A 71,728-nucleotide genomic window follows, 5' to 3' on the forward strand; every position below is an offset into this window, starting at 1 on the left:
AACTCACTGGTACAATTAATGCTCCAGAGCTCCCCACAGATCAGGCCGCAGCTGGGCTCCACCTGGTACCACAGCCTTATCAAATAGCTCCTTCATCCGCCGTATCTCGCTTACTCCTTTTATCCAAAGATGCTGTCTCAATAAATCATGAACCACAGTCTCAGCAAGTCCTGTACTTTTTGGGAACTCAGCCTTAGATAGTGTTTATAACAGAACGATGTAGGTTAAAACTGGGAAATGGCTCATGATGCGGGGGGATAAGATGCAGGGGTCCTCCCCTAGGGATTCTTTCACGGTCATGGTTTTATCTCTCACTGGGCACCACAGGGCCAGCACACACAAAGTGAGCAGTACATTTAATTTTGTCAAATGAATTGGATCTGGAGCCTGTTGAGTGGGAGGAGACCGCAGGACGTCCAGGGTAAGATATGGAACCTGGCACTGCAAAGTCGTTGTGGCTGCATATTTAGGTCTTTCACAGGGACGGGAACAATTCAAGAAAGAGGCGGTAATCAGTGTCAAGCGTGAATCAAGTCTTCATTCTTTTCAACGTAAAGGAGCGGGCATTTGTCTTTACCTCAGTTAGGTACATAACTCCGATTAGTCCAGATCAGCGATTTTACAATCCCTTAGTAATGTTTAGGCAAAGTTCCAGTTAGTGAGTTTTGTTCATTGCTAGTAAGTAGGTCTAGTGGAAAGGATTAACATTTGATTGGGGAAGAAGTTAGTGGAGTCTGTGTATGTCTTCCGTATTCTATTGCCAAACAGTTGAGTGAGCCACCTGATCTTCTTTTAGAACAAGGGAGTGTGCAAAATAAAATAATAAAATACACTTACGGAGAGATTTATGCCTCTCTCTTCATGACATTGATTATATATATATATATATATATATATATATATATATATATATATATATATATTTTTTTTTTTTTTTGCGGTACGCAGGCCTCTCACTGCTGTGGCCTCTCCGGTTGCGGAGCACAGGCTCCGGACGCGCAGGCTCAGCGGCCATGGCTCACGGGCCCAGCCGCTCCGCGGCATGTGGGATCTTCCTGGACCGGGGCACGAACCCGTGTCCCCTGCATCGGCAGGCGGACTCTCAACCACTGCGCCACCAGGGAAGCCCCAATTATATTTTTTTAAAAATAGAAACAACCAAAGCAGACAAAAGCATTCACATGTCCCAAAAGGCCACACTGTTTACCTTTTCAAATACACCTCTCCAGTATCCCAAGGAAGCTGGCTTCAAATGCTTTAAATCTTGGTTGTCTAATTTCATTCCATAAACCGTAATTATAGCTCTTTATAACATGCTAAATAATTCCTCCCCTACTGGATGTTTATACTTTTCAAATATTTATAGACTGTCGTAATTCCTTAGTCATCTTTTTGCAAAGTTGCACATATTTTGTTCCTATAATATTTTTCATAAATCAATTTCCTCAGTACTAAGCTGCTTTTCTTAGTTCCCCATTCAGCTTGTCTCCATCTTCTTGATAAAGTGCTAATCAAAGGTAAATGAGATATTTTGGGCGCAGTTTATCCTAAGGTTGTTTGAGAGGGTTTAGAATTTCCTCACCTAGATTAGAGTTCCTCATTTACATCCTCATTTATATATAGCTCAGAAGAGTGCTGACTTTATCAGTGTTTCTACCATTTCCCTTTGAAAGCTCATAACTAATTTCCCACGTAATGGCATTCTAAGTCTCTGTGCCATTACCGTTTCTTACCTGGTCATGGAACATGCAGGAATTCAATCAGTTCAGAATATATTTCTGTAATTTGCTTCTTATTATGCAATACTGAATCACATTTCCAGCTTCTTTACATCCATAAACTATTATCATTTCTCAGTGTCCTTCGAAATCAGTAACATCTGGAAGATTAAAAAATATTGTTTTCACTCCAGATTGTTCAAAGAGACATTAAATTCTTGCAACTGCATTTTTAGTCTTTCAGCATAATGATTTCTTTCCAACAACATGTCAGTTGACCTGGTTGTGTCATTGCTATGGGACAGTCCTTTTGCTGATTATGTCTCGGGCATCCTACTGGTGGGATACCATACATATACTCTTCAGTGTAGCAGATGCTTAAGAATAGCATTAAATGCTCAGTATTTTCTTCTTCAAGTAACATTATTCCTATATTTATATATTTCAAGTTTTAAAACTCTTTCACATCCCTTTTTAGTGTCTTTTTTTTTCTTTTCCTTTTCAGTTTAAAAACCTCACGTAGCTTCCTAGTGCCATAAAGGATGGTACTGTGGGTCTGGCCTCTGATGGTCCCACTCAGTCGGACTCCCCCTCCCCCTTTCTGGCCCGTGACCCCTGTGCTCCACTGCATGCAATGAATTGTCTGTGAAGCCTTTGGAAGGATCCCTACAGAATTCATTGCTCCCTCTTGCCAGTCCTTGTTGCCTTTATTCTTCCCTCTACGATAGTGATAGGTCTTGTTTCACTCAGAGCTTTCCTGTTGTTTGTACACATCGTTGTCTCCCACATATCATTATGTGAGTTGTATCCCTGCCCAGTGCTTCACAAAAGAAGGACTTAATAGATGTTGAATAGAGGCAACTCCAGCTTTTCTACTTGCGCTTTGGGGCGATAGTCCAGTTGGAGAGAGAGTTGGGAGCTGTCCTGCAGCTGCATTGGCAGGGTGAACACGTGGCCTTTACTTAGATCGCTTATCTGGCATGGCTCTGGGGGGGGCTTGATAGAGATGGTGGGCGCGTGGCTATGGGCCTCTGTACACCCCTTGGTGTTGGAACAAGCTGGGAGAACGGAGAAGTGACTGCAAAAGTCACGCCGTGATTGATGGGGATAGAATCCTGGGCTTCTGTCTCCACTCATGGTTTTGTTCCCATGATTCATTGTTCAATTTTGCTCTGGAAGTTTCTCATAATGTTTACTTCCTGACTCATACTGACGTCAGGCAGAACAGGTGACACTTCTCTACCCTCATGCCATCTGTTTGTGTGGGGCTGAGCCACACTGACTGCATTCTGTCAGCTCCATCTTAGCCCCCAGTCACACCCGCACCCCCTCTGCATGACTGAGCTTTAGCCTAACTCACGAGGGATCGAGCAAAGCCAGATAAGTTCCCCATCAACCTTTACCTCTGCCCTCATCTGATATGAAAACTGAAGAGTGCCTTTTGCTGACCCAGGTGGTTAATAATCATGAGAACCCCCAGGAAGAGGAAAAGCCCCTCTTCCTGTTGGTGCAGACACGGGAACTTCTCCCAAGTAGACAGATTCTGATTTTAGCTTTGGTCCCTTTAAGTCCCCCTGTACCCCTTTTTGGAGGTGCAGGGACTGCAGCTGCAAATGCCTCTGGGTCATCGTCCGCCCAATCCTGCCCCTATGTAGTTCTCCATGATAAACTTCATAATTGCACTTCATGGGGTTGCCTGCTTCATTTTCAGACTTAAAGTTCTTTCTCAGTTTGGGGGATATTATTCAAGATATTTGCTTCCCAACAGTTTGGAAGATAGAATCACCTTTTCCCATTCTGACCCCGTATCAGTCAGTGTTAGAACTCACTCTAGGTGTTTCAAATGGAGGGGATTTCACACAGGGTATCGGTGTCAACAGTGGTGGAAGGTCTGATGGAGCAGAGGCCGAAGGCAGAGGCTAATGAAGAGTCAGTGATGACAGAAGTCACTCCCGGCCCTGGCTGGGGGGACACAAGGGAGGGGGCAGTGCTGCCAGACCCGGCAGGATGCTCGCAGCAGACACTGCTGAAGCCCAGAAGCCACGCCACTGCAAAACCCGTTGCCGCTGCTGCGCAGCTGCAGAAGGCTGAGGAGGGCACAGCTGGCTGGCTGATTTGTGCTGCTGGACCTGTGGACCGTGCCCGAGCTGCAGCCACCAGCCATCATTCACAGGGCAAGGGAAGCCTGAGGCCACTCACTGCTGTCAGCAACAGAATTGAAAGAAGTTTCCTTTTCCTTCAGCTTTCCCAGTCTCCTTCTAGCTCCTGTTTTTGGAAGAGCCCATCCAGAGAAGTCATCTAGCTGAGAAGTCTGGGAAATTTAATTATAAGTGTTTTAGCCCCAGAATACGAAAAGGTAGAAGGGAAGCTGAGAGCAAAATGGGCCAATGAGGGTCACACACCTCTATCCCCCCAAGTCTGTGGTATGATTGCAATTCTCTACTTTCTCCACCCACGAAATAATGATGGCAGATTAAGTTTAAATATCAATGCAACTTAAACTTTATAACCTGGTGAAAGCAGCGTCAGCGTATACAACGTTTCTGGGTGTTTCTTTAGGTCATTGTTTTCTACAATGTACTCTACAGAATACATCTTAAGAAAGGGTCTATTGGTCAGATGAGTTTGGGAAACTGTACTTTATAACCCTTTCTTGGAATTGCACAGTTCATATTAGCACAGTAAAGTCTCCGAGAAATTCATTAGTCTCCAATAGAATTCGACATTTTTGACTTTGCGGTTGGTATGCATTAGTGAAAAAAGAATGTCACAGTCCCTGCCATATGGAGTTTACGAGGAAGAGGCAGGGGGAAAAGTAAGCAGAGAAACGTGTGTGTGTGTGTGTGTGTGTGTGTGTGTGTAATTTAGATAAGTGTTATGAATGAAACAAATAGGATGCAGTCATAGAAAATGTTATAGAGGGAGGTGGGCCTAGTTAGACAGCATGGTCAGGGCAGATTCTTGGAGGAAGTGACATTTAAGCCATGACCTTAAAGAGAAGATGGGACCAGTCATACACAGAGTGACTCAGTAGCCCACGTCAGCAAACTGTTCTTGAACCCTAATGAGATCTGTACAGAAATTGAGAATAACCATTTGAAAACATTTATAGTAATTTGATAGACTACCCTGACGTCTGTTCAACCTAAAAATAAAACGTCTTTAAATTTTTGTTCTGGTATTTGATTTTTACCATATTTTACAAAGTATAGTTCCGTGATAGACTGAGGGCGGGGGAGAGATCTGATCTTTTACTGCAGACCATTTAAGAAGCTGTGCTCTAGCAGAAGTACAGAGGATGCAGAAGCCCTAAGGAAGGGAAGAGGCAGCTGAGTTTGAGAACTGACAGGAGGCTCTGGACTGGGCATGTAGTTGTGTGCAGAAACTTGAGGACAAAAAATAAATAAACAAACAAACAAATAAAGTGACTGGATTTTACTCTAAGCATGATGGGAAGCTACTGAAGAATTGTCAACCGATGCGTGATATGATTTAGATTTTAAATAATCCTTGTAACTGCTTCATACAGAATGAGTTGAAATGAAATAAAGAGTGTATGACAGTATGATCAGCCCCAAAGCCTTCAGAAGTTTCAGAGAAAGACTCCGGCAGTGGTGAGCAAGAGGGTGTCCCTGGGGAGAACTGGAAGAGAGCTGGCAAGGCCCTCCTGGTGGAGTGGAGGTGGGTGAGGACCAAGGGATGGGGAGGGAGCACAGGAGGAGGGGGAAAAGTTAAGGCTGGCTGTGTACATTCAGGGTCACCAGGATTGCCTTTTCATTCCCATGGCCATCGGCACCAGATGGTACTGAAGAGAATGGGAAGAGTTGAGGGCCCAGGACTGAAGCCTAGAGAGTATCTTTGGACTTTCTAAGGCCCTGGGCAGTCTAGCTTAAAGAGAACTGTTACCCCAAGGGCACGTTGATTCCTAGACATTCAGATTGGCGTATAGACATCTGTGTTGAATTCCGTTCAGGAAATTTTCTGAGGACCTGTATCATTTAAGAGATCATGGGTGTCATAAAAGACAAAAGTCCAGCAAGACCTTTCAGAGTTTGCTCTCTGGAAGGACATGTAAGATATGAACAAAAGTACAAGACATATCTGATCAGTGCTGTAAGAGCTATAAAGTGCATGGGATCTACAAAGTTATAACTGGGAAGCTTCATGGAGAAGGTGGCACTGAGCTGGCGTTAAAGAGACACATGAATTTGAATCAACAAAAAATAGATAATATGTAGGTACATATATACGTGTGTATATACATAATATGTATAATATTAACCCCACATGCACACTTATAATGAAGATACACATTCATGCATGTGTAAATAAACACATTTATGTTTATATCTTTATTGGCCTGTATATATCAGTCTATCTATCATCTATCTATCTAGCGATTGATCTATCTATCGATCTTTCTACATTTCCAATCCAATTTCAATCCAATACCAATACGACGGGGTTTATTCTTTCCCTGACATTTGGAAACCTCGCTCTCAGGGTTTACAGGATATTTACTTTTTTGTTCAGTCTAGCTCACACAAGGATGTGCAGAATTGCTAACTCATACTTCTGTGAGGAGCACATTTACTAACTAGAGGATGGCAAATCTGTACAACCGTTTTTGTCTTAGCCTTAATAGCATCAATCAAAATACTGCTTTCCAAAGCTATTGGGTTGGGTCTTTCCTCCCCCCCCCCCATGTTAGGAGGTGATGTGACATATTCATAGGTTAGGAGAGCAGCATTTGTTAGAGTTTGTATTCCCTTTGAGGGTACCCTCCCACATCCTGGTCTCTTTTGGTTTAGAGTAAAATTCACTCGTCGTGGTATAGAATTCTCTGGGTTTTGACAAATGCTTCGATCCATGTACCCACCACCGCAGCCGTGAGGCAGCGTAATTCTCTTCCGCAAAGTCCCCTCGGGCTACCTATTTGCAGACAACCACTCCAGTCCCTGGCAGCCATGCTTCTATTTTCTGTCTCTATTTGGGCTATTTCCAGTTACTTAATTAGAGTCATATACTGTATGGCCTTTGGGGTCTGGTTCCTTTCACTTGGCACATATATGTGAGAGTCATCGGTGTTGTTGCCAATGTGAATAGTTCAGTCCTTTTAATTGCTGAGCAGGTTTCCAGAACGTGGGTGTACCACGCCTTGTTCTTCTGTTCACGGACTGGAAATTATTTGGGGTGATTATGAATACGGATAGGATAGGTGTTGGTGTGGACACAGTTTCCAACTCTCCCGGGTAAATACCTAGGAGATTCAACATGTATTTCACTCTTTGTGTTTCAGTTTAGGTAATTTCTACTAACCACTCATCAGGTTCACTGGTTTTCTGTTAAGTTTGCTGAGAGCCCATTGAAGGCATTCTTTTCCTCTGTTACTGTGGTTTTGTTGTGCATTTCAGTTGGATTGATTCTTTCTTTTTTTTTTTTTTTTTTTTTTGCGGTACGCGGGCCTCTCACCGCCACGGCCTCTCCCGTTGCGGAGCACAGGCTCCGGACGCGCAGGCTCAGCGGCCGTGGCTCACGGGCCCAGACGCTCCGCGGCATGTGGGATCTTCCCGGACCGGGGCGCGAACCCATGTCCCCTGCATCGGCAGGCAGACCCCCAACCACTGTGCCACCAGGGAAGCCCTGATTCTTTCTTATAATTCTCATCTCTCTGCTGAAATTACCCCTCTGGTCTTGCATACTGTCCTCTTCCACTAGAGCTTGATCACGTTACTCAGTTATTTTCAATCCCCTGTCAGGTAGTTCTCACCTTTCTGCATATCTGAATCTGCTTCTGTTGATTGCTTTATGTTTTGACAGTGTGTCGTGTTTTCTCACCTTTTTCCATGCCTCATAATTTTTTGTTGAAAGCCAGACACCGTGTTGAGGACGCTAGAGGTGAGAAGCATCGTTTTTATGCCTTGGAATGCACACACCCGTCCTTCAACTAGAATTTCAGTGCGTGAATTCGAGCTGGGATTGGAGGAGTCTGAGCTTTCCTCTTTGGTGTGCTGCACGCATCAGATCCCTTCAGCGACTCCTTGTGTTTCAGCTGGGGGCGAGTTTGCTGGTACTTTTTCTCGATGTCTGCTCCACCCTCTGCTGTAGTTTCCCCCTTTGCACTGCACCTCTGGGAGGGTCTGTCTGCAGCTGCAGACCCTCTTCCAGCAGCATCCCCGCCACCTGTCACTCGGGTTGTGAGCCTGGGGGTGGGAGAGGGTGGGAAGGGTGCTGTGAAGCCTCCGTGTCAGGCAGGCACCGTGTCTGGGGCTGTGGTCTTTGCTGTGCTCCTGTCCTGCCCTCAGTCACACTGTGGTCCTTCACCCAAGACGGATTCTAGAGCCTTGCCGGGCTTAGCGTAACTGCCTCCTCCCAGTTTGCAGGGACTTCCCCAGTTTCAATGCTGAAAGTCCCCAGTCTGTCCAATGCGAACTGAAACTAGGGGTGCAAGGATTATTTTCTGTTCCCTTTCTCAGCTGCAACAGGTTTCCACCCATGTCCTAAGGGTGACAGCCTTTGTTCCCTGCCTCTCTTAGACCTTAAGGCTTTTGCTGCACAGGTGAGTTGAGGAAGAAGCGCCCGGGTGGGGCGGTCTGACCCCTCCAGGAGAGACTGCTCTTCTGGCAGCCAGGGGCACGTTCTCAGTCCCCTCTGGGAGGGGTTCATGGAGAAAAGCACACGTGGAGAGCAAAGGCACACGCCGTCCACCTCCAGTTTTCAGGGGCTCCACGTCTCTCACCACCCCATGTTCAGCCTCTGCCTGTTTGTTAACTAGTCTGGCTGAGGGTCTGTTGTGTCTGACCTGGGGAAGCAGGCGGCCATGGCTCGTCCCTCCCTGCAGAAACCTGTCTCTCCCTAGATCAGGGGCTGTTTGGTTGTCCTGCAACCTCAGCTCTCTGATGAGTTCAAGAAAAATGATGGACTTGCGGCCATTTTGACAGTTTTTTGTCATGAGCGATGAAGAAGTGACATTCTTTTAAGTCCTCTACATCCCTGAGCCAAATCTTTGATTTGTAACAGTTGTACTAACAAAAGAACTTCAGCTGCATACACACACACTGCATGCACACGCAGACTCCACAAACCCAGCTCATCGCTGCTGTTAGCGAGCAGACTCGTAATTGGCTTCCGTCAGTCACATGTCCAGTTCAGAGCAGGCAGGTTTGGTTGTAGTTTCCCTGGACTGTCCTGAAGAAGAGTCATATCCATGTCTCTTTTACATGCAGACCAGGAAGACTGTGGAAGGTTCTTGGCATCTAGAATGCAGTCACCATGGTGATGTCCTATCTCCCTACACATCAGGGCTTCTTTTTTTTTTTCTCACAAATTCAATTTGCATTGTTTAGTTTTATATTTGCTGCAGTAGATTAATTCAAATGTATTCAATAAATACATATTGAATGTCTTACAGAGAGTAAGGCATATTAGAGATATAAAGTGTATATTGAGTTTTTATGAAAAACTTGATATCCTCTTTTTGGGGATCAAGGTTGATCTTCTGTGATTTTCAACTCTGTGCAAGCCTCTGTGTTGGGAAGACCTGTATAAGCAAATTCACAGAGGTTTTTCTGCTATCTGTGTCACCTGGCATTTCTCCACAGTGGTACATCCTCAAACATGTACAGGCTTTCTTTACAGACTGTATCCTCACTGAACATTTAACATAACATTTTAAATTAACTAATATGGTGGTCTTTATACCTACAATTGATCTGTTAATTCATAGCTATTATAACCACTATCATAATTATTTTTATTACCTAGTACTATGCACGTTGTTTCTGTCTCATAATTATCATTTTAAACTCATAAATATCAAAAAAACCTCATAAGTATTTGCATTTTGCAAATAAATATTACAGATATCATTTGCTGTATTTTTGTAGTTACTCAGAAAGTGTTTATTGAACATTTGCATTCCTTATCTCAATATAAAAGGCACTAAATATATTTACAAAGAAACTATCCTTTAAGAGAGGACTATAAGATTTTTAACTGCTATAAGAATAGTTTTTACTAAACACATTCATTAGGATTAATTTCATGGTTTTTTTGGGCTGCGTTGGGTCTTTGCTGCTGCACGCGGGCTTTTGCGGCGAGCAGGGGCTACTCTCCGTTGCGGTGCACAGGCTTCTCATTGCAGTGGCTTCTCTTGTTGTGGAGCACGGGCTCTAGGCACGTGGGGTTCAGTAGTTGTTGCCCATGGGCTTAGTTGCCCCGTGGCATGTGGAATCTTCCCGGACCAGGGATCGAACCTGTGTCCCCTGCATTGGCAGGCGGACTCTCAACCACTGCGCCACCAGGGAAGCCCTAAATGGACTCTTATGGATGATAATCCTGGCAATGATATACTCCATGGGTTAGAAGAAGGGGAGAGGGTAGAACCACAAAGAGCAATTGGGGGCTTCCCTGGTGGCGTAGTGGTTGAGAGTCCGCCTGCCGATTCAGGGGACGCGGGTTCGTGCCCCGGTCCGGGAAGATCCCACATGCCGCAGAGCGGCTGGGCCCGTGAGCCATGGCTGCTGAGCCTGCGCGTCCGGAGCCTGTGCTCCGCAACGGGAGAGGCCACAACAGTGAAAGGCCCGCGTTAAAAAAAAAAAAAAAAGAGCAATTGGGACACTATCAAAGTAATTCAGGTTTGCAGGGTCAGGAGCTTAAACTAGCATTGTGACAATGGGCCATGGAAACATAAAGGAACAGTTAGGACAACCACTATAAAGAAAAAAAAGAAATGAACCCAGTATTGAAGATTTACCAATATGAGAAATAAACAGGAAGAACTAATCAAGGATAATGCCAAGATTTTTAACTTGGGTGATTTTTTAAAAAAATATTTATTTATTTACTTATTTGGCTGTGTCAGGTCTTAGTTGCCGTGCACGGGCTCGTCATTGTAGTGCGCGGGCTTCTCTCTAGTTGTGATGTGTGGGTTTTTCTCTCTCTAGTTGTGGTGTGTGGGCTCCAGGGCGCGTGGGCTCTGTAGTTTGCCGCATGTGATCTCTCTCACTGAGGCACTCTAGCTCAGTAGTTGTGGCACGTGGGCTTTGTTGCCCCGTGGCATGTGGGATCTTACTTCCCTGACCAGGGATTGAACCCTCATCCCTTGAATTGGAAGGCGGATTCTGTACCACGGGACCATCAGGGAAGTCTCCAACTTGGGTGATTAAGAGAATGGCAGAGAAGTTAGGAAAGCCTCTGGTTTCAGAAGAGAAAGGTCATGAGTTTGGATTATGGTATCAAACTCATTCATGGGTTTGGGTCATTCATCTTTGTGTCCCAGCCCTTGGCCCAGCACCTGCTACCCAATGCTTGTTCTTCAAATAAATGTCATTGAGACTTTGAGATGGTGAGAAGTAACCCATAGGAATTATATCGTAATCGTTCAAAGGTACAGTATAGGATGGCCATAAGGTCTGTAAACATAAGCAAATATGCATAATAAATCATTTAGGGTATTGTAATACATACAGTAGCATTTAATGATATATTCATTATATTGCTCCTTCTGAGCAGTGCATGTTGCATGCAAAACGGCAGTGAATGTTGCACAAAATGCAGCATTTCCATCAATGCACGTATGCATGTCATACATTTCCCTGGAAGATTTGTGTCCCTGGTTTTCAAACAAAACTTTAACTTACTCAAGAAGTGATCAAGAGAGTTCAACCTGTGAAAACATTAAGTAACAAGATTTATTTCCAGACTTTTGGGCCAACAATAGAACCCCCAAGAGAGGATGAGACTGAAGGTATAGAATGGTGCCCATCAGCAGAGAGGTTAGATTTTGAGAGTTGATATTGTCACAACGGATGACTTTTTCAAAGGAGTCAGTACAGAGAGAAATAAGTGGGTATCCAAGGAAATGAGAACTAAGGCAAGACTGGGAGGTGGTATAAGGAGAGCCAGAATGGGGTAGGATCCTGAACAGGGTTAAAGATGGAGCAGGTCACCCAAGAGGTAAATACAGCGAGCAGAGTGACACGTCACAGAAATTATGAAGCTTATGCAGTAACTTCTTCCAGTTTCCATGGAGTGGTGGGGAATGGAATGCAGTTTTGGAGGGAGTGAATCATGAAGATGTGGAAGCACGTAGATCATTTGTCATTTGTGGAGAGGTTTGGTAATGAGTGGAAGGTAAAAACTAGGATAGTAGCTGTAGCAGTATCTGGTCAAGGTTACTGTTTTTTAAGCTGGGGAAGATCTGTGTGTGTGCGTGTGCATGTGTGTGTGCGTGTGTGCATGTGTGCGTGTGCATGTGCGTGTGTGTGTGCGTGAGTGTGCGTGTGTGCATGTGTGTGTGTGCATGTGCGTGTGCTTGTGTGTGGGGGCTTGTGTGTGTGTGTGTGGGCATGTATGTAAGCCAGTAAAGAGGGAGAGGTTGACAGTGTTGGAAGAAGAGCAGGAGAAATTATAGCAAGGTCCCTTAGGTCTTAGCTGGAGGGAGGTTGCAAAATTCTATTTTCCCCCTCAGTCTTCACCTCTGGATTTGTAACCAAACTGTACAACTGTTAGAGTATTTATATTCTTCTGAAGTGGAATTAATGCTTCTCGATCAATTTCCTCTATTGAATTTACCCAGGTTTGCTTCTCCTCACCTCAAAACATTTCATGTAATATTCTCAGTCACCATCAATTAATATTCCTTGAGAAACTCCCTTCGTATCAGGGATTAAAGACAGTGCAGCTGATTGGTTTCTACTATAAATTCCTAGGAATGGCATTTTACTTATTAAGGTAGAACCTTGAAAATGCCCTCTTGGGAATTATTCCATATAGATTCCCACGACTCCCAAGTGCAAGCCCAGAAATCTATTAGACTCTGAGTTTTTTGTTCCTTCTATTTGACAAAATATAAAAGAAGAAATTAGAGGGGAAAGTTTCCACTTAACTGGATTGCTAGATACAGCATCACATGAATAGAAGAACTGGTCGCAACCAGGGAGTCATGCCATTACTTTGGGAGGAAAAATGACAAGATGACTTAATAATTATTTTGAAGTTAAAAAATGCATCTATTTTTTTATATTTGGCAGCTGTGGTTCCTGTACTTGGGATCAGACTGGGCTGTGTCTGTGATCCCCCCAAGGATTTCTGAATGATTGAACCTATAGCACAGACACAATGAAATGTTTGTCTCATTTATTTTTTGTTCCACTTTTGAAACTCAAAACAAAAATCACCCCTTTCTGTGTTTTCGTAATGGCAAAGACAGCTAGAGATATCATGTTTACAATCAGTGAGTGAATGTGTTGTAGTTGAAATCCGTGCACTGCTAAGAGCTCCCAACGACAAGGAGCTCGGTGAGTTAACTTTGTGTTAATACTCTGTTCGTTAACAGATTTTGATGAAAGTCATAGATATCAGCTTAAAGGAACACACTGCTACTGGGTTAGGCTTGTTTGTTCATTAATCTAATAATTTGTTAGAGAGCATTTAAAAATACCTGTAATGTATCACCTGCTATAGAGAGCTCTGAGGAAGAAAACTATCAACCCCATTGCAATTTGCTGCCTTTTTTTAGAAATAATACCTGCGGCAACAATGGAGTGTCTTCAAGAACTTAGAAATAGAGTTTTCCTCTGAGAACAAAATTCTGACTCAGCATTAAATGGACTTGGGTTGAAATGAGCGATTACCGTAAAGAGAAGGACTTCCAAGGGAGCCTGTCCCCCACCAAGGTGTTCACATAATCGAGGGAGATTGACAGTCAGCCTGACCGTAGCTGGAAATTGAAACCGTCCCGCAGCTGTCATGTTGTCACGATCCACCCCTGGCCCTACCCAGGGCCCTCTCCCAGCTGCCCTGGAGCTCCCACAAGCCAGCAGCTGGCGGACCCTCCAGCCCTCCTGCGGGCGTTCAGCCTGGCTACAGCCCATGTTGGATGGGTTCTCAGAGACTTGGAATATCCTCCCTGAATAATCCACCTGGATCGTTTGATCCCTGATGGACCTTCAGATAGAACCAGTGTCTAAGAGGCACAAGGGGGCTAAAAGAACGGTGCCTGGATTAGAGGGTGCCCGGCTCTGTCCCCATCACATATGAGAGGAAGCAGTGGGCTTTGACCCCAGTACCTAGTGTCCCCTGCCCTGATGTCATGCTGTCTCAGTCCTTAGGTCAACTGGGTGATGCTGACAAGTTAGAGATCCTGGGCCTGTGTGGCTGGGATGGCCTCTCAGCCCTGCAGACATTGCCTGTGCCACCCAGGAAGTTCTCAGAGTAAAAGCTAGCCAGCGTTTCCAATGAGCTCAGTCTGCTGACCATGAAGAAGAGGCAGTGACCAGCATGGGGTGAAACCAGTAGGGCTGGCGGAACCCAGGGTACCGGAGGGAAGGAGAACCAAGCTTCTGACCTTACTGTCCTCCTCAGCCACTAACATTTTTGAAGAAAAAATTCTACCCCAAGCAGGCTCAGCTTCCTCTTTCTATTCTAATTTATTATCTATTTTCAGCATTCTGCAGAAACTGCTCTCACTAAGGTCACAGTGTGCCAAACTCAGCTACCCCGTCTTCACTTTCCTTCCCTATGTTATCTCCTCAGCCTGTGGTGCTGGCCTTGAGAGTAGGATAGACACACCAGTGTCTATCACAGATCACAGTGACTGGTTCCCAGAATGCATGCAATACATTTTATTGAAAGAAAGAATAGTTCTTATTGACGAACGAAAGAAAATCATCACCCCCTTTTTTGGACTCTCTTGGGATTTTGTTGTAAGATCTTCTGTGGTCATTTGTATTTACTCATCTGTGCTCCCAAGGGATTGAGAGCATCCAGTGTATCCTAGCCTAGCCCAGGGCCTGGCATATAGTAGATGCTCAGTAAAAGTTTGCGGCATAAATGAAGCTGGGGACCGGTGTTGACTCGGTGATGGTGCTCCAGTTACCCCAGGGATTTGTAATAAATCACCCCAAGATGTAGTGACTTAAAACAATAATCACTCACGGTTTTTCTCACGGTTTCTGTTTTGCCAAGAATTTGGGAAGAGCTAGGCTGGATCATTCTCATTGTTGGAGGGAAGCCTCAGCTGGCATCTGGCCGCAGCTTTCAAGTGGTCATTGTCAGCGCCCAGCTGGAGCTGCAGGAATCTGAAGGCATGGCTGGGCTGGACGACCCATGTCCAAGTGGCTCACTCACATGGTGACACGTCTGTGCTGCCTGTTGGCTGGGCCTCTGTTCCTCTCCTTGTGGGTCTCTCCACAGGGCTGCTTGAGCATCCTTAGGACATGGCGGCTGGCTTCCCCCAGAGCAAGCGATCCGGCTCAAGGTGGAAGCCCCAGTGCCTCTTGTGACCTAGCCTCAGGAGTCACGTGCTATCCTGTCCGCCATATTTTATTGCCCACCCAGGGTCAGTCCTCATCCAGTGTGGGAAGGGACTTTGCAAGGGCACGAATATCAAGCAATGGGGATGATTAGAGCTATCTCGGAAACGGGGTAGAATAGATGATTAGCCATCAGAAAACAAAGTTTCAAACTGAGACAAAGCTATCCCTTGGCATTCATCTAAAGGTGGTTGTGAGCTCTGAAGCCTGGAAGAAACGGTTGTTGCCAAACAGGACGGTGCCTCTCTGTGAAGAGATGGTCATCTGGATGGAGTGTGCCTTGTCACCAACACCCAGGCCCAAGTTATCTCCCAATGGAGTTGCTGACAGTCTATGAGAAATGACGCTTTAACCTCCCAAACGGCACAGCCATCTCATGGAAGGCCAGACCAGAGTCCGGGGTTGATTGAGGCTTAGCCAGCCTATACCTGTCTTTGGGCAGAAGCAAGACTCGTTTCCTCTGCTATATTGAGGCGCCATTAAGTCCTGGGCTAGAGCTCCGAATGCTTGCCTTTGGTCTCTCTGCATCCTCTCTGGCATGTCCCTGGGCTCAGTGACGGCATGTCTGCTGGTTCTGATGTGTCCTCATAGGGGCGCCTGTGCTCTGAGAAGCCTGGAAGAGATCCATTCCTACAACATGCCTCGGGGAGTCTTTTCACAAGGTTAAGAGTAACTGTAAATGAGAAGGGCAGAAACTCCGAGGAAGACTGGAGGAATGCACAAGAATCACATATTCCTTGGCTGTAAATTTAATAACAAGCACTCTTCTGAGCTGGGGAAAAGTCCAGAATGTGTTTACATATCCACTTCTTATTCAGTTACTGAAATGCTTTTAAGTGATCAGATAAATTTAAAGGGCCACACAAGTTAAAGAATTGTATAAAATAATAACAAATACTTAATGGTAATAATTGGAAAAAGGGAATGTGGGGATACATATCTATTTTATTCATGGAAAATAAGTAATAATTTTGGAGGTGATAGGCAACATTTCTTTTCCTTTTTTGATTGACGTCAAAATTCCTGTATTTAATAGCTTTTATACTAATTTTCTTTAAAAATTTTGAATGTTTTGCTTAAAGTATGGCTAGAAAAGATCTTTTCAGTTTCTATTTTCAGCACAGCATCTTAAATCAAAATCCAAAATATGGGTCTAAATGCTGCTGAATTGTTCAACTAAGGACTCCAAACATTGTTATTGAACAAATGTTATTACTTTTTAAACATGGCTCTAATTTTAGTCTACAGGCTGAATTTATTTGTTTCGTTATGCAAATGATGATTTATTACCAAATTCTTATCACATTAATTTCAGCTTACCTCCACTGATATCTTATTATCCACTAATTCAACACTCATAAATTCTACGAGCATTTTACCTTTGCTTTGTCAATAATTTTCGTGCAATTGGGAAAAAAGGGCTTTAAGTGGTGAAAATACTCAGTATTGGATATGAATCTAGAGTTGGCCTCCGAATTGTAAACTATTTCTTAGAAATAGATGAGTCCTTTAAAAATGTTAAACCTCTCTTGTAGCAAACCGCCATATTGCATGAATTGTAGAACGTACAGTTTTCCACATTTAAATATCTCTGGAATAAGATGCATCTTAGAATCATTTGCTTCTTAGGTTCCTTGAATATGGTACGTTCATACTTGGGGTTTTAGCCAAATACTCCAGTGACCTGGAAAGGGCTGCAGAGGACACGTGATGTCCACCGCCAGGGCAGCTCCGACTCCCTACTTCTGTTGAGGATGTCATTTATCTACTCCCTGCACTTTTCCTCTTAATACAAAATGATAAAACAAAAAGTGTCCCCTCGGAAGTAATGGAAATAGAGCTGCTTTTGATAAAAGAGGGTGATTTTTTTTTTATAACGTTTTTTTTTTTTTTCCTTTCTCCATGGGTCTAAAATTCCCCGGAGCTACTGAGAAGTTAACTCCTGAGGTTGGATGAAATGGCCTTTGATCTACCTTTTCCTTTTATATGAAAGGCTCTCAAAGGAAATTCTATAACAATAAACCTTCTTTCTTAAAGTCCCTAAAACACAATTCACTATAAAAAAATTTATGTCACATGTATCTTGGATTCTAGCCAAAAAAGTTTAGTTCCTGAAGTACCATGTCCTCCTGACCATGGCCTTACCCTTCAAGGACATGGTTGAAACCATGACAAGGTTGAAACAGTTACACTGGAGCATGGCTATAGTATCTGGAGAGCTTAGGGTAGATTCTGGGTACAGGGAGTCAGAAGTTATACTTTGCAATAGGACATTATGATAGTAGTTTCTCCTCGTTCCATATATATCTATTTAATTGCTGAGTTTAATATTCTTTGAAGATATACTGGTGAATAATGATTAGAGTTAATATGTATTGATAAATTAATATGTGCATGGCCCTAAGTGTTGGATTTTTTTATTTGAAGCAAAGACATACTTCTTTAGTGTCAATGAGGGAATGTTAAATGCTCTCAAATGTAGGGATAATGAAGAAATTTAGGTTTTCCGGTAGGGTAACTCCTATACAGAACCTGGAGATGAGAGACCTCCAGGATTAACTTTCTTAACATAGATTGGACACAGTGTGATCAATTATTGCTCCAAACTTACTTTTAAAAATCACTACTTAAGGTTTTTGGTAATACTTCATGTAAAATTATATTCTTTAGAAAATATATTGCACAACTTGGCACAAAATCCTATTGCCCTATAAAAACATTTGCCAAAAGGTGGTGGAAAAGGTAAAGATTCAATTGCAGCAGTTATACATACAAATACATATAGGCTTTCACAGACATTTTTCATCGTGCCATCGCTTGTGTAACTACTGCACAATTTAGTGACTTAAAACAGTAGCCATTTTATTGTTTTCACTATTTGAGGGTCAGGAAATTGAGCAGGGCTCTGCTGGGTGGCTCTTTTGTTCCGTATGGCAACAGTGGAGGTCACTGAGAGGTATTCAGCGGGCAGATGGGCTGGTCTGGAGTATCCAGTAAAACCCAGCAGGATGCAGCAGGGGTTGCTGGAAGGCAGGACCTTGCTGGGACTGGCGACCAAAAGACAGACACAGCGGCCTTTCCCGCAGTCTCCGGGGAGTGGAACTTCTTATATGGCAGCTCAGGGCTACACAATAGTACGTTCCTGAGACCTCAGGAGAAGAGGCAAGATTCCTTATAGGCTTTACCTTGCAAGTTCCAGATATTCTGGAAAATCCTCCGCACCGCAGTCTGTTTTCCAAAGCAAGCCCCTGTGGTCAGCCTTGATTCAAAGCATAGGGAGTTAGACTGTACCTCTCAAGGGGAGGTGAGCAAAGAACATGAGGCCAATTGTAATCTACACACAGCCAGACCAGGAGCAAAAGGGCACAGCAACTATCACTAGACTTTCTTTTCTGGGATGCTTACGGCTAGACGGACAGCATTTACTTCTGCAACGTGTTCTGGTCCACTGCCATGGGATGATGACTCCAAACTCCCAGATCGGACCAGCTAGATTCGTGTGGCCTACTCCTGCCCCATGTTTTCTTCACTAAGCCGTTATGACCAACAAGTCTTTTTTGTGTGTCAGGTCTATTTGTGTGTCTGTTACTTATTAGTTTTAGATCATTCGTGGATCATAGTAAGTCAGGGCTGCAAGGGACGTGGAAGAGAAAATCGGGTCCTATTTGATAGGAAATTTAGGTTTAAAGTAGCTGTGCGACCTGTCCAAGGCCAGAAACTGATTAGGGGCAGAGCCACAGCCATAGTGCTTAAAGACGGGCAGTCCTGATTTACCTGTGGAATGGGCATCCTGTTCACCTATCCTCGCCCTAGAAACAGCCCATCGTCCCTGTTGTGGTCTCCTATTTCACCACGAAACATTTAGAAAGAAGCTTTAGACGTGTACGTCGAACCTGTCTACTCAGCCCCCAGTCTGTAGATGTGAGCTGAGCACCCGCCGGGCTGCGCACGTGCAGGCGTGGCCTCCTGTAGCCGGAGGCCACAATGCAAAGTTTACAGGAGTCACTTGTTCCATCGTGCTGTTTCACCTTTAGGTACTTCTAAAACACGTTTTCCCCGGCTGTCCTTCCATTTACAGAACAGACCAAGGGGCCGAGGATTCTGAGTTTTTCCTCCGAGCACAGATGCGGAGTGGGTGTTAGTGAAACCATCCACGGATGCAGGTGAAAGTCTGATGGTTATTGCTGCTTTTGCTCTTTGGATGAGGTAGCAGACAGCTTTGACTCTCTGGTCCGCGGGGACTCTGGGTGGCTGGCCAGATGCAGTCTCGGTAGCTCGGGGTTTCTATTGATGTGCTGCCCGGTCACCACCAGCTTTGTCTTCTGCCGCGGCCAATCCGTCTTCCTCCCGGACCAGCCGGGAGAGAGGGGGAGGATGTGGACGGGACTCGCCCGCAGACGGCGACGCCTCCTCGGACCCCGATCCGCCCCCCGGGCACGTCCGAGGCCGAGGGAGGCGGGCCTTCCGGGGGGCAGAGCGGCGGGCGCGGCGCGCGGGGCCGGGGAGGCGGGAGCGATGGGCGGGCTCGGGCGCGGGCGGCGGTCCCGGGGCCGCGGGCTCCTCCCCGCCCTGCGCCCGCCGCTCGCCGCGCGCAGGCAGAGCGGGCTGGGCGCCGAGGTGCCGCCCAGCGCCCTGGCCGCGGCCCTGCCCGGGCCCTAGCGCCGCCGCAGCCGGAGTCCGGAGCCCCGCGCCCGCCCGCGCCCGTCTCTCCGATGGGCAACCTGCTCGGCGGGGTCGGCGTGCGCGAGCCCACCACCGTGGAGGACTGCGACTCCACCTGGCAGACGGACTCGGAGCCCGAGCCCGAGGAACCGGGGCCGGGCGGCGGCGAGGGCCCGGGGCGGGAGCCCGCGCAGCCCCCGGAGTCCCCGGAGCCCCCGGAGCGAGCCGGCGGCCGGCCCCGCGCCAGCCCCGCGCCCGACCGGGACGCCGAGGCGGCGGGCGCCGAGCAGGTACGCGGCCGGGGGGCCCTCGGGCCGGGATGGGGGGGACGTTGCCGGGAAGGGGGCAGCCCCGGGCGACTCCCCGCGCGCGGGGCCTGGGCGGGGGCTGAGCAGGGCGCCTCGTCCTCCCCCCGCCGTCCCGCTGCCCCGGGACCCAGGCCTGCGCGCGGCGGTCGCCCGGAGCCGTCCGCTGCCGGCCTGGGGCCTGAGCGCGGGCGCGACGAGGCGGTCCCTCCGGGCAGAACCCAACTTGGAGGGGTGTCTTCTCTGCCTCCGCAGACGGGTGATGGAAGGCGGGGTGGGAGGAACCTGCCTCAGAACAGAGGATTGTGAAAACCCATCTAGTGCGTGTTATTGGTTAAAACAACAACAACAACAACAACAACAACCCGGAATGAGGTGGGACTACGATGGAGCAGCGAGCCGTCTCCCTACGGCGGGAGTCCCCATCCAACGTTAAAACACCAGGGTTCCTATTCCAAGTCAGGCCTTCCAACCCAGGAGTTCAGGGCACGCTTCAAAATTCCTGTTTCACCCAGAAGACTTGTTGATCCAGCTGTGCTGAAGTCATTTGCCCACTACAATTCGGAGGAGGGGTTAGTAACGAGATAAATATCCCTTTTAACCTCTGATGGACTGAAAATAATCCAGAACACTTCAGAAGGAGGAGCTGCGTGGCCGAGCCTCTGAAGAAGTGTGCCTGGCGGAGCTCTGACAGGCTGGTGGTCCCGGGTCAGGCCCTCCTTCCCATCAGCCATGGGGGGATGAGGGTGGGAAGTGGAGCCCCAAATCTGATGTAACCATGGGCTCTTGGGTTGAGGAGAGGAATCAGCGGTATATTTTATAGGAAGGCTGCCTTCTACATCTTGACGTTCATTTCTTTTTGGGTCAGGAGGAAACAGTCTTAGTGCAAGCTCTGTGCTATCCAGGTCATTTCCATCAACTGCAGTTTTAGGGGTGGGGTGCGGTGGGAGTTCCTGTTTTGAGTCCCCACTTTAGAGAAAACTGAGGCTTAGTAGAAGCTTGCCCAAGATCATCCAGGGAGAGAGAGGTGCAAACCCAAGTACGCCTGTCACCAGCATCAGAACTTCGGACGTGCTGGAGTCGTGAATGTAACTCTGCCCCTTGCTGCTGGGTCATCTTGCCTTGGGAGCTCAACCTCAGGGAAGTATGAGACACTGTATTCCAGTGTTTTTCTCTCCCACTTGTCTCCAAATGAAGAAACCTTCTGAAGAAGTTTGGGATGTCAAAAAACACCCGCTCAGATTCAGTCCAACTCACCTGGTCCATCTATATAAAACAGTTTTATAATTAATGTTTCTATCAGTTAATTGCAACCCCAGTAAATGGTAAATGGCGCCAACCCTTCCTTTTCCCCTTGAATGATTAATTTTTCTTCTCTGTATCACCATGTAACTTCTACTTTTTATTTGTTTGTTTTTTGATGTAACTTCTACTTTTTAATGCTGCTTTTGACTGTCCACGTCTTCTGTTCCCTACACCCCACAGTCATTTGCAAGAACTACTGGAGCTACCTTTAAAGTCTATCCCAGACCGACTACTTCTTACCAGCTCCATTGCTGTATTCCTAGTCCAACTGAATAGCTGACAAACGACAGTGCCATTCACTGAGATAGGGAAGTCTAGGGGGAAAGCGGCATCTGAGGTTAGGTCAAGAATGCTCTTGGGTTTAATATCTTATGAGACAGCCAAGTGGAGTTGGTGAGTAGTTAATTACGAGTGGAGCCCCAGTCCAGGACTGGAGTCATCAGCATGTACGAGTGGAGGTATTGAAAGTCCTGGGAAGATACGGGGTCGTCAAGGAGCGTGAGAAATGTGGTCAAGCCTTGGGCACTCCTCCACTGAGAGCACGTGAGGAGGGGGAACCAGAGATGAGGCTGACCAGGGGCGACCGATGAGATGGGACGGAAACCAGGGCAGCTGTGGCAGGTGACAGTGTTTCAGGAAGGACAGGGCTTAGCTGGCCCCATGCTGCTGGGAGGTTGCCTGAGTTGAGCACCAAGAAGGATGCTCAGTGAGATGGAAATTTGTTAAGTGGCATTCACAAGAGTCGTTTGGTTGTGGATGGAAGCCTGGTTGGGTGGTAAATGGGAGAAGAGGAGATGGACGGGGACTCTGGGCAACTCTCCGGTGAGGCTTTACTGTGAAAGGGAGCAGATCTATGGATCTGTCATTCAGATGGGGTTTGGGTCAGTTCCAATTTGTGTAGGTTTTTTGTTTGTTTGTTTGTTTGTTTTGCGGTACGCGGGCCCCTCACCGCTGCGGCCCCTCCCGCCGCGGAGCACAGGCCCCGGACGCACAGCCCCAGCGGCCACGGCCCACGGACCCAGCCACTCCGTGGCATGCGGGATCCTCCCGGACCAGGGCACGAACCCACGCCCCCTGCATCGGCAGGCGGACCCCCAACCACTGCGCCACCAGGGAAGCCCTGTATGTTTGTTTTAAGATGAGAGATACTACAGCATGTTTGCTGAAGGAAATGACCCAGAAGACAGGGACAGGGCTTCCCTGGTGGCGCAGTTGTTGAGGGTCCGCCTGCCGTTGCAGGGGACACGGGTTCGTGCCCCGGTCCGGGAAGATCCCACGTGCCGCGGAGCGGCTGGGCGCGTGAGCCATGGCCGCTGAGCCTGCGCGTCCGGAGCCTGTGCTCCACAATGGGAGAGGCCACAGCAGTGAGGGGCCTGCGTACTGCAAAAAAACCCCCCAAAAAAGACAGGGACATTTTGGTGACACAGGAACTAGGAATAATATGTTAAGGAACAAAATCGGTGGCTGAGCAGGTGAAAGGGGGTGGAATAGAGAGACCAAAGGAGAGGGAAGTGGGGGGGGGGAGCAGGGACACTGCCTGCAGGTTGGCACATTTAGAGGATGGAGGAGGTGGGCGTTCCCGTGATAATCCTGGGAAATAGGCAGGGTGTGAGTCATTCTCCTCATTTCAAAGATGATCAAACTAGGATTCAGTTAAAAGCTTCACAAAGCAGCAGCAGAGTGAAGACTCAGCCCAAGTATCCTGACTCCCAGTTTGGGGCTGTTGAAATGACACCACGGTTTCTATAATGATCCTTCACATTTGGTGGAGCTGAAACTGATTCAGACCTAATTAGTTAGACTTGGAGCCCAGAGCCTGGGGTTCTCATTCTTCCGCTGTCGCTGGCCTCTGGGTGTTGGTGAAATTCTCCGAGCCTGCGTTACCTTGTTTCTAAGATGGAAGCACTCCTAACTGCCTGCCAGGTGTGTTATAAGAATCAAAGGAAATAATATATGTGCTTCGTACATGGAAAAGTGCTTTCTGTACACATGTCGGATGATGAGTCATGGGGTTGTAGCTCAGGCTAAATAGATTCAGAAACCTGCTAGGCAGAGCTATTTTGAAACGTGTGGCAAGGACCAGAACGTAAGCTTTGCCTCGCTTATGTAACGTGACAGAGTAGCCAGTGTTAAACACCAGCGAGTTTGGTAAGTACCTGTGTACTTGTAGTAATAGTGAGAATCACGCCACTTCAGAAACGTGTGAAAACTGCCTAGAGGATGCCAGTCTGTCAGCACATATGGGGGTGGGGGCTGAGGAGAAAAGGGGAGGGGCAAAGCTCTTAATGAATATTCAGACCTAAACTTTGTCATCTGTTTCATCATTGTCACCAGTCTTGTTGCCCTTCTGCGTGACACTGGACCCAAAGCACGTTCCTGCACGTTATAATAGTATTGATACATGGAGTTAGAGAATGCGAACTGATTATATTGACCTGTATCTTATATTTTCAAAATTATGTCATGGGACTGGGAGTTTGGTTTAGAATTTAAATAGTGTGAGTAAACTACCACATATAAGTTACTACAATGTAATGTGAAGTTCATTCCAATTGAGAGCTTTTATTGCTTTGTGTGTATATATTTGAAATTTTCTAGCTTTAATCACATTGTATTATCACTGAATTAATGGAAGGTTATTCATACCTTTGTGTACTTGTTATGGTGCTGTAAAGGGTGGAATTTAGAAAGCTATTTAGTTTGTGTTAAAAGCCCCCTTTCCTTGCATTAATATTACTTGACTTCCAAGTACAGCTAAACATTGCAAAATTAATGATAGTTTTCTTTGAGGAATTGATTTATTATCTTAACACTTTTTTTTTTAGTGTTATGTAAAGTATTCTAAAATAAGTCTGGTCAAAGAATCACTTGTGTAACCTCTGGTAAAATATAGGTCTCGAATTCATTTTAAGAATTCTAAGGTTTTCAGGTTTCTACTGGATACCGATCCATAACATTTGGCCTCTATAGGCTTTTGGCGAATAATAAAGTTTTTTATTTAGTGAAACACCTTAGGACAAATGTTATTGGCTTCCACTCAGGAAACGAGAATGCCAACAAATGTTGCTTGTAAGCATTATTAAGAGGACGTTTATAATATCCTTCATTTATCTGGACATCTTGACACTTTTCAGGCTTTCTTTATGGATGTTCATTATTTTAAGTTTGTTCTGGAAACTTCTTGGTGAAATTATCTTGCTTCAACACGTAAATGGAATTTCACTTTTTATTTTAGGAGGCTGATTCCACTGAAGTATCTGCCAAACCAAAGAGAAGTTTTTATGCTGCGAGGGATTTGTACAAATACCGACACCAGTACCCAGTAAGACTATAGAATTTTTTTTTCTAAAATGTAAAATATTTCCCTTCTGTTTTTGTTACTTTGTGGTGCCAGTGAGCAAATGTGCAAGGAAGGTCCTTGTGCCTTTTTTTTTTTTTTTTTTGCTATACGCGGGCCTCTCACTGTTTGTTGTGGCCTCTCCCGTTGCGGAGCACAGGCTCCAGATGCGCGGGCCCAGCGGCCATGGCTCACGGACCCAGCCGCTCTGCGGCATGTGGGATCCTCCCGGACCGGGGCACGAACCCGCGTCCCCTGCATCGGCAGGCGGACTCTCAACCACTGCGCCACCAGGGAAGCCCCTGTGCCTTTTTTTGTATGTCCATATGCTGGAGATTGACTTATTTTTTCCTTTAGCAGAACTTCAAAGATATCCGATATCAAAATGACTTGAGCAACCTTCGTTTTTATAAGAATAAAATTCCATTTAAGCCTGATGGTGAGTAATCCGCTCCCTTGGTAAAAAGCAAACTTTAAATAGTAGTACCGCTAGTCATTCTTTGTTCATTCCATGGTCAGTGCATTCATTGTTCATTGACTGGCTTTGCTCTGCCCTGCGGTCCACTGTGTCCCCAGAGTCCTAGACCCTTGACCTGTGAGCATCTGCTCAGCAGGTTCTGGGGGAGTAACTTGAGGATTAGCCATCCTTCCCACCACCTGTTTACAGTGGCGACTACTATCTGAAAGGTAGTGGGGGCCATTTTTGTGAGAGGAAAAGAGATTTTGAGAACCATAGAATATTAGATTATTAAGGACCCATAAGGGAGATCAAATTCAGTTTCCTCACTTTAAAGATGAAGTTGCTGGGTCTTGATGACCGACTTGATCATAGACTTGATCATAGACTTGGATCTGGGCTCCAGAGTTCGGTGTTCTTTTCACTGTGCCAAACCCGGAAAATCTTTGGAACATAATTGAAAGGTGGTTGTTTTTCTATTAGAATAATCTTTCCTGTCGATTTTCAGATTCAAGGTCAGGGAGCTAGAGCAGCCCCAGTTCAGCGTTCCAGCATCCCAGGGAGGGAACTGCACACACTGTAGATCTCCACGCAGCTCTGTCAGACATACTGGCCCTCCTCCACACTCTACAGTTGCCCTCCCAGGATCTTTCCTAGACCTTTAGTGAGAGGGTGCAGTCTCCGTGGTGATACGCATGACTCACCCAGGCACCAGGCCGTGGTTCGCGGTGGGCGTCCTCATTTTATCCAGGTCAAACCAGAAAGCTGGCTGCTCCCCGTCCGTAGAGCCCTTATCTCTGTGAGATGACCAGATGGCCCTGGCCGCTGCTCTTCACTCTCAGTGGAAACCCAGCCAAATCTCCAGCAGCGTGAGTCAGGGGACGAGGGTCATGGATTGCAAAGCTCTCCGAGTGGCAGGACCTTGCAGTCTTTGATGAGCTAACTGGCTGAAGAATATCTAAGGAATTCCCTATATTTGTGCACTGGCAGACGCACCAGTTGGAAATTAGGATGTAAGAACATTGCTGCAATGGCCAGATCCCCTTATCTTTAGTTGATTTCTGGTGTCCCAGAAGTCTGCCCTGTTTTGGAAGGAGCCCTCTGGATAAAAATGCCCTGTTGTATTGACTAATGGTAGAAAGGTACTGCTTTATTTACTAGTTGAAATAGTATTAATTAAATTAGTTAGTTTTTTAGGATGTGGAGTAAGAAAACCTTTTGAAGAAATGCAATGATAGATAGGTAATTTGACTCTGATGTGAATTTAAACAATTTTTCCCAAAGGAATGCCTTCAAAATATTAAAAACATTGAACATAGAGATAATGACAGTATTTAACTCAATTATTTTTATGTTTCTAACAGTGAATTTATTTTTGAGGTGGTAATTTAGAGCGATAACTTAAAGCAATGCATTAATTTTTTGTAATCTTTATCACAAAAGTTATTTGGAAACCTTGTAAGACTGGTGGAGGTCAGAAGTTTTAGCTAAGGTCACATAAAATGTTATTCTAGTTTATTATATAAATTACATCAACTCTCACTTTCCTTCCCAGTATGTGTGAACGCGCACACACGCACACACACACACACACACACCACGCTTGTCAGTAAGCATAAGGCTGCAATGATGTATGTTACTTATTAAGTAGGAGGAGGGATAGATGGAAGGGGAAACAAATGGGAAATTATGGAGGTAAATGGCTTCAACATGCTGATGATTAAAAAACAGCCTTTTACCAAAAACCCTGAGTGTGGACCTCTAGTACAAACTGGTGATCTCTGGAGGAAACGAGAAGGAGATGAGTTACGTCTAGAAAGATATTAGGTTGTTGTGTCTTTTCCTATAAAATTGACTAAGTGGCCGCACAGTCAGTTGTGACTAGACAGATTTGGGAAGCAGAGGATTTTGCCGTGATAAGTTCCTATAGGAGAAGAACTGGATGTGGTGAAGAAGAGGGCTTACGTTTCAGAACCAGAAAGACCTGTGTTCTACTCCTGGTTTTGTTAATGTGTGACTGAGCAAATCACACCATGTCCTCAGTGGTAAAGCGGGGCTGGTGACGCTGGTTTGAGACAGTGCTGGGTGGATTCAGCGGGCTGGCTACACCCTATGTAATCCCGGCCCCCGCCGCTAGGAGTCGCTTACCACCATTTCCTTTCCCTTTTCTCTCCTCCCTTTCCTCCTTTTCCCTGCTTCTCTCCTTTCTCTTCTTCCCATCTTTGTCTCCTTCCCATCTTTTTGCCTGGCATACATTTCATTTTTATTTGATCTAGTATTTCAAGAACTCTATGGCCCTCCAGGGCAGGGGTTGGCCAACTTTCTCTGTACAGAGCCAGAGAGTAAATATCCTCAGCTTTGTGGGCCACGCAATCTCTGTTGCAACTACTCAACTACCCTGTTATGATAGAAAATACGTGAATGGATGTGCCTGGCTGTGTTCCAATAAAGCTTTATTTATAAAACAGATGGCAGGCCATAGGTTGCCAGCCTCTGCTTTAGAGTAACTGTCCAGTAGCGCTTTCTCCGATCTGAGGTGCCATAAATTTGTTTTTAGAATTAGACTTATTACATAGCAGAGTATATGGCATAGGGTATTCATCTTACACAAGCATTGTTGTTGTGTGCTGTCGTTAAGTTTTAACATAAGGCTTAAGCGATTCAGTCTTAAAATGCCTCCAACAATGTTTTACACGTCTGGTTCGTGTTCTAAATCTTTACTCTTTAGGTGTTTACATTGAAGAAGTTCTCAGTAAGTGGAAAGGAGATTACGAGAAGCTGGAATACAGCCATACCTACATCCAATGGTCAGTCGTGTGCTCTGTCTCGCACCTGTTTCATCATGTGTGTCTCCCAGGCAACATTAATGTAAAAATATTATTTTTCTAAAACGTAGGCTTTTCCCCCTGAGAGAACAAGGCTTGAACTTTTACGCTAAAGAACTAACTACGTATGAAATTGAGGTAAGGCCAGCTCATTTCATTTGGTGTGAATTAGCCAAATTATATTGCCGTTCGATGGCCCTGATAAGTCCGAGTCACCCAGCTGACTTTTCTTTTTTCATTAGGAATTCAAGAAAACAAAAGAGGCCATTAGAAGATTCCTCTTGGCTTATAAAATGATGCTGGAATTTTTTGGAATAAAACTGATAGATAAAACTGGAAATGTTGCTCGGGCTGTTAACTGGCAGGAAAGGTTTCAGCACCTGAACGAGTAAGTAAAGCCCCGCAGTGCAACCCCGGGCGGGCGTGGTGTTTTCCCCGGGTCGGAATTCTCTATGGCTCGTAGAACAAGCAACAGATGGGCTCGGGAATTTGCATTCAAAAGCTCGTCTGAGATGCACTTCATTCCTGTTCTGTATTCTAAAGCAAAACAAAGTAGCAGCCAAACAAGAATGACATTCCAGGTAGAAAGGCGGCTGCTCGGTTTCAGAGCTGTTTCTTCCTGAAGCATCTCCGCTGCCCCCAGCCAAGTGTGGCCTCGCCCCCTCTTTACCCCACGTTGCTTGACCTTTGCGGTTGTTGTTTGTGGACACTTTTCCAGACCCATCCCCTAGGTTGTGAGATTCTGCTAGCTCAGCACGCTTCCCAGGCACAGTGCTTTCTTAGATTAAATCCATGAATTAAGCCTATGACATATACAAATCATTTCATAAGACTGACAGGTACTCATACATTTTACTAAGAAAGAGGGAAAATTAGAATCTTCGCCATTTAGGTCAAAACCAGAAGCCCATTTTTGGTTAATAAAGCCAAACACCTGGAAGAAAATTTTACCAGTTTATTTGGAATTGATTTGCTATATTCTTTTTTCTTTTTCTTTTTTTTTGCGGTACGCGGGCCTCTCACTGTTGTGGCCTCTCCCGTTGCGGAGCACAGGCTCCGGACGCACAGGCTCAGCGGCCATGGCTCACCGGCCCAGCCATTCCACGGCATGTGGGATCCCCCCGGACCGGGACACGAACCCGTGTCCCCTGCATCGGCAGGCGGACTCCCAACCACTGCGCCACCAGGGAAGCCCTGCTATATTCTTTTGCTTGGATATTTATAACTTTCATTAACACATATGCCCAAAGTTGTTTTTTTTTTATTATTATTTTCTTTGCATGCAAACTGGCTTTTTTTTCTTTTTAATTATAGGGTGGCTTATGAGCACTGGACTATAAAACCAACTTTAAACATTTTTAGCACATTGTAATTAGCTGAACTGGGCAGGTACTAAGAGAAAAACAAAATTAAAACTAACCTAAGAAATTTTTCTTTGCCCCAAACAGAATTTTTTGCATTGCTTAACTAAATTTTTTGTGCTTTCCTAGAACTTTTATCTTGCTTGTGTAAAATGAGTATGAGTACAATATTAATGTTTAAGCCTTCCGTTTACTTTATTAGTCATAATCAACGCTGTTAAAATGGTAGCTTGCACTAAAACACGCAGGATATGGGCATAAAGCATTATGATCTTGACGAGAAGACCCATTAACTCATAACTCAAGTTCACTTTGATTTCTGTAGAGCACTTATAGCAGAAGTATATATGCCTCTGCCTAGGCGATGCAGGTAGCTATCTCTGGACAGAGTCTCTAAGCACTTATGTCAGACTGTCACAGAAGGCTGTGTGCAAGCAGCCTGTTGACATGAAGGCTGGCAGAAGGCAGCCTTTGAAGAGGATCTGGTAGCATCTCATCTTCCATGTACCCACGACTATCGTTTTAGAGAATTTCCACCTGGTTTTGGTCAGAATAGCAATCATACTTAGTAAATGTTTGTTGAATGAATAATGAGGAACAAAACAGGTTTGTCTGCCTAAATCCTCCTTGGGGTTTTATTGTCAGGTCCTCAGATTAGTAGCTGGAAGCCGCCCTTCCGAAGGCTGTCGTTGAGTGATGTCCTAGCTTGGTGTGGGGAGGGGAGCCTGACCCCTACTGCCCCATGCTGCTCCCTTTCCACCATCATTTTTCCTTTCCGTGGGTATTGCTTACAGCTTCTACTTGTGTTTTAAGCTGAATAACATCTTGAGTTTTTCACAGTAAGCAGGGAACTCAATACATTTCTCGTAGCCTAGCGGATAAAAACTGTTGAATGAAAATCAAGTGAAATAAAGTTTAGTGAACAAGTGACCATGACTAAAAGAGGTAAAACATTTTCAAACAGGAGAGTGCAGACATATAGACCAATCACGAAGATGGACTTCCAATTTTATTTGTAATCACCTTGGATTACGGAGCTGTATTTTAGACCCTGGAATCCCCTCTCCCTTTTACTTTCTGTCTCCTGGTTCTTGGCTTTTGTGTGTCCTTTCCTCGCTAACCTGCTCTTCCTGACAGCTTCAGCCCTTCTTACTACCCTTACCGCTGTCTGGAAGCCCAGCTTCTCTCTTTGATCTGCTACGCGACCCCAAAGTCTACTCACAACTCTAGGAGTGTGGGGTGTTTTTTTTGTATTTCTTTGTGACATTTATTTCAAATCATACTGAAACACCCGATTTCTTTCTTGTATAATTTTGTTCTATAATCCGGATCTCCATTCTCTTTAACCCAAGTGTTTGTCCTTTTCTACTGTTATGTAAACTTTTTAATTGGAGAACGTGTTGATACAGATAAGTGTACACAGAAATTTTATCTTGGTCATTCATCCTGGACTGGATATGTGAAACTGAGCTGCTTGCAAATATAGTAAATTTTGTTGTGTCGTGTAACTCTTCTTTGGGATTTTTAAAGGAAAACATTCTTCTGCTTTTCCATATCTCTCTTTCTCATAGACTCATGAAGCAGATGTTGGGATTTTTACCACCAAGTTTTTAGAGTATGCAAACTCTACATTGGATCAGTCTTGCTGATAAAGACATTGTCTTAACTTCACTCAAATTTGTATTGTCTCAAAAGACTGGTACTTCCTAACTATTAAAAAATACAGATTCATAAGACTGAAATGTATCTGTGCTACATTGTACCCTTTGGCCTTCAAAGAGTCGAATAGTAAGAGAACACTATTTTGGTAAACATCCAGGAGGCTGGAGACAATGAAAACTGCTGGACTTGTCATTTCTAGCGTCTGGTGAGCCCACATCATTAAGGGTTTAGTTTTGTCCAAACTAACTCTCTTCTTAAAATATAAGGCCATGGAGCCACGCCCTTCCGTCCCTCAAATAATTCAGTATCCTCTTCCATGCTTCCCAAATAAGTTGCTGGTTATTCCTAAGTGAATACCAAGCACTTGTGGAAGCCAAGGCAGGAATATGCGATGCTTGTCTGAAGTTCAGTGTCTGAGGTATAGACAGGTTTGGGGAAGTGAGGAATAAGTTGTGCAATATTGGGTGAGTAACTAACCCGGGCTGGCGATGACACACATGATTAACACATGGACCTGAAGGTTCCCTTAGGGTGCAGCCAGGTATTTGTAATAAAGCAACTCTTGGGCTGAGTGAGGTAGGGGGGCAAGATTATGAATCGTGACAAAATAGGTTTGGAAAGTTTTCATCTGCTAATGGCTTTAGTTTTGGGACAAGAAAAGAAAGATGTTAGTGCAATCTGGGGAAAGAGGAGTCTTTGCAGTCAATGCCATTAGAAGTAAACTTTTAAATTCTGTGGTAGGGAAAGAGGAGGTGAGAGAGAGGCCACAGACGGAAGAGAATGAGGTGATTAAGGTGGGATAGGTACACATAAGGTAGTCCTTAGTACCAAATCTGAATAATACCAATACCAATAATTATACTGATGTTAAATAGTGCCTGAAATTTATTGAGTTCCACATGCTCTGCATATATGTCAGCTAATTTGATGCTTACAAGTGCAGTGAGGTGTGGGCCCTTCCCCCACGTTAAAGATGAGGGTACTTGAGCCTTAGGGGTGCCGTGATCTCATGTAGCTGTTGGTGGCACGGCTAGGGTGTGAATTCGGTTCTGACTCCAAAGCCTATACTCTTTGCTCTGCTAAATAAGTCACTTCTGCCTCCTTTGTCGGAATTGTTCCAGCAAGGTAGAACGGTTTCTGCTGCTTTCCTTCTGAGTTGCTTGATATGGTGGGTTCTGCTGGCCCGCTGACCCTGTAAGTCGTACATTCGGCTGGTAACCAATGCTCGGCACTGTTTACCTGTGACAGGTACGATACGTTTGTGTAGTAGATAGTCATCCTCAGTGTATTTAACAAACAAACAGCCATTCGACATCCATGGGAATACATTGAAAATCTAAATGTTTTTCAAGTACAAAGAACTAAAGGAAAAAGGAGAATTTATTTTATGCATTGGAGTTTTACATAGATTGGCGTTACACTGAGGTACAGGGTTTTCACATCTTGTTTTATTCTTCTTAGCGGTGTCTACTACGACTTTTAGCCAAGTCATTACAAGGCATGTTTTCCCAGCTTACCCTTCCATCAGAAATAGTTTCCCAGTGGTTTTTATGGCCCTGCTTTCCGCCACCTAATTTTCCTCCTTTGTTGTATTCAATCCTCTTCCAGGTCTCAGCACAACTATTTAAGGATCACTCGTATTCTGAAAAGCCTCGGCGAGCTTGGATATGAAAGTTTTAAATCTCCTCTTGTAAAATTTATCCTTCATGAGGCTCTTGTGGAAAATACCATCCCCAACATTAAACAGAGCGCCCTGGAGTACTTCGTGTACACAATTAGAGACAGAAGGGAAAGGAGAAGACTCCTGCGCTTCGCCCAGAAACATTACACGCCCTCGGAGAATTTTATCTGGGGACCACCCAGGAGGGAACAGCCCGAGGGCAGCAAAGCCCCGAAGACCCCCGCCCCGCCCACCTCGGGGCATCACAGCCAGACGTCTATGCACAAAAAACCCAAGGACTCCAAAAATCCCTCTGCAGCTGGGCGTGTAAATAGCAAAGCTGCCGAAGACAAAAAAGTGACACCTAGGGAGCCGGAGGAGGAGACAGACTGGCCCAGCTCTGAGGCCGGCAGCAAGGCTGCCAAGTCCGGAGACCCAGAGAGAGAGGGTGATGCCGACAATTCCGGTCCTCAACCAGAAGAGACAATTGCGCATGCGCTGGAGAAAAAGGAGAGTGCGTCTCCCTCTGAAAAAGATGAAGAGCGTGAAAACCGTAACAAGGACTGTGAGAGTCCCGGAGAGACAGGTTCCCACGATGACGCACTCTTACAGTGAATTATCAGGAAGCCCACAGACCCGTGTGGGTGAGGAACAGAGGCCACGTTTCGGAGGGTAGCCGGCTGTTGGTGATCTCTGTTGTAAGCATTCAGTTGTCACTTGGTTTTGATTTTGGATGACAGTGAATTTAATATTTAACCAGAAGTCTGAAGACAGGACCCAATTCATGAATGCATTCTGTAACACTTTGGGGACGTGAGTTTTCGAATCCAGTACACAACAATTACTTTTAAATTCTTTTCAGTGTATCTGGAAATAACCATGTAGTCTTCGATACAGCAAATAAATTCTTTGGAGTGACTCCGCTCTACATGAAGAAAATCAAGTGGATAATTTCGTTAGGTTGCCACCCCTTTGCCCGTTTTATGGATTCCTTTGTTTTTAAGCTGCGAGAAAGAATTTGGTCTTCTCAGATGTATTCGGAAGAAATTGGGAGTCTTTTCATTACAGCACCTCAGCATGCTTATTTTTAGTTTCTGGTAAGTGGGATGGATGTTCTTGGGGAGATATACTTGCCCCTCCCCGTTTGTCGGTCCTGCTGTTTTTCCTCTTCCCCTCTCCGTTCTCTCCCTCGTTGGCCACTTGTGTCGGCGGGCACGCGCATTTCTAGTGTACATTCGGATGATCTACTACAGTGACGTTTACGTGGCGTAGAGGGAACTGTCGGCTGTATTATTTCAAGAATTTGTTTAAAATAATAAAAATGGTTTTCTGTGTTAAGTGCTTAAAAACAAATTTCGATGCAAAAGTCCAAGAAGAGAATTTTGCCTTCTGTGGCTGTTCTGTACAAATTTGGTGCTTGTTTCTGAATGCAAATGACTAAAGAATTAAAAAATAAGAAAGGAAATTACTCGTTTTCAAAAGGCACGCATCTGGCACTGGCAACAAGGCAGTGGTCCCTAAAATCATGAATATCTCAGTGTTATGTAGACTATGACATTAATATGGCTTAGTCCACAGTATATCTTTAGAAAAAATATAATCTGCTGCGTCTCTAAGTTGTCAAAGCTCAAAATTGAGAACAGACTGGACATCCCATATATTCACTTTTAGTAAGCACTGAATGTGTTAATATTGGGTAAGAGCAAATAACTTTCTTGCTTATACTATTATTACTAATTATTACACATTCGAAAACAAGTCAAACACTGTGGTGAGAACTTCAGAGCATACGTACACATATAGTGAAAGCAATTCACAGAAAAAATTTTTTTTCACTTCATTTCATTTAGAAAGGAATTGGCTTTTGTGTGTTTCTTAGGCCCTTAAGGGAAGTTCTATTCACTTTAACCCTCAGAGAATTTTTACTATGTCCTATTTTTAAATCACATTATGTCATCTTCTGTTACCTTTATTGACCAGAGGATTTTTAGCAGAGGGTTTCTAGAAAATAGACACACAAGTAGTATGCTTTAGAAGGGTTACATTGCCCTGAAGTTTACATGAAACAGCATTGTTGCTCAAATCTGACTTATTTTATATGAATGTTAGTAACGCTCATGTTATATATTGTATTCCAATAAATATAGAATATTTTTTCACTATCATTTCTCATAATATGACAGTTTTTGCTTTCTACTGTTTTGTGAGGTGAGCATTAGGATTTGGGGAAACCATTCTGCTTTTGCATTTCAATTTCTGTGTTTTTTCACATGGACCCTCTAATGGCCCCATCGAGCTCAATAAACAGTTCTACAGCTTAGGACATGAGAGTAGGTTGTCACATTGGGCTGAACTGTAGGAATATGATTCATTTGAAATACCTTACCAATTTTGCATACATGATAAAGTGTTCACACCACTTTCTAAGTGCATAATGTTAAAATTTTGCGACCAGATATTAAAATATTAATAAGTGGACAGATACTAAAAGAAATGGGTATAATCTAAATCACTTAGAAACTAATAGTATATCAGAACGCTTAGAAGTAAAAATGTTTCATTCAATAATTTAACTTTTAGCGTATTCCTAATTAGGGGTTTGATTAGATTGTACTGTTTAATTTGAGAATATTTAGTCTCAAGGGAAAACTGCCTGGCTTCCACTTAAAACAGTGGCCTTTTTCTACCATGTTGTTTTGAAATGCATACTCACGTGAAACAGTATGAGTCCTACGCATAATCTGTAAATAACTTATGAGAGAATTCTTCAGTGGAAACAAGTGAGAGGATGGCATTCCTTTTGCAGATAAAAATTATGAACGTCTAGAGTTTTTTTCTATTAAGAATACTCTGTACATTCAATAGTTTTACAATAAGATCTGTAGGTGTGTCTTTAGGTGTGTGTGTTACGACATGAAACAGCCCTCTGGGTTTGACTGTGATGTTTTGTATTTTTAAGAACTACCATGTGCTTGCAGAAACTAAGAAGCTGTTATCAAAATGCAGTGGAGCATGGCCAAATGACTAGAAACTTTATTGAATTTTTGTGAATATATAGACTTTATCATTGTACCATGGACTGTGAATATACTAAGTATTGGCTATTGATAAAATACTAATTTGCATTTCAGGCAAATAGATGTTACACCGCTTGGTTAGTCTAGTATATTTCTAATATTTTGTGCTTTCATATCCCAAAGGAGATGATATATGTGAAAATATTTTGAAATACTGTAAAGTGATATATAATGACAAGATATATTTCTGTAGAGAAAAAGTTTATAACGTTAAGAGTATTGTACCATTATACATCCTCATGCTCAATTTCATAAGAAACTGAAAAGAATCATGACAGAACTGAAAATATGTCTGCTTTCTCTAAGTCATGTCCAGTTCTCAGTTCAAAAATTATTTGGTATAGTTTTATTTTGGATTTTAGTTTTGAGAAACAACCATTTTCAGTTTCAAGGAGAAAACAAAACTTATGACTCTGGAGTTACCAGAGAAGTTCTAAGATATTTTGCTAAGTATTAAAAATATAAAGATTGTGTTTAGAAATTACCTACTTTGTTTCTAGTTTTTACACTTTAACCTGACAGAAGGAATGCTCTGGTGAAAAAGGAAAAATATTGTAGTACAGTATTACTTTTGAGTTACTCTCTAAAAAATCATTTTAGAAAGTAAACTTCCTTATCAAGTTGTCCAAAACTGGTTGAACTGATGGAGAGGGAATATTTGTTTAATTGTTTCAAGTTAAATTTCCCAGGTTTATAGTAGAGTTATGGTTGAGTGTATAATCTACTGAGTAACTAAATCAAGCCAGTTTCTTTGTCTTTCTATAATTGAGGCTCTTCTAAAAGCTTTATTTTCTAACCTGAGAAAAGAAGGGCGTTCTTGATCTTGCTTGATTGTAATTGCATCTGTGGGTCTCTCAAGTTTATTTGGGGTGAGTGGGGACTCTTTGTTATAGGAGTAGTTTTGAAGATTTCTATTTTGTTTCCCACTTAAAAAGTTCCAATTTTCTTTTCCTTTGGGGTATATCCATTAAGTGTAAGGTAGGCTGAAGTTAGACAAGCAAGAATCATTTCAAATGTAGGTGCAGTTGTAGAAAATGATGGCCTGGGTCAGCTGGATCTGGAAAATTAGGGGTGTACAAAGGGTTGACTTCTTTCAATTTAGAATTCTTTAGTGTTTATTCCATGAGCATATTTGTTGAGTAATCTCTAGGGTGACAGTGAGTACACCCTGCCTCTTTGCCTGTTCCAGCCCACCCAGCAGACTGTGCTTAGGGACAGACCACGTTTTAGAAATTCCTTATTACCGAAGTTAATAATAGAATAATATAGTTATAAATATGAATGCCTGGAGGTGTCCAGATGTGCCTTAACTAATGTAAATGCTTTTCATTCAGAAGTTTAAATTTTTACTTCATTATGAAATCTTGCCATGAGAAACATTCCAAACCGTGAAGATCAGTTCATTTAATGAAATTTACTTTCGTGCTTTTTCATTTTGGAGACATTTCCATTTGTATCAGTAACATCAGTTCAAAAGGAAGTGTACTAGCCACAGTGTTCAAAAATGTGTTACATTTGAGAAAGAAGTAAGATCTTACAGCAGAAAGATTAACTTCATTGTTACATTTATTTATGCTTCTGCCTAATTTTGCTACACCCTGTAATTTTCATTGTAAACATCTCTCAGTTACTACAGGTAATATTAATCTGTGTTTTACTTTTGCTTTTAGATACAGAGGGATGTAGAGAATGGAATTCTATTAGAGAAATGATTTAAAAGTTTAATTCCAGTAGATAGTTGGAGGAATCTGAAATTAATTTGGACTTTTATGCTGTAGTTTTATTAGAAACATTTAAACAGTACTTGTTCTTGCTTTTTCCCTAGATTAGAGAGAATGTTTTTTGTCATCTTCTGCTTTTTCCCTCATCTGTTGAGAAGTTTATTGTTTTAGTTACTTGTGGGAAATAACTTCTTAATATGTTTGTTTCCTTGAATTAAAGTGTTCACGTGGAGGATACAATTAACTGCTTCGTTTTATGGCCCAAACTCTTGCCTGGAGGTTGAGTTCAGAGATGGGGAGGTGGCTGAGAACCAGAGTGGGCGTCCTGGTGAAGGGGCACGTACACTGGGCTGCATCCTCTCCAGTAGAGGAGGGTTCTCCGGAGCCTCCCCTGGATGCCGAGGGTGTCGGACCCCGTGATCGCTGTTTTCTGAGGAAGGTGGGCCACCTTGGACTTCATACACAGTTTCACTGGGTATCAATTTTCATAAAATACCTGTTATAATTCATTCGTCACCATTTTGCAGTTGTTTAGGAAATTGTGAGCAGTTGGATACCTGCTATGTAAATTACAGCTGAATCTTTCTATCTCGGGAAACATTGAAATACCAGTTCTGCCTACCCCTCTCGCCAGTTCAAAACTTCTGATTTCCATCAAAAATTATTTGGGGTTGTTCTTTCAGAGGTCTCTATATAAAATTCTCCATAAAATGATTTAGTGTAAAGACGAAGTGAAAGGGAAAAGGCACCAGTGCGCACTTGTTATGCTGAGAGACCTTTTTTAGACAAATCAGAAACCTTATATATTTTAATATGAAAAATATGTTGAAGCTATAAAGTTTATCATATTTTTGTTTTTAAGTTATAATGGAGTTTGTGGAACCGTTACATTAACTAGAGAGATTCGTTGTGTAATAAGCTTTGGTCCTAAGAAGTGTCCAAGGTCTGCAGTCATTGGTCAGATGAACACCTTTTTCAGTGCTGGTGGGTTTAGTTTCACGTGGAGAAGAGGAAAATAACAATCGAAACAAAAAATTAGAAACAGTCACTAGAAACTCACTATAGAAATAAAGATGTAACTGACTGTAGGTTTGTGGAGTGCCAGAATTTACTGGAATGAGGAACAGATGAGGATGCAGAAGCCTTACGGTGGGAACGTGCTCGGTGTTATCCGTGCCAGGGAGATCTGGACTGGTGTGAATGGGAAGCAATGCCATTCATGCTCGCATTTTCAGCCTGGATTCCGCTTACTCCACAGTAGATGGAAACCTTTCACAGACTGAGAGAAATAATCACATGATGCGCCACCAGGTTGAATTCCTCTGCCCGTGGTTCTACTGACAGGAAGTTAAGTGGAGGCAGTGGCTGCAGAGACGGGAAGGAGGTCCCGCGCTAGGCTGTTTCTAACCATGTGACTGTACCCCACGCCGGGAGAGCGATGGCGTCTTCCTCGTGTGGCACCACCGTTAAGAGCAACAAACCAGAGCAAGGGTTTGACAAGCGTTTTGTTCTTTGTCCTTTTTTGCTTTTGTTTTTGTTTTGCGGTACGCGGGCCTCTCACTGTTGTGGCCTCTCCCGTTGCGGAGCACAGGCTCGGGACGCGCAGGCTCAGCGGCCATGGCTCACGGGGCCCAGCCGCTCCGCGGCATGTGGGATCTTCCCGTACGAAGGGGGCACGAACCCGCGCCCCCTGCATCGGCAGGCGGACTCTCAACCACTGCGCCACCAGGGAAGCCCTGTCGTTTTTATAAGAAAGTTGTTTCCGTGTTTCCCAAGTGAGCTGTCCACTCCTCTTCCGTGTTACCTAAGAAGATAGACGGCCAACTGGGTCCAGTCACCGCTTCAACCGGGAAACTATTGTGTCCTTTGTATGTTGAGTATTTCAGGAAAATGGGTAGATTCTTAGAAAGATGTGTGCTTTCCTTCCTGCATGAGTGCTGCCTCTCCAGCAGCCGTGGGCCTTCTCTGTGCTCTGTCATCTCCTGCAGGATGAATTACAGAACGCCGTGCACGTCTGTGCACACCAATACCATGTGTATGTGGTAGGAGCTGTAACCAGTTTCTGGATCTGTATGGTACTATGAAACACTTATTTTATAATCCTGTAACTGTATGGCAGTGTTATGCCAGAAAATGTATAAAGTGCAGTAGTGTCTGTTGTTTACTGCTGTATTTAAAAATATCGTTTCTGAATCTATATACTTAGAGTTCTGTTATTTTTAATAACTATTGCCAAATATACATCCTGTAAAACGACCAAAAGCCACTTCATCTTACTTAACATTTTAGCATTATGCTGATTTTGCATGATTAAAATATTTTTAAAGAGCTGGAACAAATGACTTTGCTGTTTTTCTATGATTAGACTTTTTTTATGGTTATGGTATGAGATCAACATTATTTCCCTTTTATCCCCTAAAATAAATATTGTATTTTGAAGAGTGAAATCTTATTTACATAGGCAGTTATTTTTGTCGGGAGATTTTGGAGGGCAGATCACACGTGTAAGTACCTGGATGTTTACTGTTCTCTCTTTTTTTCACTTTAATGCAGAGTTTTAAAAGTATATTTAATATAGATGACTGAAAATGAATAACTCATGGAGGGGACAGATTTTTTTTCACTTAATAGAGCTAGTCTTCTAACAACAATTTTTTGATTAAGAAAAATGCAGCTGTGCGATGCAATTGAGGACGTCGCTCGAGATGCCGCAGGACAGCGGGGATGAAGGTGAGGAAGAGCATCACGTTGGAGCTTGCCTGCGCTGACCTGTAGAGGCGGGAAAAGAGCGTATGAAAGAACTAAGAACAAACTAGTAAGAGTCAGAATGAAATCACATCGTGCATAATTGAGAAACTCAGAGAGAGAGAGGGAACAAACCACAGCCATGGTGGCGAGCAAGCATGATTTTAACTGCAGCCTTTGGGATGAGCTGTTTAGGGAGAGAGCAACGCACACAAGCAATTATCGTCCTAAGGGAAGAACGGACACATTCTGGTAACAGAAAATAGAGATGTTTGCTTTTCCCCAAGGGTCAAATGTCAGAAGGCAACCTAAGACCTTAAAAAGATGGAGATTCTCAGTAGAGTGAAAAAAGCAGGACTGAGTCTACATTTCTTTAAGAATGTAAGATCTAAATAATACGGGAGACAGTTCGCAGAAGAGATTTAAAACACGTTCCTTATTTTAAGCCTCAAGTGGATGCAGAGAAGGCCAGCTGGTGTTCCAGGGGTGGCAGGAAATCCCAGCCTGGAGAAAAGTGTCAACGGTCAGGGCGGCCTCTCGTGGGTGAGTTTAGGCTCCGTGATTGTGACTGACTAAGGAGTTGGGCTGATTACAGGGAACGTGAAAGGATGATCCTTCCCCTTGGGATTACCCCCGTGAATATGTGGGATTAATTGGAAGAGCGTTTTAAAAATAGGTTATTCACAAGAGAGATTAGCGCGCCAGCGTGGATCTGACTTTACTAAGGAAGGCTGGGTTTACTAATTTTGCTATAATAGTTAGCGTGCCACTATTTTTATAACCTTAATGTATGTTCAGCACTACCGAGGAATATACAAATATGTTCTTCTCAAATGGTGTGTAACATATTTTGTTGTGATTGAAATAGCTTGTTTGTTCTACTCTCAGCTTGAGAAAAGGAAGAGGGTAGAGGAGGAAAGAATAAACAGAGAAGTGGTGGTTGATGTGAACCAAGGGAGCCCTGGTGGCTCACCTTAGGACCCAGAGGGTGTCTGAGATCCCCGAGTGGATGATTTCACTGTTGCCAGGAAGAGAGTTTCAAGAAAAATCCCTGAAGGAGGAAAAAGTAAGGGCAAAGAAGGGTTTTGTCTAACCGGGGAGAGCTGGCTTGGAGGCCAGGTGGACTTGGGTCCATGTGGCAACATGGTCACTTACAGTTGGCTGTGTGGCTTTGGGTGAGTCACGTAAGTTCTCAGGGTCTCTGGTCTCCTGTTGGCAACAGTGTCTACTTTGTGAGTTTCTTGGGAGAATTAGAGTGTGGGTGAAATGCCAGGGACATATTCAAGACACTTCTGTATAGTGGTTGCTAGCATTCTGGAGAAAATCTAGATGTTTGGTCGCCACAGACATTGTGCAGCATTTGTCTCAATGGAAGTCAATCTCGCCTCATCTATGTTTACAGGGTTTATAGATCAAAATAAACATCTTAAGCTTTGTTTATTATTTTAATGTAGTTCTCACTAGAAAAGCTACCAGGTATAAAATGGTTGATTTTATATTAGACACACTGATATTCACAGGCTAGAAAATTTCCCTCACTGTGAATGTAATGAATGTACAAAATAGCCCTTTATTACTTCCTGAATAATTTGTTGAACTGGTTTCCCTTCTCTGCCAAGAAAGAGCTGGAGTGTGGGACAGAGCTGAAGCCTTTTGATCAGGATCAGAAGATGATCTTAGTTTATTTTAGGACGCCATCAGCATTGATTCTTATGGGAAGCAGGAAATTTTAACTTAAAACCCTCCAAATAGACATTTACGTCATACGTTAGTAGAAGGCCACTTAACCGTTAACACTTTAAAAACGTGCGTGCGATCAATTCTATGAACTTGGTGGCCTTCTTGCCATTGTTTTCTAACAACCAGAACCAGGAGGATGAATAATCTTCTGCTAAATAAATATTCATCTTTCAGAATTCTAACCTGTAAGTATCTTCAGGTTAAATGGGGAAATTAAATTAAATTAAATTTGGGGTCACCAGAGTTCCTGGGCCGCTGTCTCGTTCAACCGTAAATCGTTTCGGAATGCGCCACACAACACTATCAATAAGATAGGAAATAAATTCTCATTGACGCCGATAGAAGCTGAATATTTTCTTTTCCCTCTGGCATTCACTTCGACCAATTCCCCCTTGTTTTGCCTGTTTCCCTGTCCAGAAATGGGAAGGGATATTATAGACTTCCGTAGTTGACAGTGTGAATCCTAATGTCCTAGAAAATGAAGAGAGGGGACACAACTGTCCTCCCTCAAATGCTGCAGATGCAAGAGCTTGAGGTGGCACCGGAGCCCGGGCTCCCAGTTCACTGTGTTTGCCCTGTAACCCTTGAGCGCCGTCGGAGAACTGGAAGGGTTCAAAAGCATCAGCTTAGGGCTTCCCTGGTGGCGCAGTGGTTGAGAGTCCGCCTGCCGATGCAGGGGATGCAGGTTCGTGCCCCGGTCCGGGAGGATCCCGCATGCTGCGGAGCGGCTGGGCCCGTGAGCCATGGCTGCTGGGCCTGCGCGTCTGGAGCCTATGCTCTGCAACGGGAGGCCACAGCGGTGAGAGGCCCGCATACCGCAAAAAAAAAAAAAAAAAAAAAAAAAGCATCAGCTTAGACAGGGGGCTGGCCCGTGCAGCGGTGTCACCCAAGACTAGAGTCCTGTCCGTGAGAGTGGCTTTCTCACCGCCCCGAGCATTTTCCACTGGCCAGTGTTCACGTCGACAGGCTCTCAAGTTGGTTCAAACATTTCCACTGGGGACGAACCCACCGGGGCTCTGCCAGTGGACTTTGTCGTCACCTCCCACGTGTGCCTTTCTGCACAAGCTCACCTCTGGGATGACACGGAGCTGGCTGGGCTGAGCCCCCGACCTTTCCAAGCTCATCGAATGGCATCACCTGATCCCCCGAAGGACCTGGAAGCCAGGGAGCTACGTGGGAACGTTCATTTGTCAACTCATCTGGTTTGGCAACAAGTTCTTGGATTCTACTTCTGGAGTTTGTCTGCAATCCACCCCCTCGTTGGCACCCCTGCTGCCTCTGTAGGCCTTTATCTAGTGTAAAGACTCCTAAATTTCCCTCTGCCTTCAGAGGGAATGCAGCCTTCCCAAGACGCCACAGTGTGTCTTGTATCTCGGGTGCCTAACCTAGGGTCCAGCACATAATAAGCACTCAACAGCCACTGAATTAAAAAAGATGTTTAGCAGTGATATCTTGAAACAAGTGTGAATATATGGACAGCTATTTCTGGATCCATTTCTGAAATTAGATGTCTTCCACAAGACAAAGAGCTTTCAAAATGAATTATTTGTATGACTGTACAAAGATTTATATTGAAACATTTCCTAAGTATTTAATGCTTCGTTTGACACACTTGGATCATACTTTCTTCCTGATTTGGGGTCACTTAGTAACAGATGTCATCAATCGCTTTTAAACTGATTTAAGTTTAAAACAGTTTAAAGTTTTTTGAACCTCGGAAGTTTCAAATCCGAGGTTAAAAAAAAGAAAGGGGAGTACACGGTCCTACTTTTCCTGCCCGGTTTGAAATCTGAACTAAGATGAAGTAATTTAAACATCACACTTGGTGGATTGACAGAGTACCTGTTTCCGTGCATGGCTGCGTTGTGCGCGTGGAAATAAACAAGCGAGAGCACGAGACAGAAGTGTTTCTGTGAGAGAAGCATCTGGAGCTTTGGCAGAATAAAGGCAATTCCTTGGCAATTCACAGCGGAGCTGACATTTTCCTTCTGGTTTCACACTTTAGACCAAATTCTGATTGACAGTAAAGGCTACACTTGAAGAAATGGCTTTTCACCTTAATGTTTCATTTTCCAGTTGTATTGCTTCTTTGATGTGAGCTTTTCTTTTTCCTACACGTTGACAACCAATGGAAACTCAGAACTCGCTTATCTTAAGGTTTCATTGAATGGAAACCCTATGGAAGTTTCATGGATGGAGTAAACGGTTGCCCAGATTCCTTTGACCTCCATGAACTTTTTTACAGGCCATCCTAGGAAAGGCTTGAGTGTGCCACATACTTAGAAAAGCACTCTAGCCGGACATGACTTTGCGAAGAGGGCGGTTGCTCATTTTGTTTGTCCTTTTTTCGCTGATGGTAATGAACTCAAATGCTAAAATTGTTTGAGGTCACAAAACCAGTCACAGTGAAATGAGATACGTAGAGAAAGTGGATCATCTGTTTCGCAATAGCTCATCGCATCTTCCTCGTGAGTCCCACCCTGCTGATTGATGGGGACCTCTTAGGCTTGTCAACGGGAACTATGTCACTCTTGTTCATATGTCTACTTTTGGGTTAAACATCCAGACTGTTCAAATTCTGGGTCGTGGCTGGAGTGACAGCCTCCTTGGAATGACCCTGTTTCTTTTGGTAAAGGGACTGGTCATTAGGATTTTACACCCCCCTCTCTTTTCTTCAGGAAGGTATCTGTGGGCATTGACGTGGTCTCGCTGCACATTTGTGGCAGCAGAGGAGAACAGGTGAGAAGATGCCCGGGGTGTCCTCTGGGCAGGCCTGTGGAGTGGCTGGGCTAGGCTGCTGCTAAGGTGGTAACTGCTGAAGTTCAAGGTCTCAGCTGGTGATTGGAACTGAGGCCAGTGGTGCCGGCGATGGAGCTGACAGCCTTCAGTGTAGAGCAGCAGGCACACCATTTAGACCCCAAGCCTCCGTGGGTCACGGACACGTCGGCTCCCCTGGGCCCTCGTGGTCACCGGGAAACCAGAAGTACTGATACATACGGGCTCAGTTTCCTGTCTGCGGTCATCTCAGCTCTGGGCTCCAGGCTGTGGTGGAAGCAGCTTCTAAGCAGCGTCTCCCGGAGGCTTCAGCCCACAGAGGTTGTCCAGGAAAGTGGGGCACCTGCCCCGATGACTCCAGCCTCCTTAGAAGTCTATGGTGTTTCTAAAGGCTCCAGTCTGAGTTGAAAAATCACCTACGTAAAACTCAAAAGAGAAAAGAATATTATCCCTGTAATAATAGACACAAAGTTGTTGTTGGTGGTGGTGTTTGGTAGAGTCTAGAGTTGGAATAGACTTTAGAAAGCATGAAGTCCAACGTTGGCATTTACTCATGAAGAAACACGTTTAAAGAGTTTCTTCGATCTTGTGACAATTTGCTCTTTGGTTTAGCTTGAATCTAGCTCCCAGCCCCTAGCTCTGTGCTCTTTCCGTGATGTGGTGTCACCTTTTCTGTATGTGTATTTTCCTAAATAGATGCAGGTTGGAAGATCTGTTAAACTAAATGCTAAAGTCTCCCTTTTTATTCACCCTTTGGTTGAATTAATTAAGTAAATATTTTAGTTTTGGAGTCATCTGTGTGATAAACGTTGGGTTCTGTGATTTGAATCCCGTCTCCACGGTGGGCCACGTGGCCTTGGGGAAGGTCACTGATACTCCATGAGCTCCAGCTTCTTTGTCTGTAAAGTGGGGACAAAAATATTCACCTTGGAGGAAACTGAAAGTTATAGAATTGCATTGTGTTTTCATGGCACAGAGCAGTTAATAAACTATAATTGTTGTTGGTATTTCTTAAATATTTGTGGTTTCTGAGTTTTTCTTTGAAAGGCCAAAATTTAAAAGAGAGAAAGATGGAGGTAAAGAAGAAAGGGAATAAAGAAAAACACAGAACCAGAGCTCTGTATAACATTTCAGATTGTTCTTTGCTTTGTCTTTAGGGTTGGGGGGGGGGGGGTCCTGATTAGATTACACCTGATCCTTCTTTATCTAATTTGATGGTTAAGAGGAAAAAATTGATATCACAGAAGAAGCATTGTGTAAGTTAATGTGTTATTATTATATTTGTAATATAATTCTTTCAGGAATCTTGAATAATCTACTTTTTAAATGAAGGAAAATCTATAAACTACCCATCAGGGGATTTGGTGAGAGGAATAAATAATATAATATCTGATGGTTCAGAAAGTTAGTTTCCTCTTTATCATCAACATTTTTGTGTGCAAAGCAAAAACATCAGTGGGTAGTTACACTTCCCAAAAGTGTTTTCAAGAGAATTTTGTGCATCTAGGTAAAACTCTGCTGGTAAACATTTCTCTTAATCTATAGCCTCCTACAAGTGCTCCGTAATTGCACAAATGCCATTGCCGATTCAAACTAAAGTACGGGAATTCTGCGAAAAGAAATATCTAGACCTAGGAAAAAAATTTCTAAGTGCCCATTACCATCATAAATTAGATAATTTTTGAGTGGTAACTCCCCATAGATCTATACATGGAGGAATCCATAAAAGAGCTGCTTTCAACTTTAAAGATCTAATTGTCTTAGTAAGTAGCTTCGTTGTTGATACCAGCGAGACTTGTTCACGTCTGCAGTCTCCCTTGAATGGGGTGGAGTGAGTGTTTATCCAGAGATACCTTTTTCTAATACAGCAGGGAATTATCTTGTAACTGGAAATGCTTCCCACTGGGAATGACCCTTCCCCCATTACCACCCCTCCTCTGCCATCAATTTGAAGAAATCGTTATTCTGGGAATTAAACTAATAAAACTAATAAATAATGGAAGATTGCTTTCTGCAGTAGACAACTTCTAAGGCAGGCTGTTTGGAGTACTGAAGGATAAATTTAACAAAACGTGCAAGATACGTACGTTGAAAACTACAAAAGATTGTTAAGAGAAATTTTAAAAGACAATATAAAGGAAAGATATTCTGGGACTAGAAAACTCATTGTTAAATGTCATTTCTCCCCAAACTGATCTATAAATACAATGGAAGCCCCAGGACTTCTTTGTAGAAACTGGCAAACTGATTCTAATGCATATATGGAAATATAAAGGACCTAGAATTGCCAAAATAATGCTTAAAAACAAAAATAAATTTGGAGGACTTCCATTTCCTGATTCTAAAGCTTTACTTCAGAGCTCAAGCATCAAGACTGTGGCCTCAGTGGAAGGATAAACAAATAGGTCAATGGAATGCAAAAAGGGGTTCAGAAACAGACCACCATTTACAGAGTCAATTGATCTTTGACAAACGTGCCAAGGTAATTTGATGAGGAAATAATAGTACTGTCAGTAGGTAGTGCTAGGACACCTGGACATTGAAATAGAAAAAAAAAAAAGTGAACATTGAATGTTACTCATACTGTGCACAAAAATAAAGTCAAAGTGGGTCAGAGACCTAGAACAAAATCTAAGCATATAAAACCTCTAGAGGAAAACATAGGAATTTTTCAAGATTTGGGGGCAGGCAAAGATGTTGTAAAGAGAACATAATCCTATCTGTAAAAATTTATAAATTGGACTTTGTTAAAATTAAAACCTTCTGCACTTCCAAAGATACCACTAAGAAACTGAATGAAAAAGCAGGCACAGATCAGAAGAAAATATCTGCAATACATATGTCTGAAAAAGGACATACCCAGACCATGTAAAGAACTCTCACAACCCAAAAATAAGACAAGTGACAATAAAAAGTGGGCAAAAGGTTTGAACAGAAACTTCACACACACACAAGGTTTGATCAGACACTTCACACACACAGACACACACAGACACACATACACACCATATATATATATGGTGAGGACAGGAAAATAAAGACATGAACACATCATTAATCATTAGTGAAATGCAAATTAGAACCACAATGAGACACTACTACAAACCTACCAGAATGTTCAAATTGAAAAAGATTGACGATATCAAGTGTTGGAAAGGATGTGGAGCAACCAGAACTCTCCTACACTGCTGTTGGGAATGTAAAATACTATAATAGTTCAGAAAACTTTTCATCAGTTTCCTATAAAATCAAACATAAATTTCCATATGACTCAAGCTTAGGTATTTCCTTAAGAGAAATGAAAACCTATGTCCACAAAGAGTCTGTACACTAATGTTCATAACAGCTTTATTCATAATAGCCCCCAAATGGAATTAACCCAAACATCCAGTTACAGATGAATGGATAAACAATTTGTGGAATATTCATACAATGTATCCAGTAATTTACAAAGAAGAAACTATATATGTAGCATCATTCATGAATGTCAAAAACATTCTGAGCAAAAGCCAGACACAAAAGAACGTGTGTGTATGATTGTATAATATTTCCATGAAGTCCTAGAACAGGCGAAACTAAATCCATAGTGTCAGGAGTCAGGTCAGCGGTTGCCTGAGGATGGGTTGGAGTCAGTTGCAGAGTTAGGAGGGAATTTGGGGGCCAGGTGGTGACAGGAGTGTTCTGTATCTTTTTTTAAAAAATCAATTATTTATTTATTTTTGGCTGCATTGAGTCTTCGTTGCGCTGTGGAGGCTTGTCATTGTGGAGGCTTCTTTTGTTGCAGAGCACGGGCTCTAGGCACGTGGGCTTCAGTAGTTGTGGCTCACAGGCTCAGTAGTTGTGGTTCGCGGGCTCTAGAGCACAGGCTCAGTAGCTGTGGAGCACGGGCTTACTTGCTCCGCGGCATGTGGGATCTTCCCAGACCATGGCTCTAACCCATGTCCCCCGCATTGGCAGGCAGATTCTTAACCACTGCGCCGCCAGGGAAGTCCAAGGAATGTTCTGTAACTTAATTATGGTGATGACTATATAGATGTATACATTGCCAAATGTATCAAACTGTACATTTTAAATAGGTGCATTTTATTATATGCAGGATATAGTTTAACAAAGTAAAATAAATAAATAAATGAAATAGACTACCTCCCCATTTAAAATCAGGAACAGTAGTGCCTAGACGGTCCCTCTAACTTGGAATAAGTGTGAAGGACTGAGGAGGACAGTAATTCTCTCTCTTCGTAAGCAGGAGGCTCCTTCACCCTTCTCAGGGTTTCAGGTTACTGCCTGTTGCAGCTTACAGAATAGTTAAACATCTTTATAAACATCAAATCGAATGGCTAAAATTCAAATGCATTTCTAGTCATTTTCAATTTCATTTTTTGTTTTCGGCTGTGCCCTGAGAGGCTTGCAGGATCTTAGTTCCCCGACCAGGGATCGAACCCACGCCCCCTGCAGTGAAAGCGCCAAGTCTTAGCCACTGGGCCACCAGGAAGCCCCCTCATTTTCAATTTCAAATGTTCTTTGTTCTGTCAAATTAAGTGTTATATTTTGTCGCTTCATCATTTTTTCATGAACGGCGTCTCCAATATAAGTGATTGGATCATGTTCAGCACAGGGAAAAGAATTCCTTGGATTTGTTCTTTATTGGTAATCTCTCCCACATCTGTCTTGTCGTCCTAGCTTTCTAACTAGTTTCTAACTAGTCTCCCTACCCGCGCTCCAGTCTACAAATCACGGTGGTGTGAGTAATCCTTCTGAAGTCTGTCCTTGATCAAATCACCCCCCTTCTCAGGACCCCTCACTTTGCTTTCTGATTAACAGCAGACTAATTTGTTTTCCCAGTCTGGGTCCTTACTATCTTTCCCGACTAACCTCTCACTGCTCCCCTGTGAGTGCCATATTCTAGCTGAGCCTGACACCCAGGCATTCCTTCGTTACATCCTTTCCTCCCTACCCCTTTGCTTATGTCCTCTTTCCACATGGGATGCTTTGCCTCCGACCTGGCCTTTCCACCTCTCACCAACCTTCCATGCCAGCTGGTAGGTCATCTCCTCCACCATCACTCACAGCTGACGTGGCTGCACCTGCCACAGCATTTTCCTTCCTGCTGCAGCCTCTCCTGTGTTTGATTATAAACTCTCAGAGGCTGGGGCTCTGTCTCTGACATCGATCCAGTAGGAAGGACACACAAATTGAATGAATATGAGGAAAGAATCATGCAGGCGCTGGTGGTTGAGAAGCAGAAGAGTGAAGACCAGACTTCTATCCCCCTATTCCTCACTCTATTACTTTTTACACCAGGGGTGTTGGGAAAATCCTCCACAGGACTTTGAATTACCTCCAGGACAAGGACGAGGAGAGTGCATTGCTCCAGACATTCAGAATTGAATCCGAGAAGGTAGTGGAACTTTCTCAGGGAGCCATCCTAGCAGAAAGATTAGCTTAGATGCCTTTTCTTCTTCTAATCTCATAAGGTGGTGGAGCAAATGGACTGTGAAGTCCCCTATGGGAATTGTGACTATTCATTAGATCTTTTTATATACACTTTTTTTTTTCTTTTTAAATGGAGCTTGGTTGGAGACTTATAGAATATTTTGCACGTGGTCTGCCTTTTTTTTTTTTTTTTTTTTTGCGGTACGCAGGCCTCTCACTGCTGTGGCCTCTCCCATTGCGGTGCACAGGCTCCGGACGCGCAGGCTCAGCGGCCATGGCTCACGGGCCCAGCCGCTCCGCGGCATGTGGAATCCTCCCGGACCGGGGCACGAACCCGCGTCCCCTGCATCGGCAGGCGGACTCTCGACCACTGCGCCACCAGGGAAGCCCGTGGTATCTTTTAAATGGGCCTCAAAGTCTTCTGTGTTTAAGGAATGGTTTCACAAAACAGAATTTTGCATGGCACCTTTTCCACCTGCAGACTCGCTGGCACACTCCCAAGGCCTCGCTGTGACACCACGATGCTGTTTGGGAAGAGCCATGTTCCGTCCTGACCAGCTTGCTCGCGCCCTTGCACGTCCCAGTAGAAACTCTGTCTGTCTTGGCTTTGGCTCTACATTCCCTAGAGCTCCCCTACCTTGCACCAAATTGTACCTCATCAACCTTCTGTCTGACAATCGATACTAGAAAGTGTATAGGCTTGGTTGTAGTAAAAATGCATTTCCTGTGTGGATAAAATGTGGTCATTTGCCTATGACGTGACACACGTGGATAGATGCTACTTTTAAATGATTAACGTTAAGGCAAATGGACGAAACAAACACCGTGTGTGATGGAGGCTGTTGGCTGTCCTGGAAACTTCTTCTCCCTTTGTTCCACTGGCAGCAAGAGTTCAGCCAGAGTGTCACCCACGGTTCAGCCAGAGTGTCATGTCTCAGACTCTTTACCACCCCGTGAGTCCAGCAGGGACGGTGCTACTCTGGGTGGGTGTGGGGCGTGGGGCGTGACCTTGTACTTGGGCGTGTGCTGCCTTTCACAAGCTGGAACTTCCACACGCCCACGACCCAGCTTCCATGACACAGCCAGGTCCACACCCCAGAACAGAGGTGGGAAACATTTTCTGTCAACGGGTGAACAGTAAATATTTCCAGCTTTGCGGCCAGTCTTTGCCTCGTGTTGTGAAAGCACCCAAAGACGACACATAAACAGATAGGCATGGCTGGATTCTAATAAAATGTTCTTTACAAAACAGGTGGCGGGCCGGATTTGGCGCACAGGCCTGCAGTCTTCTAGCTCCCGCCCTGCAATGGACACTCTATGGAAGGAAAGACGTGGCTCGATGAGGGTCCGGAGCTGCCCACAGACCAGACCCCTCACCTCGATGGCCATTTTCCCAACCAGCACGCGAGCAGACTTACTGCCCGTCCTCAGAATCACTTCACAAGGAAACTGCAGCTGGGCTTCAGCCTTCTGAGACGTCCTGCCACCGCCTCTTACTTCTCTCTCTTCTTCCTCTCTATTCATTTTACTTAAGGAAGGCAGACTAGTGTCCTCAGACACCACGTGTCCATTTGGCCTTTGGTCTCACACTTTCTTGAAACAGATGCACGGATTCCCAGGGGCTGTTCTCATGTCTCCCCAGCTGCCTGAGGAATGGGGTCACATCTGGACAGAACATGTGAAGCAGGTAAAATCTTGGGGGGGGGCCCTTTTTCGTTGCTCCTCCATCCAAAGGCCTCTGCCCTCTCCTCGACGTCTCCTCTATATTCTTGCCTTGAAGCATTGCCTTCTCCTAGCTGTGAATTAAAGCGATGGCTCATAAAACTTCTCCCCGTTTGTTTTGTTTTGCTTTTTCTGATTATAAACTATAGGGCCTTTAGAGAAAATTCGGAAAATATAAAGTTAAAAGTTAAGCACGGTACAAGTCCCACACATAATCATGGCTAACAATTCTGGCGTAGTTACTCTTCCTTTTCGGCTTGTATTTAGGCATAATTTAAGAAGACTCTTCAAAATCCAAAGGGATGAGATTCAGTTGTTAAGGCAAATGGAATTGGTGAATAACACCCAGCCTTGTCAGTTATTTCTGTCTGAGGGTCAGCGAGGGCTTGATGGAAGGGGTGATATTTCAGTTTGGTCTTAGATTTTAGAAAGCATTTTGAAGGACAGAGAATAAGGGAAAAAATCCTATGATAAAAGAAAAACATAGAAGCACTAAAGTATACATGTATATGAATAATTTAAAGGCTGACTGTGGTCTTGAGGAATATATTAAATTTTTGTGTTCCAGTTTGTTTATGCACTGGGGATAGTCATATTGCCTTTTCATCCTCCTAAAAATAGAATATCTTAAGATAATCCATTTTCAACTACTTCAAACTTTTCAAAGGAACAGCACCTAAAAATCCGCAGCATAATTGAGGTATCAGATTTTTGTCACTCTTACTATCTATTATGATTTTATTCACTATCATAATATAAAATAATCCTTCTCCGAGTCATTTCTATGAAAAATTTATAAGAAAAATGTATTGCAAGTTTTTAATAAATATTTGTTTTATTACCCAGACTTTTATTCATAAGGAAAAGCTATTAGAAAATCATACTTATTCTAGGTTAAATGAGAATAACATTAACAATTCTTCTTTGTGTTTCTGGATGTTTCTGATTGTGACTGTAGTGCCTCACGATAACTTTGAAGTTAATTCTCATTTTCAATCATAATTAATTTGGGTCTCTCAAAATCAGGCTGTATATTATTCAACTACCACTCTTCAGTGTCATGAAAACACTTTACTGCTGTGTGTTCAAAAATAAACATTTCAGTTGCAGACACTTGCAGAGAGTTCAGAGTAGGTGCTAATGTGATAGCAGTTATATTTCTTTCAGGTGTTTCTGTTTCTCACGAAAAAAAGAAAAACAAACAGCAATCTAAAAAGCAGTGGAACAAAGAGAAACCATTGATTGACAAGTAATCTTCTTAAATACGCACGTGAATACTTGGAAATGTCAGATCTTTACTCATTATGATCTTGAATTCCCCATGTTTTATGTGATGAGAATTATAGCCTATTGTTAAGAACAATTATCATATAAAAATGTACGGGATTACATTCAAATTTGATTGTATTCGAATGTTCACATGGGCTAAATAAAAATCTTCTTGTTCAGACCTACACAGGAGTTATCTCACTGTCATTCCGCAAGTTCAATTTTATAGTTTCACTAATCAAAATAGGTTTATTTGGAAAAGGAACTTCATGTGTCACAGGTGTGGGAAGTAAACTCAGGTGTACAAGAAATATCCCAGTTCTTACTACCTTTAAGTCAAATGAAAAAGACTGACTCCAACCGTATCAGACTCCAGGAACCCCATCTCAGTCAGTGTCGGCATCGCAGATGCTCCTCAGATCAAATCAGCATCCAGGGGGTCACAGGGAGCGGGGTCAGGAAAGGGACTCTAGTTGCCAGGCCATCGTGGTCCCAGCTGACATATCCTAGTTAACCTTCAAAACCGGAGCTGCCTTGAATGTTCCGGGCTCCACTCCACAGCAGTGGGGCAGGGGGGCCAGCACCCGGGGTGCCTCCTCCCTCGGTGATCAGTGACCATCCCCAGATCTCGCTGCATCTTCCTGGGTCACTGGGCAGTGGTGCGCTTCGTGTCCATCTGCACAGAAGGCTGGAGGGAGGGCGAGGGGCGCAGGGCCCGCATGCTCACCAGGCCCCGACCGGGCATGGGCTGGACAGAGGTAGGTCTGCTCAGAAGCTTCTTCCTTTCTGCCCACATCTTTGGGGGGGTTGGGGGGGAGTGGGGCTGGAAATGGGGGGTGGAGCCAAGGCTTTTCCCGCTGGAAAAAGTCTTCTGGTGCCGACTAGCTGCACTTCCTCCTCCCGACCTTGCATCCTCCTGCACTTCCGCCTCCTCCCGCCCCTCCCCTCCCACCCCTCCCCCTCCTGCTCTTCCTCCTCCTCCCACCCCTCCTCCTCCTCCCGCCTCCTCCCCCAAGTCGTCATGGAAAGTGGTTACCAGGACAGGCCACCAGCTTGGAACAGGGGACAGGGGGAAACTACGAGTGCAGCACGTTGAATCCCCACCACACAGGTAATACGGGGCAATGTCCAGGTATGATGTTTATGATCTGCAGCTCCTCCCACCTCGAGGGAGGAGGGACCGGGTTTTGGCCACACGGTGTGTCGTGGACTCCGAGGGGTGCTGTCCACGGTGAGGAGGAGGCGGAGAGAGCCCCGAAGTCGTCAAGGACGGGCGAACGGCAGGAAGAGCCCAGCGCGGAGGAGAGCAGAGGTGGGGTCCTGAGGAAGAAGGGCTTGCCAGCGGGGCTTGGGAGGGGCGGTGCTGAGTGTTCCTGCAGGACATCCTGCTGTGCATCGTGTCTCCTGATTCTCTGCCTCCTTCTCAGGAGACTAGGTGGAGGCCTTGTTGCTTTTCCAGGCTTTCGGGGTGGGATTTGTTATTTTTAGGCCATGTCACTTGTCCTGCAGGTGGCCTAGTGCAGTTGGGCAGGTGGTGATCCTGTACTATCGCCAGGGAACATGCTGTGCCTTGCAGCCACGGAGGCAAGTGTGGGTTTAAGAGTAAGGCAGAGATGAGCTAAAATCCCCTTATGAGAATGGCTACAGTTTACAAAATGGGAAGTGCCAAGTGTTGGCTTGGCTGTGGAAGAACTGGAATGCTCCTTCACAAACAGTAGGATGTAAACTGGTGTAACCACTTTGCAAAACCATTTGACAGTAGCTGCTGAAGCAGAACATATGTACACCCTGTGGCCCAGCCCTTGAACTCCTAGGTGGATGCCCAATGGAAGGGCACATATGTGCACCAAAGGACATAGACTGTTCATAACAGCCAGACTGCCCATCAAACTGCCTTTAAAAGTTGTACATAAATTGTAGTGTATTTAAGAATGGGATTCTATATAGTAATGATCAGGGCTGTTTACAACTGTACGTGGCAGTAGAGCTGATTCTCACAAACAGAAAGTTGAGTGAAATAAGTCAGATGCAAAAGACTTTTATCCTCTGTGACTCTATCCCATAGAGACAAATACAGGCAAAACCATGTCAGTGGAGCTGCAGGTTGGGATGGAGGTTACCATCGTGGAATGGCTGGTGACAGGAAGAAAGTGCACAATGTTGTCCACGTTCTGTTTCTTTATCTGGGTGCTGTTTACAGTTTGTGAAAATACAGCAAGCCGTCTAGTTATTATGTGTGCATTTTTTTCTTATGTTTCTCACACTTCAAATAAAAGGTAAAACCAGAAAAAAAATGGGTTTAAACTTTGCTGTACTTTACATACTGGCTTTTAAAATAAGACAGTAGTTCTGATAAAAATGCTGAGTGGGAGCAGAATTGAATACAGAGTCATTTTGTGCCCATCAGCCCCTGACACAAAGAACGGAAAAATTAGTGGAGGAACTTGGGAAATGGAATTATCTGTTCTTAAAGAGTCAACATCAGAGGTTGGCTGACGATTTTGTTTCTCCCACAGCAATGCAAAGATAAAGGCAAAGATGAAACGAGATCGTATTAATGATAAGCACAGTGCCTTGCATACAGTAGCTCTCAGAAAGTGGAGCCGTCTCTGTTTCTAAGGGCTGTAACTATGTGGTCCAAGCAGAGAGGCACACACTTCCCAAGACATGTCTCATTGCTGTTGCCCACCTGTACCTGAGGCCTTGGCCCTGTCAGTAGTTCCAGTGTGTCTCGGGGCCCCAGGCGTGGTATGCTGTAATGAATTTGCTTTTAAGGACTCTAGATGAGCAGCTAATGTTTGTCCACATTTATCGAGTGTTTTGTGCCAGTCATTGGTCACAGCAGAGTAGATTGGAAGGAGGGGAAGCTGGTACCAATTACTAGGAGCTAGTGGCCTGCGAGGAGGCCTAGGGTGTTTATCAGTGCAAATCTTAGATACATTTTGCTTTAGTTGGATGACCCTGTCGATGGGGTCTTTGTTTTTGTTTGCTTGTTTTGGTTCCCAACGTTAGGTAGTATTGTATTTCACAGAGGAGAAAAAGTCACAGAAAGGTTAAGTAATTTGCTCAGTGTTACACAGCTAATAAGGGGCCTAGGATCTGAACCAAGAGAGTCTGACTCCAGGATTTAAGATGTTAGCAACATCTTACTTGTTGTAAGACGGTTACTTGTTCATGTGTATGTCAACAAGTCCAAACAGAGCCGAATGGCCCAGCCACAATTCAGAGGCAGAAGTGTCCAGATGTTAGACATTAATCCAGACAGCAAAGGATGTCTAGCTCAAGGAGTCTGGGAAATCTCTGGAGAACGTTTTGCTGGAAGGTTTTGTAAAAAAATTAATAGACAGAAACCTAAATTAGAGTGCGGAGGCCAGCAGGGGGCGCTCTCGCACCCTTTGATGATGGCAGAGCCCAACAGGAGGGAGAAAAGAGTCCCCTTCTTTCCTGACAAGGACTCAGCCAATGAAAAGCCGTAGATGTTTTGTTTACTGCAGCCCTCCCACCTTCCTTTCCCCTCTGTGAAAGCCTTCTCCTTCCCTTACCGCGTGGGGACTTCCACGTGGCTCTCCACGGTTGCAGACCCCGAATTGCAATTCTCTGCTGATCCTGAGTAAACCCATGTTCGCTGGAAAAATACTTGGCAGTTTATTTGTTTCGGGTCAACAGTTTCAAATATAACTGAAGTCTATTTCAAAGTCTAAGATAGTTTCTTAGAAACAAAAGAGGCTCCGTGCTAATCAACTGGGTACATATTAATAGCAAAACGTCACTTAAGCAATTCTGTCTTATTTGAACAGTTTAAAATCAATATAATATACTTAAGTTGCCATACTATATCTTTTTGCATTGTTTAGTAATTTAAAGTATTATTTTCCCTGTCAGCCAACATTTAAAATACATTTCTTTCCTATTAGAGGAATTTCATGAGCCTGTTAAGTACATGTGGAAATAATCAAGTCCCATTATGAGCCCAACACCAATTTTCAAAGCAGCTTACCCACTTAGTACCAGCAGCTGTGCGCTTTTTTTCCCCTCCTTTTTAAATTTATTTTTGGCTGCATTGGGTCTTCGTTGCTGCACGTCGGCTTTCTCTAGTTGTGTCGGGTGGGGGCTACTCTTCGTTGCAGTGCTCAGGCTTCTCATTGCGGTGGCTTCTCTTATGGAGCACGGGCTCTAGGCACATGGGCTTCAGTACTTGTGGCACGTAGGCTCAGTAGTTGTGGCACCCGGGCTCTAGAGCGCAGGCTCAGTAGTTGTGGCGCACGGGCTCAGTTGCTCTGTGGCATGTGGGATCTTCCTGGACCAGGGCTCGAACCCGTGTCCCCTGCATTGGCAGGCGGATTCTTAACCACTGCGCCACCAGGGAACCCTAGCTGTGCACTTTTTAACTCACAGCTGAACTTTTGAAATCCCTTTGTTTTCATTTTGAGTCCACTTCTTCGATGTAAGTTAATTGCTTTGGCAGGATCTGGACCATGCTGGGGTTTGCACCACTGGGACCAGCACTCAGTCCACCAGGCAGCCGGCGGTGGGTGGCGTGGACGGTGTCTGGGAGCAAAGCTCAGTGTTTCCTGGCAGACAACCAGCTTTCTCTCTTTACTTATGGGTCTCCCATGGACTTTTTCAGATCTCTCATGCTCAGGCTGGGGAGTTATTTCAGTTACTTAGAGAATGACTGCAGATCTCACACTAGCCTCATTCTCTGGTGGAGCCCTAGCTGAGTGAACCTGGATCCTTGACCATGAGTACTGAGGTTGGACCTCATGGCAACCTCCAGCTTACTTTCTTTCTCCAATCCTGACCTGGAGTCCAGGGCAAGGGACCCTGATTGCTGGCAAAGGCGACACTCATAAAGGGATACCAGAAGCCTGTCCAGGGCACCCACAGTGAGCCCACGGGGGCCTGAGTAATAACCCCGAGAAGGTCTGGACTCACCTGGCCTAGCATCACCTAATGCCCTTAGTTGGGTGTTACCCAAAGAATTGACAGCAACAATTTCAATGTGGGACATCACATACAGACCACCTTCTGGAAAAGGGCTCAGTCACTTCTTGGCTTGTTTTTAGAGCAGCTGACTTAACTCATCTCGCACAGGGGAGGCTTGCCTGCGAGGGCGCTGGCCTCCAGCCCGCCTTGCTGACTCAGGTGACTTCCTTCTTCCTTCTGAGTTTAAAGAACGCTGTCCTCATTTACAAAGCCCTGTACCTGCATCGTCAGCATAAGGCTCTTCCCACTGTCCACGGCTCTCAGGCTGGAGGCCAGCTCCTTGTCTGCTGACATCTGGTGTCTGTGACCTTCCCCTCTGGACACCCACCCTGATGCTGTCCACCACAGCCAGCTGACCTGCTGTGTGCTCTGTGCACTCTGCCTAGACTCTGGGCACACAACTTTGTCTTGCTTACAGTATGGTATTTTAGAAACTAGGTCCCATTTTGAAATCCAAAGATTCCATAAAAGAACAATAGAGAAAGAAATTTTCCAAAGACTTAGTATTAGGACAGATGAATTTTTTTTTAAAGGAATAACATTTCCTGGTTAACGAAAAAGTAGCTTCTTTTTTTTTTTTTTTTTGCCATTCTAAAAGCAATTCACGATCTCTGTAGAAACCTCGGGAGATGCTGGGGGAAAATGGTACTACACTCAGCACAGCACATGGTCACTCACTCACTCACTCATTCGTTCCCCACTGGGAGGAGAGCAGAAAACAAGTTAGGCAACGTCTCTGCTCTCCTGGGTCTTGTATTCTAATGCAGTAAAGAGGGAACAAACTAACAGAGGGCTGTCAACAGTAAGTCAGTTGACGAAATTATACACCGTTAAGGTATAAAGAGTGATGGTGTGGGCTCTGCTAAGGAAAGAGGTGAAGTGTGAGAAGGCAGCACTCAGAGACCTGAATGATAAGAAGGCGTGAGCCATGCAAGGACCCCGGGCCAGAGCATTCCAGGCAAGGGAAGAGCAGGCAGGAGGAGCCTGAGGTAGGAATGGACCTGAGGTCTTCGAAGGGCAGAAGGAGGCCAGTGTGTTAGAGTCTAGACGTGAGCTGGGGGCGAGGAGGAGATGGGAAAGGCAGACCAAGGTCATGAGCGCCCGTGGACCGTGGCGATTAGAGGCCTCCGGGGCGTTTGAGCAGGGGGTGACGTGGCGCATCGTGCTGTAGAAGGTCACTTGATGTGGTGTATAATGGGGCGTCTGGGGGCGTGGTTGATAATGGGGCGTCTGGGGGCGTGGTGGATAATGGGGCCTCTGGGGGCGTGGTGTATAATGGGCCTCTGGGGGCGTGGTGTATAATGGGGCGTCAAGGGGCGTGGTGCATAATGGGGCGTCTGGTGGGTGGGTGTAAAATGGGGCGTCTCGGGGCGTGGTGGATAATAGGGTGTCTGGGGGCGTGGTGTATAATGGGGCGTCTGGGGGCGTGGTGCATAATGGGGCGTCTGGGGGTGTGGTATATAATCGGGAGAGGGTTGATGGGGGATTGGGTTTTAGCAGTAGAGGTGGAGGAGAGAGGGATGCAGGATACTCTGTGGAGGGCGAGCCCACAGGAATTGTGATGGGTCACATGTGGGAGGTGAGGGATGGAAGGCGCGAACAGAGTGAAACCAAGGATGAGCAGCGAGGTGAGTAATAGCAAGATTCCAGAGATGAGAAAAACCCCCTTTGTTCCCTACAGTGGCCCTTTGTGGTGGGTTCTATTATCCCACCTAATCCCAGTTTACCCCATCCTAGATCTCAATGGATCTCTATATCTAACCCCTGTCTATCCTATAATATTCCTATAGCGATTACAACACAGAGAGGAAAATTAAACCTGAGGGCTGGAAGGTAACTTGGCCCAGGACCTGTAATTAGAAAGCCGTGAGCGGGGTCTGAGCCTGTTCTGCCTGGTTCTAGGGTCCGTACCTGTCTCCACTCTAAGGTTACTTTTCACTTACCAACCACCAACTGCCATTGTCAACATTTTTATTTACTTCCTTTCAGCCTTAAGATGCATTTCTGCCTTGTAAAACAGGCCTGTGACATATAATCTGATGATCTTTCCCATCAACCATTTTCAGAGCATTATTAAACACTCTTCATAACATCTTCCATGCAAACCATCATCTTTCAAATGTTTCTTTTCAAGAGAATAAGACTTTCGAGCCACAGTGTTTGGGGGAGAAACAGGTAAACGGCCTAAGAAAGTTTCCTTGAGGGCAGGAGTAGCGGGGGAGAACAAATAAATGTTTTGTTTCCCTGATTAAATGCGTGTTTCTCTAAGATTTTCACTCAAATACATATACAGACATTTGAAAAATCTGTGATTTAACATAAAGCATCTTGTACATTATGTATTAGCAAACTATTTTAAGATTTACAGTGTTGTGTTAGTTTCAGGTGTACAGCAAAGTGAATCAGTTATACGTATGCATATATCCACTCTTTTTTTTTTAAGATTCTTTTCCCACCTAGGCCATTGCAGAGTATTGAGTAGGGTTCCCTGTGCTGTACAGCAGGTTCTTGTTGGTTGTCTATTTTGTATATGGTAGTGTGTATATGGCATGTAGGATCTTAGTTCCCCTACCAGGGGTTGAGCCCACACCCCCTGTAGTGGAAGCTTGGAGTCCTGACCACTGGACCTCCAGGGAAGTCCCCAGCCTAGCCTACCTTAAACATGCTCAGAATACTTACATTAACTTACAGCTGGGCAAAATCATCTTAACATAAAGCCTATTTTATTTTTTATTTTTTTAAATAAATTTATTATTTTTTTTTTGGCTGCATTGGGTCTTGCTGTGCGAGGGCTTTCTCTAGTTGCGGCGAGCGAGCGGGGGCTACTCTGTTGCAGTGTGCGGGCTTCTCATTGCGTTGGCGTCTCCTTGTTGCGGAGCACGGGCTCTAGGTGCGCGGGCTGCAGTAGTTGTGGCATGCGGCTGCAGCAGTTGTGGCACGCAGACTCAGTAGTTGTGGCTCGTGGGCTCTAGAGAGCAGGCTCAGTAGTTGTGGCACACAGGCTTTGTTGCTCCGCGGCACGTGGGATCTTCCCAGACCAGGGCTCGAACCCGTGTCCCCTGCATTGGCAGGTGGATTCTTAACCACTGCACCACCAGGGAAGTCCCTAAAGCCTATTTTATAATAAAGTGTTAACTACCTCATGTAAAAAAAAAAAAGGAATTATTTACTTTAATTCTTCAAAATTACCTTCAAACTTCAAAACAAATCTTTAGGTGTGAGCTCTGAGCCATAGAGTACTTCACCTATTTCTTAGTATCTAGTTTGAACTTATAACATGTACTCTGCCTCATTGTCTGATTCTGGATCCCATTGTCTCAAGTAATGGAGACCCCATCAAGCTAGTTCAATTAATAATGAATAGTAGCTGTCTTAGACCGAGTTATCTACAGATTGAAGCAAGCAGGAATTTTAAAACCTGAAGTTGATTTGGGAGGTGCAACCCCAGGGGCGCCAGAGTGGGGAAGAAGGGAGCTCTGCGGAGAATGACAAAGGGTGGGATGTGAAACACTGCACCGTGGCTCCTGCTTCGTGGGAGCCCGACAGACACAGCAGGTCTTCTAGGGACGCCCCCCGCCCTCCACCTGCAGACAGGTCCAACGGAGAAGCTGCACCTCTGAGGGTCCAGGATGCAGGAAGGAGGGCTTTGTGTGTGCCTGGCTCACACATCCTTTGCCACTGATCGGAGTCTGTCCCCTGGGGTGCTGACTGTCTCTTTTGCAGGCTGTCAGGAGGCATCTTCAGCAACTGCTCAGGTGCAGCTGCCTGGGGTGGCGAGCTGGCAGGGTGGGCCCTGCCTTCCCAGCAAAGCAGGCTGTGTGGTAGAGAGAGTCTAAGAGGTTCATGAGATCTGTGACTGATGCATCGGAATAACATTGGGCTGAGCACCGTTCCTGGACTATCTAACTGAGAGCTCATCAAACCCTCTGACGTAGCTAATTTGCACCTGAATTTATGGTTGGGGAAATTTAAAGAGTGAGAGGTGGAACGAAGGCAGACCCTATAACTCACACCTTAACCACTGTTCTTCCCTTTTGAAAGCTCTGGAAGAGCACAGAGGGGCTTATTAAAACGAGGACATTCCAGGGAAGTAGTCAGTGGACTCTCCTGGGACAAAGGGTTGGGAGTTGGGCCCCCACTGGGAGCCAGGCCAACTCAAAGGTGTCAGAGTCATGGACCTTTGTGGCATATCTGCTCCTTTCTGTGATTCTGTGATAAGTCCTTGTACTTACCCCGTGAGTCAGCTTCCTCTGCCCTTCCTTGTCTCTGACCAGGGCATAATCACAGCCTTCCTTCGCTTCTGTGCCTCCTCTGAGCCCTTTTCTAACTCATGGCATCCTCTCAGACTCGACCCTCGCAGACACTATACTGTGTCCTGGTTTTCCATTTCTACGTGTCTTGGGGAAGCATTGGCCTGACATGGTTGTTAGAGTGTGTTGGTTGTAAACAACAGATTATTAAGTTCTATTTAAAATGAATTCATTAGAAACTATGGGTAGATCACAACAGCCCTGTTTGGAACTTATGGGACCTACGCGTCTCCAGAGACCCTCCAGAGGGTCTCAGAAGCAGAAGCCAAAGGACACTCCATGTATGTGCCAGCCCTGGAATGTTCTTTTTCTTTTCCGCCTGTGCATAACATAGCCTGAAATTCAAAGTTCTTGAAAAGAGGAACTGATTGGCCAGGTGTAAGTGCTGTACCAGCCCTTAGCTGTGCCAGGAAGTTTTACCAGGAAGTTAGTTGAAGGAGCTTCCAGTGATGCCTGGCTTCAGTTTCCCTGCAGGATTGCACGTGAGAAGGGAGATAATTACGCAGGAGGATATTAGAATGCTATAAGGAAGCTGGGTAGACAAAATACGACAGATGTTTCCCGCGCCCCGTTCACGTTTTCCCTCGCCACAGCACACCACTCCTCGTTTGTGGGCTGGTCTCTAATGGGCTATTCTGTAAAGCGGTGGCCAGCCTTAATATTGAATTATTGAAGATTGAGTTATTGAATTATTTCTGTCACCACTTCCTTCCGTCTGCACGTCCTAGACCTGATCGTGGAAAATGACTCTGTGAGAGCCATTTATGTCGGACAGCACTTCGGCACTGCATTTCTTTATTGACAAACACCTCTGCAGCATTGGTCTTTGATTCACTACTGCAGTGGGGTACTGTGAGAGACAGAGAGACACAGGATGCGATGTAATTATTGCTTCCTGGGTGCTGAGAATTGGATCTGAGAAACATAATACACAATAAATATATAACGTGGTGATAATAGAATGTAATATCAAACAGTGCCTAATCTAAGGTAACAATATACGTGTATGGCGGCAGCAGGGTTGAGGGCTTAACTTGTGCTAATGTAACAGGAGCTAGGTGTAATGTGTAATTAAGTCTTGAAAGAATATATTTCACACTACTCTCTATAAAATAGATAACCAGCAAGGGCCTACTGTGCAGCACCGGGAACGCTACTCAATATCTTGCAATAACCTATAATGGAAAAGAATCTGAAAAAGAATATATATTGAATGTATACGTGTAACTGAATCACTTTGCTGTACACTTGAAACGACCACAACGTGGCAAATTAACTATAATTCAATAAAAAAAAACCAATCTTGAAAGAATACATTTGACCTGGGAAAGAGATGAATTTGTGTGTGGCAGCTAGATGATATATGTCCAGGCTAAGTAATCTAAATGATAACTTTTGCTATGAATGCGTCCCAGAAGCTAGGCTGGAGATTGGTTTAGAGTCTGTCTCTCCTTCCGTGTGCTGGCGTACAGGTGTTGTCCCAGCTCGGCACCTTGGCCGCAGGCCTGCTCTGCACCTAGCAGGGCAGCCACAGCACTGCCGTGTGTAAACGTGCAGGCCCGGTCCACCTGCCTTCTGCTATCCTTCCACTGCTAATGTCACGAAACGCCTCTGGCAGGATAAGTAACTTTATCACTAAGTTGTAAAGCAGAGCAAGTTCTTAATATCGTATGAATTGTATTCTATCCCATTTCTCCCCCTCTAACGGGGAGAGGTCTCACTGTGTTCTGGAAAACGTCTCCTTAAAACTGCTGAGTAGCATGTCTTGCATGCACTGAGTTAGGAAGCCCCATTGCTGCCGGAATTTTGATTGGAAGCTTGTTTTAATAAGTTCAGGTTTACTTCTGAGATGCTCATTTTCTTTCGGAATTCAATTGATTAAGGCAGCCTGAGTCTCAGCGGTAACTACAAGAAATTAGATTTTGCTGGGAAGTATAAACAGACCCGCGATGATCCGGCGCTGTGAGTGTTGTCAGGCCAGCACACGGCTTTGTTGGGGAGGTTATTGACACCGAAAGCTTTGGAAATTGAGGTTTACAGGAGCAGGCCCAAGTCAGTGATGTTTGTTTCATCCTAGGTTTTTTTTTTTTTTGCGGTACGCGGGCCTCTCACTGCTGTGGCCTCTCCCGCTGCGGAGCACAGGCTCCGGACGCGCAGGCTCAGCGGCCATGGCTCACGGGCCCAGCCGCTCCGTGGCACGTGGGATCCTCCCGGACCGGGGCATGAACCCGCGTCCCCTGCATCGGCAGGTGGACTCTCAACCACTGCGCCACCAGGGAAGCCCCATCCTAGGTTTTTGAATAAGACGTTAGTTGGCCTGTTCCGGTATCACGTTACGAGGTCCAAGTTTAGCTAGGATACTAACCTCCTCAGCCACCGCAGAAGTTAAGTAAGAAAGAAGAAAAATAAAATTCCCTCCAGGTCAGTACGATTACTCTTTGAGGAACAGAGCCCGAACGGGGTCTGCAGACACCACAGACTGAGCTCCGTGTGATACGGGTTTATTGCCCTTGGGCCACGCATAACTATGAGTTAAATTTTCTTCTTTCTCCATGTTTAAAGATCGAGAGTCTATCCTATCGTTTTTCATAAGTTGATTAAAAGACGAAACTCTCAGAAAAGCCTCAGGACGCAGGGGCGAGTCCTGGCTTTTCCACCAGCTCACGTGATTGTCAGCTTTGGGGCCCCAGTGACAGGAGACGCCTGACTTATGATATTGACGGGCACAGCCCTTCCCCAGGCTGTGCCGGGGGGCGCACGATTCCCCGCTCACCGGCAGGGAACAGCTGACACCTTTCTCTCTCGCTAGCCAGGTGTCACTGTTGTGTGTTACTGGTGACAAACTTCAGTGACACAGCTCCAGCCGATGGTGATCTACCAGGTGTCTTCACCCTGCTGGGATCTGCGCCCCGGGCGGTCTGGCTGACCATGAATGGACCACTGATTTCTCTGGGTTCTACTTTCCTTATTTGTAGGCGTCTCCCAGATTAACAACTCTGCAGGCATTGTGGTAGCGGTGATCAAGCCAGACGAGGCCTGTGTATATTTATATCAGGCTAATGTAAGGAATTTCCATGCTTATTAAATCTCACGGTTCTTCCAACACCAAATTCTGCATTGGACAGTTGCCCGGGGCTATGATTTAGAGCGTGTAGTTATTCTCTCTGCTATTCAACTATATACTACAATATGTACTACAGGACTATGGCTGCTCCCTTGAAAATATTCTTTCTTTAATGTCCATGTTGGGTCTACCAGTCGTTAATGCATAACAAACACATCTATATTATGAAACAAATATTAGTGTGGGCTAAATAAAAATGAACAGTTGCAGTGCATGCCGGCCGTCGGGGCACTAGCCTACGAGTTCCGTGAGAGTCTAGCCTTTGGTCTGGTTTGTTCACAAGCTCAGAGCCTGGCACAGAGGGGATGTCCAGTAATATCTGTTGAGTCAACTAACAACTTCTATAGTAATGACAGTATATAAAGTAATGGTGTCTTTTATTTTTTGTTTGATCAGACTCTTTGTTTACATGTGATAAAAACCCCAACTTCAGTGAACTTAAGCAGAAGGAAAAGATGCCATCATGTCACCAGTCGTGGGATGGAGGGTGGAGGCCTGGCCTCGGGAGAAATGCTCAGGGACCCAAATCCACAGGCTTCCTATCTCCATCCCTCATCCCTGATTTGTTCCGCGTCCTCCAAGAGGAGACTCGGGGCCACTGGCAGTACCTCAGGTCACATTTCAGGTTCGCCGTCAGGGAGGGACAACCTCCTTAGCTTAGTCTGGCTCAGTTTTTACCCAAACTCACAGGGGCAGCGCAAGGTTCAGTAGAAGACCTTTTATCAGGAATTCGTCAGTTCATGTTTAAAAGCAGGTTAAAGAAGGGAAAACTTTAGAGGATATTTCTGAAACATTTCCTTTTAACTTGAATTAATTTGCCAATCTTTTGATGGAAAGCCAAGACTTTTTTTTTCCCAGTCTGGATCTCTATCCTGTTCTCGAAAGAAACCAGACCTTCATGCATTATCCTGTTCAACAGTGATTTCTTTAAGATGGAGCAAAGACTTAAAGATGCCTACAGTCAGTCGGAGGACAGAATCCTTCTAGGTGTTGGAGTTCCCCTCAGCTGTGTATAGTGGTATCTCTCATTATTTATTTGACAGCTCTGTGTGTGTGTGTGATTCACCTTCATCTACTTTTCCCCCAAACTTTCAGGATACATTTCACAAAAATAAATGTTTCATTTCTGCTGCACTCATTTTATATTTGCTTAGTGTTGAAAGAAATCACATACTTACAATAACTGTAAGTCTGGTGGGAATAAAAGGAACTGACTCTTGATTAGTATACAACACAGAAGGGGCGACAAGGGCGTAAACATTGTGAGCAGCGCCAGGCAGCCACAGTGCATAGCGGGCCCTGGGTACCAGCAGATCTGAGGAGGGGAATGAAGAACACTGTTGAGTTTGACAGAGGTAACGTCCCTGCCTTTGAGTCCTCGCAGCAAATGGAGGGACAGACACGCTCACATGAAACATGTAGCGCAGACTGTGACGGCATCTTAATAAAGAGCAAAGGGGAGGGGGTTGCTGACGCTGCGGTGAGGGGGGCAGGTCAGTCGGACCTGCTTCTTTAGGAACAGCAAAGGGAGAAAGGAAGAGCGAGGACCAAAGCAGGATTAGGGTTGGGGTGTGTGAAAGGACAGCAGAGAGCTTGCGGCCACGTCCAACTATTGAAGGTCCCAGATTTTTAAAAATTGAGGAAATGCCAAAACAAATTCATGAAAATTGTGATCTATTTTGAATGCTTACATTTAACAAAACCATGAACACCCACACCCGCAAAAAGTGCTGTTCACTGGAGATCACAGGATTTATTTTTGAAAGCCACCAAGGCCCAATGGGCCAGCAAATGGGGCATGTTTAAAATTGCGTGACCAAGAGTTCAATGATGAATACGCTGTCGGTGTATTTCTGTGACTCTGTGTATAGTGTCATTTGGAGAGAATCCCCACAACCCAGCTTTGACATGGTTATAGATGTTCCACCGTAATTAGAGGGCGCTCCTCTAGGCCCTCTAATTGCACGAGGAGCACGGTGCTTTAAGGTAAGAGTTCCCCTCTCTGAAAAGAGCGCTTAGCCGTCACAGACCAATCGTTGCATTTTCCCTTTCTTTATATCCTTTTCTTTATAAGGCTGTGATCCTCTCCTAAAAATATCAAGTGGGTTCAGAATTAAATACTGAATTACTGTGGACCCATCAGACTGGATAACGAAATACTGAAAAATACCCTTAGTTGAGTCACTTGGTTTTTGGAATGATCTGGGCTTAAAGATAAAATTTTGGCTTAGGTTGAATATGAAAAATGTTGAAGGAAACACTCAACACTTGAGCTTTGCACAAATTCTGATCTCGATAAAGCATCCTAGAATCTCCCAGTTTCTGCTGTTCTCCACGCTTCCACCACCATCACTCACCCTGACATAACCTACAAGGGATTTGGCCGGCGATGCCTCTCCCTGTGGTGTCATAGCTTTACCCTAACAGGTACGTGGTGACAGATGTCGTAAACACAGAGACAGCACCAACATAAAAAGGCTGTGGTGTCTCAAAGAAGAAAATAGTGGGCTGGGTGATGCTAGCTGTCAGAGAATGTGATGATCAAATCTGTTTTCTCTGTCCACACTTTCTTTTTTTTTATTGTATATTCCTGAGTTACTTTTTAAAAATAAATTTTAAAAATTTATTTGTTTTATTTATTTATTTTTGGCTGCCTTGGATCTGCGTTGCGTGCGCGGGCTTCTCATTGCAGTGGCCTCTCCTGCCGCAGAGCACGGGCCGTAGGCATGTGGGCTTCAGCAGTCGCAGCTCGCGGGCTCCAGAGAGCAGGCCCGTCAGTCGTGGCAGTCGTGGCACACTGGCCCAGCTGCCCCGCGACATGTGGGATCCTCCCGGACCAGGGATCGAACCCGCGTCCCCTGCATCGGCAGGCGGACTCCCAACCACTGCGCCACCAGGGAAGCCCCTCTGTCCACACTTTTTAAAGAAAAGAGGAGCATCCTTTTGGAAACATTATCAGGGAGAATAACCTTTAATTGAAGGAAGAATATCTGACAGTCATGGATGGATTTTTAAGACGGATGGATGCTGTTATAATGAGCACCCATAAACTGGAAGAAATCATGAGGTACTTGACAGCTTTCCGTGCACTAGAACTTTCCTTTCAGCCTCGACTCATAGAGTCTGTTTCTTTCAGGCCTGACCAGGCACTGGTCAGACAGTGCTAACATGTTGACTCTCAACGTGAATGACTGAATGGATTAAGGAAGATTTAAAAATAGACTTGACATTTCTAGGAGTCATGCAAATGTAAAATTGTTTGGAATTTTGATTTTTTTTACTTATCTTGACTAATTTTATTTTCCATAGGAATGAAAAAATCTAATAGAAATAACTCAGTTATAGGATTTTACATTTCAATTATTAATCAGTAACATGATAGGATTTTAAAAGCCAGGCAAAATGGTAGATGGGGTAGAGGCAATGACATGTGAAGGTCGTACTTTGAGATCTTTGTGTTAATGACAGACTCAGATGTCTGAATGGGCTTAGAGGTGATACTCTGTTTGGCTTTGTTTAAGAGAGGCAGTTGTGAACCAAGGCCTGTGTGACCTGTCTGCATTTTTTAAAAACGGAAACAACAGATTATTTTATCTTTTATTTATTTTTTTAAATTTTATTTATTTTTTGGCTGCGTTGTGTCTTTGTTGCTGTGCACGGGCTTTCTCTAGTTGCGGCGAGCGGGGGCTACTCTTTGTTGCGGAGCACGGGCTCTAGGCACGCAGGCTTCAGTAGTTGTGGCTCTCGGGCTCTAGAGCACAGGTTCAGTAGTTGTGGCGCATGGGCTTAGTTGCTCCGCGGCATGTGGGATCTTCCCGGACCGGGGCTCCAACCCACGTCCCCTGCATTGGCAGGCGGACTCTTAACCACTGCGCCACCAGGGAAGTCCAACCTGTCTGCATTTACCACTTGTCCCTTTTGAGCTAAGGGTGTCCAGCTCTGCCCAGTTACAAAAGAAAGGACGTATCTATTTTGTTTGTTTGACTCATGATGAATGGATTGTGAATGGAATGGTGTGAATGGAATTGTAAATAAACATCTTGCTCTAGATGTTTCTCCTTTGTTTCTACCTCTCCTAAGTTGTTTTGATGGAGATAAACTTTACATTGTAGCACGTGTTGCTACTGCCTGCTTACCAGCACTGGTTTTACAGATATTAATCTATTTTCAGGTGAATGGGGTAGTTCAGCAAGGGCATTTGTTTTTACTATGACCCACAATAAGATATTTATTATATACCAATATATATAAATATAAATTTATAACAAACAAATTCACATAAACATCTCTATATATTATATAAATACTTGTATAATATCAATAATATTTATATAAATATATATACAAATCCTATAGACATACATATGAAACAAAAGTCTCACAAAACAAACTTTATTCTTACCACTAGAGATGCTCTCTGACAGGGACGGATAGCGTGTGTAGGGCTCCCAAATCAGTGTGTCAGCAGCATCCCGGCAGCTCAGTCTCTTACAGTCCCACAAAAGAGATGCTGTGCCGGCAAGAGTAATTCCCACACCAGGCCGACTTCCAGAACCAGGGTCCAGCCATGGGGCTCCTGGGTTACCCAGAGGCATGAGTCTTGGGGGCATGTGATCGACCCTCGGTGGGGTGGAGGGCTGCCGAATGGAGCCCCCCAAAGGGATGGGGGGGGATGGGTCCCTGTGGTCCACCGCAGGCCCCGGCTGTGATGGTTGTAGGCCCGGTGAGGAATCCCCTCCAATGTGTGTGGGGAGGAGCTGAGAGTTTTAAAGAAACGTCTTCCGACTCTCTAGATGGACAGTTTCCAATCTCTGTGTGCCTTTCCGTCTTTCCGTTTGGTGTCCGGGGAGAAGAATTTAGTCAGCCCAGTTTGAATGAAGTGTCTATGCCTGTACTAATCAGCTGTGGATAAGCGCTTAGCCTCCTGCAGTCCAGAAATGACCATTTTCTATGACAAACTTCCTGCATCACAGGGGCTAGTTTGGGGAGCCTGCGAGCTAGGCAGCCACCCCAGGCGGCATCCATGAGAAATACGAAGATCCTTGGGATTTTGGATCCCAGGGCTAAGCTTCTCAAGGGCTCTCCAGGGTGTATTGACAAGTAGGAAGTATTATCTGATTTTGCTGGAGGAGAATCCAAGAGATAAAAGGATGGGTGCCTCACTCAGAGCGTCGTGGGCTGTCCGTGGAAGGGCCACGGCTAGATCCACAGTTCCATGTTGCTTGCTGAACACAGTGGACCCAGAAACCTTACTGGTATTAACACTGCTTTGTTCATGTCATTAAAAAAGCACCCCTACAAATCCTACTTAGTATGATGTCCTCCAAAAAGTTATGTTCACAGCTACATGCACAGTATTGTAATGGCTTGTTTGATCATTCACTCTGGTACACACATAAGTCCAGCTGTCTCTAATTTCCTGTGATAGGGACAGAATTTCCCTTCTTTCATCCTCAGAGGGTTTTTTGTGTGTCCTTTATATTCCTCAGAAATCTAGCATAGTGGCTCTGTAGTGACAACAGTACAGCAATTTGTGGTCCTTCAAAAAGATGCAGTACAGGGGCTTCCCTGGTGGCGCAGTGGTTGAGAGTCCGCCTGCCGATGCAGGGGACATGGGTTCGTGCCCCGGTCCCGGAAGATCCCACGTGCCGCGGAGCAGCTGGGCCCGTGAGCCGTGGCCGCTGAGCCTGCACGTCCGGAGCCTGTGCTCTGCAACGGGAGAGGCCACAGCAGTGAGAGGCCCGCGTACCGCAAAAAAAGAAAAAAAAAAAAAGATGCAGTACAAGTAAAAGTCATGACTCTGTGTTAACAGAATTACATATGACACCTAATATATTTTACTTGGATCCTCATGCCCATGGCTCTGGCTTCTGCAGGATTATGTGTATAAAAGTAAAAGTTTTTAAATGTGCAGGAGACATTGGTCAAACTGGAAGAAAAGATTTTTATGCTTTAAAAAAAAATTAGAGTCAGTGGGGGTGACGCCCATGGGCATTTGGGGAGCATTAACTGCAATTGGTTGAGGATATTGGCAGCTCCAAGCTGCGAATTCTGTAACCCTCTCTGGGGTCGCTGTCCTGGTTTCTCAGCAAACAGATTTCTTAGTATAAAACCCAAGACCAGAGCCCTCACTTGGCCTAGATCATTACAGTGACCATCAGGATCTACCCCATTAGATGCTACAGCGAATAATATTGCTGGGAGAGCGTGTGCGCGTG

At 44.7% G+C, this 71,728-nt stretch overlaps 1 protein-coding gene across 4 annotated transcripts; it reads left to right on the forward strand.

The window, feature by feature from the left end:
* The first annotated feature begins 19,681 nt into the window (after positions 1-19,681).
* On the forward strand, positions 19,682-53,262 carry OGFRL1 (opioid growth factor receptor like 1). Of its 4 annotated transcripts, none has more exons than XR_009558855.2 (8): positions 19,682-19,986; positions 24,542-24,628; positions 25,001-25,082; positions 27,829-27,907; positions 27,997-28,063; positions 28,168-28,313; positions 32,557-33,705; positions 51,352-53,262. XR_009558855.2 is itself a non-coding variant. In XM_030859229.3 (7 exons), the coding sequence occupies exons 1-7, from the start codon at positions 19,747-19,749 to the stop codon at positions 33,221-33,223; spliced, it is 1,368 nt and encodes a 455-aa protein (XP_030715089.2). In that variant the 5' UTR covers positions 19,682-19,746; the 3' UTR covers positions 33,224-39,853. The 4 variants fall into 4 exon arrangements, 2 of the variants coding, with proteins under 2 accessions (XP_030715089.2, XP_030715090.2); XR_004040105.3 differs by lacking the exon at positions 51,352-53,262 and adding an exon at positions 37,627-39,853; XM_030859229.3 differs by lacking the exon at positions 51,352-53,262 and having other exon boundaries at positions 32,557-39,853.
* The last annotated feature ends 18,466 nt before the right edge of the window (positions 53,263-71,728 follow it).

Source organism: Globicephala melas, chromosome 14 (genome assembly GCF_963455315.2).
Source record: "Globicephala melas chromosome 14, mGloMel1.2, whole genome shotgun sequence".
Classification (NCBI taxonomy): Eukaryota; Metazoa; Chordata; class Mammalia; order Artiodactyla; family Delphinidae; genus Globicephala; species Globicephala melas.

Coding starts and splice junctions, on each gene's coding strand:
- OGFRL1 (XM_030859229.3), top strand. CDS start 19,747: ATGGGCAACCTGCTCGGCGGGGTCGGCGTGCGCGAGCCCACCACCGTG. Junction 19,987..24,541: donor AGGCGGCGGGCGCCGAGCAG/GTACGCGGCCGG, acceptor TTTTTATTTTAG/GAGGCTGATTCCACTGAAGT. Junction 28,064..28,167: donor TAACTACGTATGAAATTGAG/GTAAGGCCAGCT, acceptor TTTTTTCATTAG/GAATTCAAGAAAACAAAAGA.